This window comes from Notolepis coatsorum (genome assembly GCF_963971535.1).
Source record: "Notolepis coatsorum genome assembly, chromosome: 15".
Lineage (NCBI taxonomy): Eukaryota > Metazoa > Chordata > Actinopteri > Aulopiformes > Paralepididae > Notolepis > Notolepis coatsorum.
This window is the reverse complement of record NC_140179.1, coordinates 93,085,970-93,158,058: the sequence shown is the minus strand read 5'-3', so window position 1 is coordinate 93,158,058 and position 72,089 is coordinate 93,085,970. Positions and strand designations below refer to the sequence as shown.

The 72,089-nt window shown below is 42.5% G+C and overlaps 1 protein-coding gene across 1 annotated transcript; it reads left to right on the top strand.

The window, feature by feature from the left end:
- Positions 1-26,908: 26,908 nt before the first annotated feature.
- LOC311242142 (uncharacterized protein) lies at positions 26,909-66,926 on the top strand (the record flags this gene model as incomplete). Its single annotated transcript, XM_084331095.1, has 6 exons — positions 26,909-26,963; positions 30,271-30,368; positions 33,690-33,755; positions 51,621-51,753; positions 65,646-65,981; positions 66,904-66,926. The coding sequence occupies exons 2-6, from the start codon at positions 30,288-30,290 to the stop codon at positions 66,924-66,926; spliced, it is 639 nt and encodes a 212-aa protein (XP_084187221.1). The 5' UTR covers positions 26,909-26,963; positions 30,271-30,287.
- Between the last annotated feature and the right edge of the window lie 5,163 nt (positions 66,927-72,089).

The window sequence follows — 72,089 nt, the reverse complement described above, 5'->3', positions numbered from 1 at the left end:
CCTAGTTCCAACGTGTGGCCACGTCTTGTTGGAGTCGTGATTTTGTTATTTTCAGGGCCACCATTAACTCTTCCAGGCGGGTGGTCGCTACTTGGGAGTGCTTAAAGTGTCCAACAATCTTCCGACCGATGGCAACACAGTCAATCACAGCTCTTTGGCTCAGCACAGCCTCATTCACAGCCAGCTGTAAGGTGTGGGCCATGCAGCCCAGGCTATCAACATTGTAATCCTCCATAGCCTTTGCCATGTTACGTGCATCGTCTCTTAGGACAACATGGACCATCTCTTTCGTTATGTTCCATTTCTGAAGCATAGCTACAAAAGCCAAACGGATCATATCGGCAGTGTGTGAACCTGGTAGTTCCTGAGAATCCAACACCGCTCTGTACAGTTTGAAATCTTTGTCCAGCCACTGCACCGTCAGACCTAGCATGCTGACAGGGTTAACATCACAGGTCCATATGTCCGCGGTGAAACTTACATGCATCGTTGTCTATCAGAGTATGAAGGAGTAAGGTGATCTCATCATACTTGGCTTGTAAACACTCCTCTGCAAAGTGACGGCGGCTTGGAATTATAAACCTGGCCTCTAAATTACGAAGTAGCCGACAGAATCCTTTGTCTTCAACAAGGGAAAAGCGCTGGTCGTCAAGTGCCATAATTTCTGTGATCAAGTTAGAGATCGCTTGAGCCCTTGGGTCATTTCTGTCAAACTTCTTTAATTTTGCAAACGCCTCGTCAATAGGTACGAGCCCCGCCGGTTCCTTTGCAGCTGGCTTTGGATTCGCAGCAGCTTTAGCTGCTCGCGCGTCGTCGTAGGCTTTTAACACACCATCGTAGCTGTGGTGATGTTTCAGGTGACTTATTTTGGATGTGTTATAACCTGTTGCCCCTTTCCCTCCTCGTGGAACTTCTGCATTTGTTACAAATAGCAAGCAAACTGTTTTCCTCTAAAACTTTGAAAAAGTCCCACACTACTGATGCCATGTTTGTTTCCTATCCGTGCTGCTTCTGAAAGTTACGTGACTACGTCACAGCCAGGCATGAGAAAGCGAGCGCTGGATTTGTGAAAAACTCCCTCTTCCTAAACCACACGCTATCAGTCGTACCACAGTACTGGCAAAACGGGAGGAGCCTATAGTAAAAACAAACACCCTTTATCCCAATCCACCTACACCGCATTTAAAAAATGTATATATATTATATATTATCGGCGCTATCAAAAACATTTTCTGGTTTATCGGGATGACGTCATAATTGCTGATATCGACCCGATAATTATCGTGCATCCCTAGTTATTATTAGCCGCGGCAGCCTCAGATATTATAGCCCTTCATTAGCAAAATCCAGAACTAACGTTAGCTTAGCAGTGTGTCTCATCTGTTTATCTGATATACATTATCCTAGTTTAGCTTGGTTTAGGAGTCCATGGTAAAGTTGTATTATTTACAGTTTACTAAACAATTATTTTTCAATCTTCTGTAGATGGCCACGGTATTGCATTTAGTTGTATTTTCATTTAATTTAGTGTACTTTCTGACGAGGACGTGGTCTTAGTTTTTCCAATGCGACCCTGGAAACCACTTGGAAGACAAAAACAACAGCTGCCTGCATCAATAACCAATCAGATGTTTTGGCCATCAAATTAAATGCAATATCATAGGCTTATATTCATAGATCAGAACTATAGCAGTGCATCTGTCTATATATACACCCATGTGTTTTTCAGTTCTTATGAAAATCTTCCTGTCAGGATTTTCATTCCTTTCCAATTTGTTAGCCTAGCAAAATAGAGCTACTTGTATAGCTGGTTAAGGTCTGATGGTTCTTGCTTGGCTTTCTGTGTTCCTGATGAATTTCAACTGAAAAGTTAGACCTTTTGTTTGTTAGGATGAATGTACAATGTACTGATATTTCTTTCCTTACTTTCCCCCCAAGACCAAGACTGGTCTGAATATGACCACCCCTAGCCTCTCACACCTTGGTTTGAGAGAACTGTCTGTCTGTTTGGTGGACTGCATGAAACCGCCACAGCTGGACCAGGAGCAGAGCGGTTTGGATTGCATGGAAACAAGTATGGAAATGTTGACTTTAATCTGTAAACATTATGACTTTATAAGTGTTGACTTTAACCTCTTAAGCCAGACTCTCTAAATTTGCCTAAAAGTACATACCCAAGTAAAAGGAAGATTGCTCCACTTCTACAAGCCTGGTGGTACTAAATCCAGGTTGAACTCTGGGGGGGGGGGGGGGGGGATCACAGTTTCGTAGTCCTGGATTTCAGATGGCAGGAGGTTGAAGAGTCTGTGCTGGGGGTGTGTACTGTCCTTAATTATGTTATGTGCTCTCCTGGTGGCCCTGGTAGAGTAAATGTCCTGTAGTGAGGGGAAGGCTGCTCCTGAGATGTATTGAGCAGTTTTAATCACTCGATGGAGTGCCTTCCCGTGATTGAGCTGGTAAGGACACTCTCAACCGTACTTCTATAGAAGTTGCTGAGAATTTTGGGTGGCATTTTCTCAGCCTTCGATGCTGGGATTCTTTGTGTGTGTGTGTGTGTGTGCGTGTCTCTCTCTCGCTCTCTTTCTCTCTCTCTCCCCCCCCCCCCCCCCCCCCATATCTGGTCCGGTATCAATTCCCAGGTAGAAAGAAACATTTTGGGCTGCTTTAAATTATTTCTTTTTTAATTGCAATCACAATATCTGTCCGAAAAATCGCAATTAGATTGTTTCCCAAAATCGTGCAGCCCTAATCCTCAGTGGACCGGTTCTGATGATACACAAACTGCAGAGGGTCCAGTGTGTCTGGGATGGTCTCCTTGATGTGCGACATGACTATCCTCTCGAAACACTTGATCACTATTGGGGTGAGTGCGACGGGACGATAGTCATTGAGACAGGTTACAGTGTTTTTCTTTGGCAGGGGCACGAGGGTGGTGGTCTTGAAGCAGGTGGGCACAATAGCTTGTGCTAGTGACGAGTTGTAAATGTCAGCAAGTACGTCAGCCAGCTCTGAGGAACAGACCCTGAGGGCACGGCCGGGGATGTTGTCTGGGCCGGCTGCCTTCCGTGGGTTTGTTCTCAGAACCGTACGTACCTCTGCCGTTGTCACAGTGAGTGGTGAGTCCTGCGTGCGCTCCGTGGTCAGAACCCCTCTCTGTTGGTTGGTGTTGGGGACTTCAAAGTGGGCGTTGAGTCTAGAACTGTAGACGACTCTGGACTAGGCATGTGCCGGTATGACATTTTGAAGATATGATAACCTTGAGCAAAAATACCCCCGTTCACGGTATATCACGGTATTCGGTAAAAAAAATAAAAAATCCTATTGAACAAAACTTATTTTATTACAGTGCACAAATCAGCTTTTCTGTAAGTGTTATTTATGAATGTGTGAAGACTGTCTGTATTACACACAGAGGGAACTGTCTGACCACTTTCAAACTAAGTACAGAATAAAAAATACTTCCAAATAAATTTGAATGATTATGAATAGGCTTGTACTTCAAACTTCAACTTCAAACTTCAAATTACTTTATTTTCCTTTCGGAACTTCATTTGTTCAGTGGTTAAAAGACAAACATACAGTCACAATACATAGATACTCACCACTATAAAAAAAAAACACCAACTACATTAAAACTACAGTAAAAAGACCACTATATAAAAAAAACACCAACTACATTAAAACTACAGTACTTAAAGCATGATATATTAAAATCCATGTGGAGTAGTTCTATATGTATATAAATAATAAATAATAGTAGTACAGGTGATATATGTCCATCAGGTGGAAGGGGGAGTCTATTTTAAGTAGTCCAAAGTCCTTGGGGGGGGGGGGGGGAGGGCAGGCAGTCCGGCTTCCACCAGACCTAGGTGTTCAGCAGTATGATGGAGGTTTTTGTTAATGTAATGTAATCTACTTGCACAGATGTATGTTATATAGCCTAGTACTATTCTTACTGGATTAAACATACATTTAAACAATTAATCTTTTGTGGAAGATCAACAACCACCCACGGAACTATGTGTTGGGGATAATGGTTCCGCACGGACCATATTGTTTGTTACTTTCCTGTCAGCACACTAACTGTTAGCTTAACGTCAACAGAGTTTAACATTAAATAAATGTTTAGCGTCGTCTTTCAACATCCCCGCCTCAGACTCTTATCCTTCTCATGATTATGAATATGTAACGGAACGTAGGCCAATCTCACTAACGTTAGTTGACCTAAATCAATTAGCAACATGATTCACCGGTACTACTAGCTAGCTGGCTAACTAGCTAACGTTAACTAGCTCCCGTCAAAACGTTAGCTGTAATGGATCATACATGATGTGGTGTGCTGTTAGTTATCTGAAAATAATGCTCTATACGCGGGGGATAATTAACGTGAGCTTACGTTAGCCCTTCGACGAGTGGTTTGCATGGACACTGGGCAGTAACGTTAGCTACAGCTTTGTTAGCCTAGCTAACGTTAGCTACATATCTAGCAAGCTATAGACAAAGAACGTTTAATGTGACTGATCTAGTGAGCTAGAATCAGAATATTCCACCCATCAATAGCTAATGTCAAATATAAATAACGCAATGGCCATACCAACCCGTTCGTTTTGACGGGAGCTAGTTAACGTTGGCTAGTTAGCCAGCTACTGACAGTTTGTAAACAGACAGGCAGATTCGCAACATACCGTCGGCGCCTACCGTCTGAACGTAATTTGAAAGGTTTTGACACAGCAACATTTTCAAACCGCGGTAAACCGGTTACCGGCACATGCCTACTCTGGACTACACTGTGTTCTTAAACTATAAAACCCAGCTACATACCATTATAAACCTCTTACATGGAAATTAAGCTGAATAAAATCACCAAATCTCCTTCCTCTGACACTCTTCTCCATCCAGATAGCTGTCCTGTCAGGCCTGGGACGAAACCAAGAGGCTTGGATGGAAGAAAAGGTCTCTGCTGTTACCAGTGTGGAAAAAACTTCAGTTCAAAGATGAATCTCAATAAACACCAACGCATTCACACAGGAAAGAAACTCTCTTCCTGTGACCAGTGTGGGAAGAGCTTTCGTCAGCCATGTGATCTAAAAACGCACCAGAGAATTCACACAGGAGAGAAGCCGTACGCCTGTGACCAGTGTGGGACAAGCTTTAGTCAACTGTCTAGTCTGAAAACACACCAGAGAATTCACACAGGAGAGAAGCCGTACTCCTGTGACCAGTGTGAGACGAGCTTTAGTCAACTGTCTAGTCTGAAAACACACCAGAGAATTCACACAGGAGAGAAGCCGTACTCCTGTGACCAGTGTGAGAAGAGCTTTAGTCGATTGGATAGTCTGAAAAGACACCAGCTTATTCACACAGGATGGAAGCCCTACTTCTGTGACCAGTGTGAGAAGAGCTTTATTAAACTGTCTAATCTGAAAACACACCAGATGATTCACACAGGAGAAAAGCCCTACTTCTGTGACCAGTGTGGGAAGAGCTTTAGTCGTCAAGATCGGCTGAAATCACACCAGATGATTCACACAGGACAAAAGCCCTACTTCTGTCACCTGTGTGAGACTAGCTTTAGTCAACTGGGTAATCTGAAATCACACCAGATGATTCACACAGGACAAAAGCCCTACTTCTGTCACCTGTGTGAGACTAGCTTTAGACAACTGCATCATCTGAAATCACACCAGATGATTCACACAGAACAGAAGCCACATCATTGTAGTTTGTGTGATAAGAGATTCAGAACATCAGCATATTTGCGTAAACATGAGAAAATTCACTTGAGAGAGAAGATTCAGGGAAATGTCAAACCTGTCAATTCACTTGCACATTCCTAGGAGATAAACTACTGCTGTGACCAATATTAGAAGAGTTACACTCATAATGATGCTCCTGAAATGATATCAACGTCATTCACACAGGAGAGAAACTATACCACTGTGGGGAAAACTTCACATGAAAAATAGGCACCATTTTAACTAATGTAGCAGGAATTTAAAACCAAACACCAGTGTCTACTATTGTGACCACTGGAAAACGCTTCAGTACGCCATTACAGCTGTCAGTCCATCAACAATCATAACAATAATAGTGGTAGTAATATTTGGCCATTCTTTTGAAATAAAAAACGACTACAAAGAGCTTTTGAGAGAGAAGCAGTACTAGCATACACACGGTTTTCATTGACGACAACAGTTGTGTTTCTGTCGCTCTGAGGAGTGAGACAGACGGTGTGGATGTTCCTGGGACAATATGTCATGGTATAAGAGTGAACACATTTATTTAACCTTTATTTTACCAGGTAGTCACTTGAGATCAATGATCTCTTTTTCGAGCAAGACCTGGGCCCTATTCCCCGTACCTGGTTCAACTAAGTCGATCAAGAGTCCCATTATCCAGATTCAATTAACCCGATGTTTGAAGCCGGGATTTTCCTGTTCCTCGAAGGTGGATTCAGTCTCGTTAACTCGAACCAGTTTTGAGACCCAGGATAAGTGCGCGCGGCCGCTTCAGTTGAAAAGCCAGCACGTATCGATAGCAGAGATCCTGATTTTCTAACGGCATTGATTGATTAATTGATTTAAAACTTTATTAACAGATTGCAGTACGGCTCAATAGCCTTGCCGACGAGTTAAATGCATAATCTATAGGCTAATTTTAAGTCCCTCATTACCCCAATCAATCAGATTATATTTCTTTAAACTTGCCTGCTGGCAGTAGGTTTATGGATTGAATAATCAAATGAGATCTTGCTAGCGAAAATAATTAGTTCAACTGTTATACAGAATAAGGATACGGCTCTCTTACCCATTGATTGATGTATGGTGGATCTTTTACTTATCTGCACTGTGGTGTGACGGTTTGTGGTTTTGACTTTCACGCAGACGGCCCGGGTTCGAATCCCACTTCTCCTAGTCTTTTCCTTCTTTTTGCAATGTAGGAATAATTCAATTTGGTGCATGTTGAGAGCTATATAAAGAATGACATCCTCAATGCATGTAGATTTATAATATTTTAATTTAAAACTAGGCTACTTTTGCGTATAATCATTAATATTATATTCCAAAAAAATTATATTGGAAACGCGGGGTTTTGAACTCCGGTTGCCAGGATTGTGTACTAGCCGCTGCGCCACTGTGCCAGACGGGATATATTCATTGTTTATCCATTAATGGACGAGAGACCCGTGTTTAGAATATTTTTCTTTTGAATGAAGTTTTATCTCTTTATTCTCAAATGCATTAATGTGACGTCAACGGCTCATTCAATTTCTCAATTCCGTCAAACAGCGCATCTCATCAGACATTTTAATCCCAGTTACAATATCACACAAAAACCACAATCCACGCATAGACACTTCAATTTTATGCTTGAATGAAACACAATCCGGGCGCTCCGTTAAGCAAATCTACAGCGGAGAATATATGAAACTAATCGGAGCCAAACGGCCGATAGGTTTCATTCATTAAAAATATCCCAGCGGGATTCACATTTGCAATGCGCCGTTATTAAAATAACCACATGCAGCGTGTATCGCGACTCTGAGCGCCGTATATGACGTGCATTATTTTATTTAGGACAAAGTAAATCTATAGGCTCAATATGATTTATTATCAGCATTTAGTTCTATTATTATACATTTCAAAAGCCCCCTCTAGGAAAACGAAGCACAGAAACATAATTCAGAATGGTATAAATGGGATCTCTAGACTGTGAGAATCATTTCAGGAAGCGAGCTGTCATTTATTTGCGGGGGCGTGGCCATGGTTCATCCGGCTAACTGAAGTTAACCCTGCTCTCGACCAGGCTCAAACTTTTTGATCTGTTGTCATGGTGATTTGGACAATCGAGCGTCGGGGAACAGAAAGGTCCGGCTTAAGTCAGGCTAGACTGGAAATTATCCGGCTAACTCAGTTATCCAGGTACGGGGAACGGGGCCCTGGCCAAAATGGCAGCAAAACAAAAACAAATACACAAACACAGACAGAGACATAAAAGGCAAAGTGGGTCAAGGGGATACATTTGAGCAAACAAGATTGTCAATATATTGCTTGCTCCGCGGTTGCAGCTGGAGGCTATTGGGAGAGTGACATTTGCGAGGTCTGAGAGGTCTGTCCGCCACATGGCGGGTAACAGAATAGTCATGTAAAATGATTAAAACTGCAGTGTGTTTTGGTTTTACGAGTCGACGGTCGCTATTTTTGCAGCCTTGCGCGTCAACTCTCCTTGTTTACCGACGTCACATCCACCACCTGCTTGCACTGTAACGCTGCTATACCGATTAGCTAACGTTAGCTTAATAGCGTCGGTTAAATGGAAGGAGTAAGCCGGCCACTAAAATGAAAAAACACAGCGGTTTTCTCAGACGAAAAGGATAAGCGGGGCCACCCAACAAAAGAAAGTTTCGAGAGGAATGGAAGTTTGAAGATTAGCGGTGTTTCAAGAGACTGGCTAGGCTACTGGGGGCTGTAGTGGTGAGTTGTTAACTTGTTCCGTGTTCCGCAACTACTGTATGTCAAAAAGAAAAACAGAAACAACACATTTGTCATTGTCGTGTTATTTCACAGTACAAATACGTGAGTCCTCTGTTGTGGTTGTGAGTATCCTTTATTAGCTTAACTCCGTAGATCACACAGGTCTCCTCCCCACCGTATATTCTCTCCCCACCGTATGTATCTTTTTTTCTCCCGCCCACCCACCCCCTCCTAATGTACAGTCTCCTCCCCACCGTATGTATATATTCTCTCCCCACCGTATGTATATTTCTCTCCCACCCCCTCCTAATGTACAGTCTCCTCCCCACCGTATGTATATTTCTCTCCCACCCACCCACCCCCTCCTAATGTACAGTCTCCTCCCCATCATATGTATATACTCTGTCAGAATCTATGGGTAACATTACTGTATATTTGCATATCATATATGTCACAAATGTAACAGTACTATATACCTGTATGTCCGTCCCTATGCCATAAATGTCATGATGTCATGTATGTCATAAATGTCACTATGAATTGAAAATGGGGGACCCTGATGTAAACAAGACAAACGTCTTTTTCTGGTCTGCATCCCCTTAACAATTGTGTGTATTGAGCCGTACTGTATTGTACCCATTCTGCAATCTGTTAAATATTGATTGATTGAACATTTTATTAACAGATTGCAGAATGGGTACAATACAGTACAGCTCAATACACACAATTGTTAAGGGGATGCAGACCAGAGAAAGACTTTCGTCTTGTTTACATCAGGGTTCCCCATTTTCAATTCATCATAACATATATGACACACATGACATACAGATAGACAATACTGATACATCTATACATTTATGACATACCAGATTTACAAATACAGTACTGTTTGTGATACAAACATTTTCTAAAAAAGAGAGTATATACATTTGACGAAGAAACTACATTGGAGGAGGTTGGGTAGCTGGGGTGGGGGGACTGTACATTGGAGGTGGGGGGGGGGGTAACTGTACATTGGATTATCGACAAAACCTTACTTGGTCCCAAGAAGAGGGTCTTGTGTATTAAATAAAGTTTTCATTCATTCATCCACTCTGGATCTGGTAAATCCAGTAGCAATACACACAATTGTTAAGGGGATGCAGACCAGAGAAAGACGTTTGTCTTGTTTACATCATCAGGGTCCCCCATTTTCAATTCATAGTGACATTTATGACATACATGACATCATGACATTTATGACATAGGGACATACATGACTTACAGGTATATAGTACTGTTACATTTGTCACATACTATATGCAAATGTAACAATATACAGTACTGTTACCCACAGATCCTAACAGTAAATATATACATATGATGAGGAGGAGACTGTACATTAGAAGGGGGTGGGTGGGTGGTAAAAAATATATACAAACGGTGTGGAGGAGACTGTCCATTGTTGTTGTGGTATAATTGCGAAACGTGTTTAGTCCCTTGTTTGTATGATAACAAGCCGTTTAGTTCATGGTTCAAAGTAATGGGGAAAGGGTGCTAGCTCGCCATCAATCAGAAGCTAGCCAGAAGACTTGCATTCACGCTCTCCAGCACACAGCCTCCCTGCCTGGCACAACAACCACAACAGTAGGGTCTATAGTCACAGTCAGGACAGTAGGCTCTACAAGTAGGCTCCTTAAAACGCTAACACTATAAAAATTAAAAAATAAACAGTGGAGGTTAAAATAAGAATATGACTTGGCCTGAAAAAAAGTTCAGTCAGGAGAATTTCTTTTGCTTTAATCCCGGAGTACTACACAAGAAGAAGTGTTTATTTTAGAGTAATGTTCCATGTATTGTCTTCATTGGTATTCTTTTAAAGGAATGGATGTTCCTTTATATGAATTTATCATCTTTAGTGGTTTTTCTATCAAAACGGTATAGGGTTGGAATCAATTAACTTTAAATTCAATCAATTAAAAATCAAAACAAGTTGTTTACTTTATGATGATAGAACATCCATTCACATTTACTTGTCATTAGGTTGGATAGCAAAACCTTTTCATGATGGAACTTGTACAATATTTGAAATAAAATCTACATCTTTAATAAAAAAAATTATTAGAATGTATGATATGCTAATAATATGGGGCGACATTGGCTCGGTAGAGCGGTCGTCTGGTAATCCGGAGGTTCCAGGTTCGATTCCCACTCCTCCCGGGCAGCGTGTCGAAATGTCCTTGAGCAAGACACTTAACCCCTAATTGCTCCCGATGAGCAGGTCGGCACCTTGCATGGTTGCCTCCGCCGTCGGTGTGTGAGTGAATGGGTAAAAATGTGAGGAACAAATTGTAAAGCGATTTGGATAAAAGCACTATATAAATGCAACCATTTACCATTGGCCATTTAATAATATGGATGAATTGTAAGCGTCAAGATAAGTGGGATGGTGTGAATTGATCTCTTAGAAGTAACTAACTCAGAAGTATGAAAATTAAATATTACATTTTAACCTACTTTGTATGAAAGGCTTCATCTAAGTGCAACAATGATAATTTTTAGAAAATCTGTTGCAGCGTATCTTGGAACTGTTCAACTGTACAAGCGCACCCTTCCCATTATGTCTTTTTTCCTTTTTCTTTTTAAACGCACATGTGAATGCATTTTCTAAAAATGTTTAATGTTCTGGCACCATATTTTGGCTAAATAGGCCTTGTTTTATAAATGTGTATACAGAAACAATTCTGTTGCTTTTGTTGATTCATTTCATTGATAACATAGTGCTGTAATTTCATTTTCTAATAAATATGCATGATCAAGTTCAACAACGTTATTTTGATATTCCACGTTGAAATTACGTGATACATTAAGTGTGGGGTCGCCAAAAAAAATCCTAATTAAAATGGGATCGTGGTATAATTTTTTTTGAGAACCCCTGGATTACATGCATTCCTGGGGGGAGGGGATCTCTAACTTGTGATTGGTGGAGACAGGTCTCTGTTGGCTCCCACCAACTCGGTTCCCTTTGTCCGTACCAAAGAGCCGCTCAAAAGAACCGGATGGTTCTTGAACGTCACATCAGTCTCAGCCGGTTCCTCCGAGTGAGTCTTGGCTGCTGCTGCTGCAGTCCTCTGTCCTGCTCATGTCCTCTAGTGGGACTGACATCTGATCCCCGTCCTCCTGGTGATGGAGGCTCGTCAGGTAGTGACTGAAATGTGTTTTCTAGCTTCAGTGGACATGAAAAAGAGAGAAATGCGAAAAGATACATTTCATGCGTGTAACACGTTATATTATGTATACAATTGAAGTAAACAAAGGCAAGAAGATATATATATTTTATTTATTATTATCTATTATTATTTAATGTGTAAGAAGTATATTATTTTCAAATGATTTATTGCCATTCATGCTGTTTTCTATTACTTGGGTCTGAGAAGTGATCAATGATCGGGTCTTGATTATACTTGCCTTGCTAGTAAGTAGTAACTACCTATAGGGGGAGCGTGCTGCCTGCTTATTCATTACACAGACGTGAACGAGAGCAACAGCGGGTCACATTCAGATTTGTTTATTGTCATATTTTCAGTACCTTACAGCAAAGAAAGTGAAATTCTATTTGTTGTGGTCCCTTGACCATAGCAGCTTCCAATAAAATTTGCATAGAATAATAATAAAATAAAGATGAGAGCGTCAATGGGCTCTGTTGACGAGTCTGATGGCTTCGGGGAAGAAACTGTTCTTCAGCCGGTTGGTTCTGGCTGTGTGGCTGCGGTAGCGCTTTCCAGACGGCATCAGCTGGAACAGTCCATGGTTGGGGTGATTAAGGTCCTTGATAATTTTCCCGGCTTTTTTAATGCACCCGCTCTCATATATTTCCTGGACGGGGGGAAGCTCACATCCACAGATATTTTGTGCTGTCCTCACGACTCTGCTGTCCTCACGACTCTGCTCAGCGCTCTGAGGTTGAGGTCGGTGCAGTTCCCCCTCCAGGCGGTGATGCACCCCGTCAGGACGCTCTCTGTTGTCCCCCTGTAGAACGCCTTCAAGATCTTGGGTGTCATGCCGAACTTCTTTAGCCTCCTGCGGTGGTAGAGGCGTTGTTAGGCCTTCTTTACCACGTGATTATGTGGACGTCCCAGGTGAGTTTGTCGGTGATGTGGACACAGAGAAACTTAAAGCTGCTGACTCTCTCCATTGCAGCCCCGTCGATGGTGATGGGGTCCAGCTTCTCTCCCCCTCTCCTGTAGTCTATGACCAGCTTCTCTCCCCTCTCCTGTAGTCTGAAATTACATACCTAGGTTCCATCCTAGAGGCAAATCTTTCCTGTGACAAAATGGCATCCAAGGTAATAAAAAAAGTCAACCAACAAACTAGATTCTTGTACCGGATCTCCTCTCTGGTAAACAAGAATACCCTGAAGACTCTGGCAGGAGCACTCATTCAAGGGTACTACGACTATGCTTGCACCTCATGGTACCAAAGCACCTCAAAGGCGCTAAAAACAAGATTACAAACATCACAAAACAAACTGGTCAGACTTTTTCAAGTCAAGTCAAGAGTTTTATTTGTCACGGCATACAAGTATTCAGTGAAATGCGGGGGGTCTTGCCTGCAACGATTGTGCATAATACAATAATAATAATATAATAAGAATCCAATAGGATGAGAATGACATTTGTGCAATAATACAAGTAATCAAAGTAGGGCATATCGGTATATGTACATGAGTTTTTACAAGAGCATGGTAAGACATGCTAGGTCCTGTGATAGTGCAATACACTGTTAGCTACGGATGAGACACTGGGTCTTTATGTACACTGCTATACAATGCTATATTATACAATCTCAAGTTATACTATCCTATTTTTAAAGTGACCTTTCCTTTTGTAAAGTGACCATAAGTGTGAGCGTGTGCAGCATGAGTGTGTGTTCATGTTAAAGTGGCTGCTAGTGTGTGAGCGTGTACAGTGTGTGTGTTGTGTGTGTGCTCATGTGTGCTTGTGTGTGGAGAGTTCAGTGTTCAAGGCTCTGATGGCCTGGGGGAAGAAGCTGAGCCGAAGTCTCTCTGTCCTAGTTACTGGTGTTTGCAGGCGTTTGCCTGACCGCAGCAGCTTGAACAGGCTGTTGCTGGGGTGGTGAGGGCAGGGGCGGAGCTTCCTACAGGCGATATAGGCGGTTGCCTAGGGCGCCCCCAGAGGGGGGCGCCAAAATAATAATACAAAAATATATATATATATTATTATTATTTTTTATATATTTTTTTTTTTACTTTGCACAGTTTTGGCGCCCCCCTCTATATCGGCAACCATTATTTTTACATACATTTTTTTTTAACATAAGGGAAAATGAGCCAAAAATCTAAAACGGTCAGTCGGTCTGAGCCTCCGTTTTAGGTGTTCACAGTCAGAACATGCTAGAGTGCTGTGCATTGATGGGTATCGGTCAAGTGTTTATAGAATTGAGCGTCGAGGAAAGAAAGACTAATGTTAGAGAACTATGAAGAGACAAAAGCCATCCAGGTCGCAGTATAAAAAGAGAAGAAAAGAAGAAGAAGAGAAACATGCCAAGGTGAAAGGTATGCAATTTTGTACAACTTCCGAAGCAAGCAGAGGCACTTGTACACACCTTAAACCATGGAGGGCAATCTGATTTGGATGGGAAGGAGCTGGCTCAGGAGTTGGAAAATGTACCTGACTTGCCATCAAAGAGCATGACAACTCTTGAGTTGTTGAAATTCATACACACAAAGCAGCTCACAGAAATATATCCCAACTTGTGTATTGCTCTGCGGATGAGTGCAACGCTACCAGTAACAGTAGCTTCAGCCGAGAGTTTTTCCAAAAAAAAAAAAAAAAATGTATCCACTTTCTCCTCCTATTTTTCTTGTATTTTCCTCCCATCCCAATTTAGTCGTTATGCCAATTCCCCCTCCCCTTCCTGGTCGTTGCGCGCATTTCCTCCCTACTTGCCGGTCTAGGGAGCCCTAAAGTATATCACATGCTTCCTCCGATACATAGGAGACAGCCAGCAGCCTTTTTTCACCTGACAGCGAGGACTCTCATTGGGTGAGTGTAACGCGTGGGAGGGCACACTACCTCACCCAGATCCCTTCCTCGCTGTGCAGGCGCCCTGACCGACCTGTAGGAGTCGCTGTTTACAACGACCAGATTACCACCCACCGGCTTCCCTCCCGCTGACACTGCCAATTGTGTCAGTATGACGACCGGCCAAGCCGGAGGCATCGCTGACAGCTGGATTCGATATCAGTGTCTCTGCGGTGGTAGACAGACGCTTAGTCTGCTGCGCTACCCGGCCACAAATTAAAACTCTTGAAAACATACCTGAGGTCAACCATGGCTCAAGAACGCCTCAGTGGTCTGGCTGTAATCAGTATTAACCATGAGGTTGGTGGTCAGATTTCATATGATGATGTGATTGATGACTTTGCAGCTAGGAAGGCCAGAAGGATTGCACTGTAAATGGAAACCAGTAGGAGCTACAGGCTAACCTTGAAGTGTGATGATAGGGAGTGGAATGTAAATAGTTCTTTAGTCAAAGTGAATTTGTAATTTGTATTTATTTGTTTGTTTATTTAGCATATTATATTTTGATTATATGTGTAATATATTTTACAATACATAATTTTCTTTTAAAGCAAATGTGCATGTTTTATTGTTTGTTATTGTTATTATTATTATTATTGATTGTTAGCTAAGTTGTTTGTTTTAATTCTTTAGTGTGCACTTTACATTTCTTCTTAATTTTCTTTGAAAGCAAATTTGCACATTCTTTTATTGTTTGTTATTGTTATTATTGTGTGTTAGCTAAGTTGTTTATTTGTTTTAATTATTTAGTGTGCATTTTACATTTATTCTTAGCTCTTGTTCTTGCTTGTAAAAAATAAAGGTGCATTACATTACTGTATAACTCTTAACCCTTTCACTGCCACATGACAGAGGGTTAACCCTTTACTATCACACAACCGACGGTCATGAAAGGGTTAACCTTCTGTGTATTGTCGCAGTGAAAAAGGTTAACCATTTGGTAGCGCGGCAGTGAAAGGGTGAAGATGTTTTGATTTGGGGGGGGGGGGGGGGGCGCAGTGGTGAAGCTCGCCTAGGGCGCCAAATGTGCTAGGTCCGCCCCTGGGTCAGGGTCTTTCATTATTCTGCAGACTCTGGATTTGCACCTCTTGTTATATAGGACCTGCAGGGGTGGTAGTGCAATACCGTAGTACGCTCGGCTGAGCGTACCACTCTCTGTAGGGCCTTCTTGTCCTGTGCCGTGCTGTTTCCATACCAGGCAGTGATGTTTCCAGTCAAGATGCTCTCTACAGCTCCGGAGTAGAAGGACTGGAGTATCTTCCCCGATACTCTGAACTTCCTTAACTGTCTCAGGTGGTAGAGGCGCTGCTTCGCCTTTTTTATGACTGAGTCTATGTGTGTTGTCCATGTCAGATCCTCTGAGATGTGGACCCCCAGGTACTTGAAGCTGCTCACCCTGTCCACGGTAGCCCAATTTATCCTCAGTGGTGTGTGTGTCCCCTGCTGTTTTCTCCTAAAATCCACGATCAGCTCCTTGGTTTTACCAATGTTCAGGAGCAGGCTGTTGTCCTGGCACCAGCGTTCCAGTACCTCAACCTCCTCCCGGTAGGCCTTCTCGTCATTGTCAGAGATCAGCCCCACCACCACTGTGTCGTCCACAAACTTCACTATGGAGTTGGAGCTGAACTTGGCCACACAGTCATGTGTGTATAGTGAATACAGCAGGGGGCTCAGGACACAGCCCTTGGGCGACCCGATACTCAGGGTGATGGTGTTGGAGGTCTGACCCCCCACCCTGACCGCCTGGGGCCTTTCATCAGAAAGTCCAGTATCCAGGCGCTCAGAGCGGAGCTCAGACCCAGCTCGATCAGCTTGTCCACCAGTCTGGACGCTGAGCTGTAGTCAATGAACAACAGTCTCACATAGCCCCCCTTCTGGCGGTCTAGGTGAGAGAGGGTGCTGTGCAATACTTGGGAGACCGCATCATCAGTGGACCTGTTTGGCCTGTATGCAAATTGCATAGGGTCCATATCACTGGGGAGGGAGGCACAAATGTGATCCTTAACCAGCCTCTCAAAACATTTCATGGCCACAGAAGTGAGTGCCACCGGTCTGTAGTCATTGAGACCTGTTGGGGAGGATTTCTTTGGTACCGGGATAATAGTAGACACCTTGAAGCAGGCAGGTACCACAGATTCCGCCAGGGATAGATTACATATGGTGGTGAACACAGGGGCTAGCTGGTTAGCACAGGACTTAAGTATACGTCCCGTTATTCCATCTGGGCCAGCTGCCTTTCTGGTGTTTCTGGACTTCTACTTGACCTTACCCCTAGAACCCACCTCACCCCTGCCCACTTTGACAACCTAGGATGGCTTAGAGTAGACGACAGAGTACAGCAACTTGCAATGGGCCTGGTCTACAAGATACACTATACGACTAAGGTACCCATGTACATGTCAAAATACTTCCCAAAGATCAGTGAATACCACGACCACAACACCAGAGGAAGCTCAACAAATCATGTTAAACCCAGATTCGGCTCAAACAAGGGACTAAACACGTTTCGCAATTATGCCACATCAATGTGGAACGCCCTACCCAAAGCTGTAAAGGAATGTGAATCCCTACCCACATTCAAAACCGTTCTTAAAAAGCACCTACGGGAGGCTGCAATTCGAAACTGGCCACCGTAAATGTCCTAACTCAACCCCCTCCAATGTAAATGTCCTAACTCAACCCCCTCCAATGTAAATGTCCTAACCCAATAATACACGAGACCCTCTTCTTGGGACCAAGTAAGGTTTAGTCGATAATCCAATGTACAGTTAAGATGTAGCAGTACTGTCTATCTGTATGTCATGTATGTCATATATGTTATGATGAATTGAAAATGGGGAACCCTGATGTAAACAAGACGAAAGTCTTTCTCTGGTCTGCATCCCCTTAACAATTGTATGTATTGAGCTGTACTGTACTGTACCCATTCTGCAATCTGTTAATAAACTTTTCAATCAATCAATCAATCCTCGTCCTACGTCAGGCCATGCAAACAAGAGCCTCGCAGACTAGAGTCACTATATCTGGGCCCGCCATCAATTATTCATTGAGGAAAATGTCGTGTTGTGATTCCGTAGAGCAATGAACGCCAGCGGGCACAGCACACGTGTAGCTTTAAACGTGACAGCCTGACGACAGCAAAAGACGGTATGATGTGGTTTAAAGTGGGGAAAAAATAACATTTGAACATGTCAAGCTTGTGCCTCGGTGCAGAGATGCTATGGGGAAATTAATTAAAAGGTTGTGTTAACCGGAAAAATAAACAAAATGTTAGGCTTATAGGTTCAATATATTACCTCTTAAATTTACTTTACAATAAGGCACATGTTTATACAATGTATTCAATCAGTGGTTATTGCAAAGTTTATTTTATTTAAATGTTTTTTTACCAAACATCAAAATAAGGTTTAGGGAACAATATATACCCTCTTATTCTTGACAGATACTGTAGCAAAGATATCAAACAGCAGGCTATTTGAGGCACAGGCAGCAAAGCAACAGTAGCGTCTTGTTGCACTGGTGCCATCTATAGCTGAACTGAAGCCTGCACGCACGCACGCACGCACGCACGCACGCACGCACGCACGCACGCACACACACACACACACACACACACACACACCAGTGGCGTTATTAGCCCTGGGCTTCCGATTATTATCATCCAGGCGGGAAAAGACACTTTGGATAGTAGGGACTGCATCTCTGCCTGTCCTGGCCAGGAAACACTTTGCAACTCTGATCTCCTCTGGCAGTAGTTGGATATTGTAATGTGTGGCGAAGGGTTACAGCAATTCCATAGAGAGAAACTGGTCTGAGGCTGGATAACATGCCTGTATGCCTCTCATAAGTTGTTCTCCAACTCATGAGAACCTGCTCTCAAGCTCTTGCAGCATTCTGTCGAGGACTGGATAGAACAGTCTCTGTCTCAGCTGATCTCCTGAGCTGAGGTCTGAGCTTGTGCCACAAGATGACTAAACTACATACTCGTCCATCCTTTTCTGCTTCCTCCTTTGGCTGGTAGTATGTTCCTCAATCCCAAGGCCATTACATATGGCCTTTGTCCTGTCATACATGTCCACTGCCATCTCTGAGGTGCGATAACCTTTGAGTGTGTCCTGCACTGTGCTTTTAAATAGTACAGATAGGTATTGAAGATGTGCACTTTAACGCAGCAGCACCTGGAGCCATCCATACCCATGTCCAGTGTCCACTGACAAAGTCATGCTTATGATACTGTGATAAACTATAATAAGCTTTAATCGAACCCTGGTTCATTTCCTCGGATAGACCAGTTGGTTTGGGGTGGTAAAGCTCATTCACTCTTGCAAGTGAACCCTGCTGCGGTTCATTTGAGATGCGAATGCAAAGCGGACCAAAGGCAGGAAAAGACCAAAAAATATAATCTTTTTTTTATGAGAAGACTGAGACATATGTATATAATGAAACACACAATACAGTTTTTTCCCCGATTGCTTAAGCACGATTTTCAAAACACTACACACAATTAGCACAACCACACACACAATTATCAGAACACCTCAGATCCTTTGCTAAATTAAACACTCTTGTCAAAACTATACACTAATTTATAAAAACTACATTTTGTTACCATATGAAACACACGTTTCATATGACTTAATTCTGTTTGAACCAGTTACACACTGCTGTGCTTAACCTAAAACACATTTAGCTATTCTACTTCTCAGTGATTAGAGTACTGTAAGTGAAGTACACAGAGAATGTGCAAATATACAATAAATTCACCAAACACTACACAAGACCAATGAAAATATAATTTATTTATCTCCATATACCCAAATCAATGATGCAGACTGATGTAAATATAAATTTTCTCAAATCAGTCAACATTTCAACATGGAGAATCACAACAAAACATGTCCCAGTTTTCATGCTACTATGTGCATAACACTGTAAGCTCAGCAAATATCAGACAAACATAAAATACTGTATCCAGTACAGGTTAAAATTACAGTAAAACAAAAACCATTTTGAAAAAATTTAAATAGAGTACAGAAAATACTAGACAGTATCTCTTTGCCTATAGCTGGATCTGGCAAGATCATTTTTTGTTGTGATTACTACTTCCACTCGCTCCGATGCACATGCCGTTCCGCGTGTTCTCCAGGTAGATTGCTCTCCGCCGACACGTCCTCTCTCATCTGGGAATTTTGGCGAAGAGAAAGCTCCACCCGTGAGACTCCTCCTTGATCCCATCTTCTTCGTCACCTCTACCTGTTGCCAGACCAACTCCCACCAGCTCCCCCTGGCGATAGTCCTCTGCCAGGTCTCACTGCATCCAGAGCAAAACGAGTCACAAAGCAAAATTACACAACAATAATTACACAACAGTTGGAATGACAGTCAGACACATTCACGTGTCTACATATGTATATACCGTAATTCCTCTAATAGTAACCGGTATTCAATTAAAAACCGGGTCTCTATTAATGACCGGGTGCGCTGTTGAGCTAAGCAATTATAAGCCGGCCTCCTAATACAAGCCGGGTATATTTTGTTATTGTTGTTATATGCTGGCCTGGCTGTGCAGTAAATACCATATAATGGTATGGTGTTAATGTTTACCAAGAGAGTAAGCCTACCTCAGAATTGTATAAAACGAAGTTATTATTATTATTATTATTATTATTATTATACCAGTATTGTGATTGCACTATTATACTTTATTTTACTTTTTTTGACCACCTGTAATTGCACTGTTTACTACCGTATTTCAAACAGTACTTGGTTTCAATAAATGAACCCAGTACATTTGACTGGGTTCAAACTGACACAAAATGTTGATTTATTCATTATGATCTGTTTGAAAATTTGAAATATAGGCCTCTCTCTTATACATGCCTCCTCCTAATACAAGCCTGGTATCCGCTACAGTTGAAACAAATACAAGCCGGGGTTACTATTAGAGGAATTACGGTATGTATATATGTATGTATGTATATGTATATTTGTACTCCTGTTGGGGCCTCTTGGACCAGATCAATGTTTTATCTGGCTAAATAAAGGTTAAATAAATAAATAAGAAACTGATGATTTGGTCCTGTTAAATTTGCATAAATTAGGAACAGTAGCGGTCCTAGTATGCTTCCTTGTGGAACACCACAGCTCACTGTGAGGAGGTGGGGGGGGGGGGGGGGGGTAGAGTACCATTTACCTCCACCATCTGTTCTCTCCCCTCCAGGTAGGATTGCATCCAGCTCACTGATAGACTATCAAAACCAATTGCTTTTAGCTTGTCAATCAGAATGGAGTGATTGACAGTGTCGAAGGCCTTTTGTAGGTCCAGCATGACCTACAATGGTCTTTGCTAATGTCAATAGCTGACAGGCAGGGCTGAACAATACAAATATCACGTTGATTCATTTGACAGATTGTTGTCGGTTTTGTCTATTTGCGGTGGTTCTAACTGATATTGTGTTGGTCCACAAATAAATCTTTTTATGGGAAACCTTGAATGGCCAACAATGGGACTTGTCTTGGATTCCGACCGTGCTCCGATCCTCTTTGAAAGAGGGGGATCCGTCGCAACAAATTATTTAGTTCTATTCAAATGTGGATTTATTTTATAGTTTAATTATTCTAAATTAATAAGAATAACAGAGCAGTTGATGCAGAAAAATAAAAGACAACAGAATATATTCTGGAGTCAGTGAGTCCCTTAGCTGTCCAGCAGTTCGCCTCAAGAAGCTCCCGTCTGTCCAGTGAGTCTGTCATATAGCTAAACGTAGGAGTTCCTGGCCCTCCCTCGACAGAGAGAAAGAGAACTCTCAAGGTCATGCCGGTTACCATGGAACCTCAACAGTAGATATGGCATATTGTAGACACTGTTTCATAGTCCTTTTACAATAGATATAATTATAGATAGATAGATATAAATAGATAGCTTTATAGATATATTTTACAAATGCCCCTTGGTCATAGTTTTATTATGACAGATATGATATTCATATCTATAAAACCACCACCACAATATGAAAACAGCTTATAATTAATCATACCAAAATAAAAACGTCATATACTCTCCAAACATGAATCAACATTTCTCATCCACTCAACTCTTCCTTCATTTGAGCAGCAGGGCTGCAGGCTTGAGAACTGGAGAGATGCTCCGCTGTCTATTGACCTCCCATCTGGATTCACATAATACACCACTCAATGCTGATTCATAACTGTTTTATGGAGCAATACACACGGCCTATTATGATTGGTGGCTTGAGGGGGGGACCCTGATGGAAACAAGACAAACGTCTTTCTCAGGTCTGCATCCCCTTAACAATTGTATGTATTGAGCCGTACTGTATTGTACCCATTCTGCAATCTGTTAAATAAAGTTTTCATTCACTCATTCATTCATGAGACCTATGGCCTTGGTAGGACCACTTTTACTGTTTAGTGGGTGTAATTATGCTCTTTTGGGGCCAAATTGCTTGCCTTGTCCCTTTTTGGGAAGGCATGTTAAAAGAAAATATATATATTCATTGTCCTTCACCTTTGTGGCAAGGTCGGCGCATATTTCCCTTATGCCCTATCCCCTGGTGCTTTTGCCAATGAATAGTGTGAAATATGATGCCCAGGACTCGGAGCCACTCGTGAAGGGCTTTTAAAGCCAAGCCTTGCTTGTCTTCTGAAGAATCTCTAGGTGTGCAGCTGGTCCGTACACAATCAGTTGGCCTTGAGTATAATCCTCTGAAGAGCATAGCTGATAGGTCTTTTCACATGGCCTTAGTGCATTCTCTGTCTTTTGCTTTTATATATACATAAAAGAAAAAATATATATATAAACCTTCTAAACTGATTCAGAGTCAGCCACAGCAGGTAGATTCCTATACATTGACTTAAATACCACTGACCTGGGGGAGGCAAACACTTTTATTGAGCACTAGCTGGCCTGCGTGCTACTTTTGGAAGGTGGTTTGATTTGCATGGTGGCCTAACTTTTTTTTGGCATTGTAATTTAGACTTTGACTTCTCTTGACTTTCAATGCACTTTCTTCTTCCTTTATTTTGTTGTACATTGCATTCATGTGCTTTGGCATGAACTGATGAACTGAAACCATGATGTTCTGTAGCATGATGCTTTTCCACTTAAGTCTTTGAGCTTTTCTACTAGCTTTATCAGTGGGTTGTCGCAGAGAGGATAACCTGAATTGTTGATCTTCATGTTTAGTGTCTTAATTGGCATTAAATGTTAGTAGCTATCCACACTAAGGGCGTGTTCACACCTCTACAAACTAAACGGACTAGTCATTTAAGTGGACCATGGTCAAACAGGGTAGGTGTGAACTTTTACTTGTAACTGGTTGTGCACAGCTCATGTTAACGTGACTAAAGATACACCTTTAAATAGTAGGCTAAGGTTACAGAGGGAAGTGTTTCTATTTAAATAGCTATTTTCTAAGAACACCACTTTTTTATCCACTTTTTCTCCCCATTTTCTATTTTTCTCCCATCCCAATTTCGTGTATCCAATTCTTCCCTCCCCTGTCTTGAACGTTGCTAGACTATGCCTCCCACAGGCCGGTTGTAGTGAGGACAGAAGCTTTGCATCACGTGTCCCCTCCGGTACACGAGGAGGCAGCCTGTCGCATCTTTTCACCGCAGCAGCTCGATCTCTCAGTGGCGAGGAGTAACGCGTGGGAGGCTCACGCTGCCCCCGCTACATCCTGCTTCACCCGCACCGGCGTCACCAAACCGACCTGTAGGAGTCGCTGTCCACAACCCCAAATCCCCACCCACCGGCTTTCCCACCCTCTAACACTTGCCAATTGTGTTAGTATGAACGACCGGCCAGCCGGTAGCAACGCCGAGAGCTGGGCTCGAACCCAGCGTCTCCTGCGTTAGAGGCGAGCGCCTTGCCCACTGTGCCAATCAGCCGCCAGAACACCACTTGCTTCTATAGTGTTATAAATGTTCCTAGAGCTGTCGTTTATGATGGTCTATTGGCTACAGTTCATAGATTGAGCATTGTGTGGGAGGTTGCAAGGTGTTGGGCATAGGACATATGACAGGATTTTAGGATGTTCTAAATAGCTGGAGATAGATGTACATTGTACAACAAGTTGTTGGCCTTAAACATTTGTCCTACACTGACCCCTACAGGCCAATGTGATTTTTAGTCACATACCCACAGAATGATTTCATCAGAGGCAGGTTATGATTTGGCTTATTTTTCCTTTACATATGTTATTTTGCTTCCACAGGACCTTGATGTGCAGTGTAATTGCCTCTTTAGAGCGTTTCCTTTTTCAGCAGCCCTGACTTGTCCCAAAGTTCAGAGTGTGTTTTATAAACATAGGGCTACTGAACGAAGGGACACCCTGCTGTTGGTCTTCAGTGTCTCCTGTGCCTTTGATGTCGTGTTGTTGGCTCTTCCAGGGTTTACAGAACTGAAACTGCTGCCTTCTGGTTTCAGGTTAAAATGGCTTATGTAAGCAAACACACATGCACACACACACACACACACACACACACACACACACACACACACTAGGCAGCTTTCTTCCTTGTATATTAGTGCCTGTGGTCTAGTGTGGATTGACCCATTGTACAATACTTAATAAAAATAATAAATGTATTTTATCTTTTGTGTTCAGCGCTCTTTCAGATGCCTGCAATTTCTACCAGGTTACACCATTTGTAAATGACTCATATCTCTTCTTAATCACATTCAGAAAGTTTTCCTGAGCGGTTACGAGTTGAAAAAGAAAAACTCTCTGCCTCTCGTCTTTGGGCCAAATTAAATACATATTCCCTTTTTGCTTGTACAACCACATAGCTAGAATTTACCGTGTCGCAATCATGCCGAACGTCAATGTAATAACTGGAGGAAGTACACCTGGGGACCACTATTCTGACTAATACAGATTTGAGCTCCGACTATAACATAATACGTGTTTTTCCTGAAGACACATGAAATCCAAGATGATTTCACTGACCCATGCCTTCTCTATTTGAACGACCACATCAAACAAGAGGTGGACGCGGGCAAATACTGTTGAACATGTGCTGCTTCATTGTGCTCGGTATGAGAGGGAGAGGGGGGTCTTGTGGGGTCGGTGAGGGAGAGGGGGGGGGGGGGGCAGAATGAATGAATGAATGAAAACTTTATTTAACAGATTGCAGAATGGGTACAATACAGTACGGCTCAATACACACAATTGTTAAGGGGATGCAGACCTGAGAAAGACGTTTGTCTTGTTTCCATCAGGGTCCCCCATTTTCAATTCATATAGACATTTATGACATACACAACATACATGACATTTATGGCATAGGGACATATAGGTATTTAGTACTGATACATTTGTGACATAAACGGTATTCAAATATACAGTACTGTTACCCCTAGATCCTGACAGAGTATATACATATGATGGGGAGGGAACTGTACATTAGGAGGGGGTGGGTGGGTGGGAGAGAAATATACATACGGCGGGGAGGGAATATATACATGCGGTGGGGAGGAGACTGTCTATTAGGAGGTGGTGGGGGTTTTGGGCATTTACGGTGGCCAGTTTCGAATTGCAGCCTCCCGTAGGTGCTCTTTAAGAGCGGTTTTGAATGTGGGTAGGGATTCACATTCCTTTACAGCTTTGGGTAGGGCGTTCCACATTGATGTGGCATAATTGCGAAACGTATTTAGTCCCTTGTTTGAGCCGAATCTGGGTTTAACATGATTTGTTGAGCTTCCTCTGGTGTAGTGGTTGTGGTATTCACTGACCTTTGGGAAGTATTTTGACATGTACATGGGTACCTTAGTCGTATAGTGTATCTTGTAGACCAGGCCCATTGCAAGTTGCTGTACTCTGTTGTCTACTCTAAGCCATCCTAGGTTGTCAAAGTGGGCAGGGGTGAGGTGGGTTCTGGGGGTAAGGTCAAGTAGTAGTCTGACCAGTTTGTTTTGTGATGTTTGTAATTTTGTTTTAAGCGCCTTTGAGGTGCTTTGGTACCATGAGGTGCACGCATAGTCGTAGTACCCTTGAATGAGTGCTCCTGCCAGAGTCTTCAGGGTATTCTTGTTTACCAGAGAGGAGATCCGGTACAAGAATCTAGTTCGTTGGTTGACTTTTTTTATTACATTGGATGCCATTTTGTCACAGGAAAGATTTGCCTCTAGGATGGAACCCAGGTAGGTAATTTCGTCTTTCCTTGTGACAATATTGTCACCCACTGCAACTGAGAAGCCGTCGGTCTTGCTGAGTTTGTTATTTGAACCGAAGAGAATGGACTCTGTTTTGCCCATGTGTAATGATAGTTTGTTATCAGCGAGCCATATGCAGATTTGGCCTAGTTCCGAGCTGAGGGTTTTTTCAACCTGCAACTTGTTCTTGTCAGAGACCAGCAGGGCTGAGTCGTCCGCAAACAGGAACAAGTTGCAGTCACAGGCTGACGACATGTCATTTGCATAAATTAGGAAGAGTAGCGGTCCTAGTAATGTACCGTAATTCCTCTAATAGTAACCCCGGCTTGTATTTGTTTCAACTGTAGCGGGTACCAGGCTTGTATTAGGAGGAGGCCTGTATAAGAGGGAGGCCTATATTTCAAATTTTCAAACGGATCATAATGAATAAATCAACATTTTGTGTCAGTTTGAACCCAGTAAAATGTACTGGGTTCATTTATTGAAACCAAGTACTGTATGAAATAGTAAACAGTGCAATTACAGGTGGTCACTGGTCATTTCAACGTTTTCAAAGTGAAATCAAGTAACAAGCTCAGTATGCAGCTCAGTATATTAGTAACCCGGCTTGTATTAGGAGGCCGGCTTATAATTGCTTAGCTCAAGAGCGCACCCGGCCATTAATAGAGACCCGGCTTGTATTTGAGACCCAGTTACTATTAGAGGAATTACGGTATGCTTCCTTGTGGAACACCACAGCTCACTGTGAGGGGGGGGGGGGGATAGAGTACCGTTAGAGTACAGATTCTACGTTGGGCGTATTGTTGAGGGATGAGGTGGGCAGTATAGGGGTGCAGGATTTGGGTTTGGGTTTAGTGTTTTCAATGGACCTATCTCAAACCCTGCCCTCTTTTCTTGATCCTCCAATCGCAACTGTCGCTTACCTCGGATTTAATTTCTTTAGTTTGTGTTTAGGTTTTAGTTTTAATTATTAGGTTTGTATAGGGTGGTGATGTTAGGGATGGGTATTTTGCTTTGTTTGTGCTGGGTTTATTGGTTTTTCTTTATGTTTTATTTTCTTTGCCGGGTTCTTGCTTTATCTGCTCCAGTTGCTGGGTGTACAGTAGGTGGCGGTATGCGCCTTTCTGTGGTTGCGACCCGCCATTAATTCCAAAGAAGAAGAAGAAGAAGAAGTAGACGACAACACCGCGCGTCCTTTCTGCAGTCTCGTCGTTCAGGTAAACAAAGGTACATTAGGTTGGATGAATGAATGAAAACTTTATTTAACAGATTGCAGAATGGGTACAATACAGTACGGCTCAATACACACAATTGTTAGTAAATAAATCACGGAACGATAGCTAGTTAGCCAGCACCATCCAGGTACTACTATAACGTTAGCTCCCAGTCCCAGAACGGTAGCTAGTTAGCCCGCACCATCCAGGTACTACTATAACGTTAGCTCCCAGTCCCAGAACGGTAGCTAGTTAGCCCGCACCATCCAGGTACTACTATAACGTTAGCTCCCAGTCCCAGAACGGTAGCTAGTTAGCCCGCACCATCCAGGTACTACTATAACGTTAGCTCCCAGTCCCAGAACGGTAGCTAGTTAGCCCACACCCCACACCATCCAGGTACTACTATAACGTTAGCTCCCAGTCCCAGAACGGTAGCTAGTTAGCCCGCACCATCCAGGTACTACTATAACGTTATCTCCCAGTCCCAGAACGGTAGCTAGTTAGCCCGCACCATCCAGGTACTACTAACGTTAGCTCCCAGTCCCAGAACAGTAGCTAGTTAGCCCGCACCATCCAGGTACTACTATAACGTTAGCTCCCAGTCCCAGAACGGTAGCTAGTTAGCCCGCACCATCCAGGTACTACTTAGGGGGCCCCAGGCTACACGCAGTCACGAAAGGGGCTAGGTAAATAGTGGCGTTAAATCGTGCGTCGGGAGCTGCGAGACAAAGCAAAGCTATATCCGAGCCATTTGTCATAATACCGTTTGTATACTTTATGATCGTTATCCTGAATTATACGTACAGATGCATATGAATTGAAAATGGGGGACCCTGATGGAAACAAGACAAACGTCTTTCTCAGGTCTGCATCCCCTTAACAATTGTATGTATTGAGCCGTACTGTATTGTACCCATTCTGCAATCTGTTAAATAAAGTTTTCATTCATTCATTCATTCATTCATTCATTCATGCAGTCTGAAACGGTTCATCTTCACCTAGGCCCGATTATTGACCGCAAAATGGTTGGTGCGTAAAGAACGCCGGGATAGTGTGCAGCGCTGTGCGGCCTTCTGCAACCTAGTACCCTGCAACCTATCCTGCTGCAACCTACCCTGCAACCTATCCTGCAACCTACCCTGCTGCAACCTACCCTGCACACTACCCTCTTTACAACCTACCCTGCACCCTACCCTCTTTACAACCTACCCTGCACCCTACCCTCTTTACAACCTACCCTGCACCCTACCCTCTTTACAACCTACCCTGCACCCTACCCTCTTGACAACCTACCCTGCACCCTACCCTCTTTACAACCTACCCTGCACCCTACCCTCTTTACAACCTACCCTGCACCCTACCCTCTTTACAACCTACCCTGCACCCTACCCTCTTGACAACCTACCCTGCACACTACCCTCTTTACAACCTACCCTGCACCCTACCCTCTTTACAACCTACCCTGCATCCTACCCTCTTTACAACCTACCCTGCACCCTACCCTCTTTACAACCTACCCTGCACCCTACCCTCTTTACAACCTACCCTGCACACTACCCTCTTTACAACCTACCCTGCACACTACCCTCTTTGCAACCTACCCTGCACCCTACCCTCTTTACAACCTACCCTGCACCCTACCCTCTTTACAACCTACCCTGCACCCTACCCTGCACCCTACCCTCTTTACAACCTACCCTGCACCCTACCCTCTTTACAACCTACCCTGCACCCTACCCTCTTTACAACCTACCCTGCACCCTCTCTGTGTGTGATGTCAATCCCCTCGGCTAGTCCTGCCCCACTGGCCATGTAACCAGGAGCAGCCGGCGGGACATAAATAGTACTGGATATACGCACGGATTAATTAACACTATGATCGCCGGGAACGAGTTTTCACGTCATTCAGAGCCATGCTCATTCTGCCGAAGACGCCGTAACTCGTCTTTGATGTCAATATTTCAAAAATCTGGTGGTTGGTGCGTAAAGAACGCCGGGATAGTGTGCAGCGCTGTGCGGCCTTCTGCAACCTAGTACCCTGCAACCTATCTTTACAACCTACCCTGCACCCTACCCTCTTTACAACCTACCCTGCACCCTCTCTGTGTGTGATGTCAATCCCCTCGGCTAGTCCTGCCCCACTGGCCATGTAACCAGGAGCAGCCGGCGGGACATAAATAGTACTGGATATACGCACGGATTAATTAACACTATGATCGCCGGGAACGAGTTTTCACGTCATTCAGAGCCATGCTCATTCTGCCGAAGACGCCGTAACTCGTCTTTGATGTCAATATCTGTCATCGAAATCATATTTCCTTTCCGGAGCTCTGAGACACAGTGCTGATCTCCTCTCAACTCTCTAGCGGTTCAAGAGCGCCATCTGGTGGCCGATCGCCAGATCGCCAACCGGATATTAACCTTTGAACCGGTAGTACTCAAACAAATGTGGTCCGGCCACTCTATAGCTCCCGCGACTCCATCTTGAAACACTGGATAATAGATCGCTTGCCCTAACTCAATAAACAACGTTATTTGGACGTATATACTATTATACAACCTGGAAATGGATCGGGAATTTCTACATCCCATAATCGAAAACGGTCTACTCCACGCTGATCGTCCAACGGCGCGAGGAACATACGGTAAGATTCAGCGTTATTTTCTAACGTATTCCATATAAACTGCTATGATGAACATATGACCCACTCTGGATGAATCATCTAACGCTGCCCACGGAATTATAAACGATCCCCCGCCCATCCGGTCATCATCAGATCATACGTAGATCATTCTAGAAGTACGTCCAGTTGAAATTTTTCATCTCGCGCCGATCGCTACCAAACTGTATTTCATCATCAATATAATGCATTTAGGGCTATAAATCACGTTCTGAAGAAAGCTGCAGAAAATGATAAAAACATACTTATACCTTAGACCATATTTTAGTATGAATATGTGAATGAAAAAGTTTAACGTTGCTACACCCTGAACAATACATATAGGACATTGAATGGGCCATAATAATGGCAATGTAGCAATAGAATTAAAAAAGTTATAGCCCTGCAAAGAAGGGGAACTTCTCCATAGACAAATAGAGCTGGCGAGGGATGGTAAATTATGAATTTAACCCATGGCGATCAAAGTGTTAAGTAAACAAATGTGGTATCTATCTATCAACCATATCAGTGTCGTTGCTATTTAGGCTCTGGTTGGTAGGGTGATTTTATATTGCTCATTTTATTTTCGAATTGAATGTGTTTTGCATGTGTTTTGTCACAATGTAGTTATTTAGCATGTGTGTTTTTGTTTCTTAGGTTCAGTCTAAGTAAATATGAGTGACGAAGGGACCGTGTCGCCCAAAGAGGAGGTAGCGGAGAAGAGGGGGCGTGGAAGACCCCGCAAGACGCCGCAGGTGGAAAGAAATTCTTATATATAATATATATATGCTCTGTATTATATATGGTTCATAGCTTAGCCCACGTGTTTCCCTACTTTGCACATGCTCAGGTTAGTTCATTACAGGCTATTGAGTGGCAGGGGGGGGGGGGAAGACAAAAAGGTCTCATCAGATTGGTAGCCTGTCAAAATGGAAAATATCTGACCCTATACAAATACCTGTTATTCCACTCATTGACACTAAGATTAAAAAGAAATCGGAGATGGTCACCTTTTTCGCAGCTTGTTATAACGCCGCAGAGTTATAAGTGTCCCCCGTACACCGTCCGTCCTTAAATCATATTAGAGAGGATTGATTTCGTGGGATGAGGCGGGAGCTGCTCGTGGTTTTCCACACCACACCTTCCAAGTTTGACTTCCTAGACTCTCTCTCTCTCTCTCGTGCGCCCATGTTCCTTTTGACAGTTAATGTAGCTAACCCCATCCTGTTAAAAGGATGTCCTATTGTTACATTATGATATATTGGGTTAACTGCAATTTAGCCTCTTCCCCCTCAGTGTCAGAAATAGACCGACCAGGGCTTCCCTTCGCAGGGCCTTGTTTTTTTTTTTTTTTTTTAAGAGATGCTCGCTGTTGCACTTCCTGTCCTCCAGCTTCCTGTAGCTTGTCATGCACAGTGTGGTGCAGGTGCAGAGGCCGCGAAATCGTTTCCAAGCTGACGCTAAGCACCCCCTTCGCCCCCGCCCGGCACACACACAGCCCCAGTTCTTTCCTCCCCTCCCCGGCGTCTCCATAGCAACAGCCGATTTCTCCCTCACCCCGGCCCTCCGCGCTCCCTCCCGCCATGCTCCGCGTCTTATAGATGCTTCTGTCCCGTGTCGAGCGGGCGAGCGTGAGAGTAAATACATACATAACGCATGGCGTGGGTTTATAATATGTTAGCGCGGAGCAGCAAGCAGGGTTTCCCCCCCCTCTCTCTTGCCCGGCACTCCACCAGCCGTCTCTGAGCCTCAGTCCAGGTGGCCGGCGAACTGGAGTGCCCCTGTGGCTTGTATCCTTTCGGCAACAAACCCTCCCTTCCGAGTTGCTCTGATTGGCCAGCGATCTACGCTCGTTTCGCCCCTACGCCCGCGCATGCGCATGAGCCGCTCAGGCAGGCAGGAATACTAAACTCGAGTTAACCTAATTTATACAAATGGAAGTATTGATTTCGCCGTAACGAATCATTAAAAAAATATACCGTTAACTGGAATATGTTGTTTCTTCACACATATGTTGGATTATGTAAAATCGCGAATTAACCGGTGGTTAATATCCCTGTGGCTGTGGTGTGGTTGTAGGCACGAAAATGCAGCTCGAACTACCTGTTATATTAAATTAATTGATTGCTGTTTAACTTGTTGCATGTAATTATATTAACGTTACTGTGTGTTGTTGTACATAATCCAACATATGTGTAAAGAAACAACATATTCCAGTTAACGGTATATTTTTTTAATGATTCGTTACGGCAAAATCAATACTTCCATTTATATAAATTAGGTTAACTCGAGTTTAGTATTCCTGCCTGCCTGAGGGGCTTATCGCAGGCATGCGCGGGCGTAGGGGCGAAAAGAGCGTAGATCGCTGGCCAATCAGAGCAACGCGGAAGGGAGGGTTTGTTGCCGAAAGGATACAAGCGCGCCTGTGTGCAGTTCCTGTCGGCCTTCCAGATAACAGCCAGTGAACCCGATGCCCCTGGTTCCCATCTGTCTTATTGCAGAGGTGCTGCTGCCATCTGCAGGCGGCGAGTGGCAAGATTTTTTGTGTGCAAAGAAAAATATAACCTGAGATCGGGGGAGGGGGGGGGGGGGCGATTTGGAGACTCACTTTTATTTCCTGTAGCTGGAAAAAAATATGTTTTCCTGTAGCTTGGACCCCTGCCGGAAACTTGGCTCTTTTTCTAAACGAGCCGACCGACTGCGACTCACTGGACACACCCAGCAACATCCCCTACACCCCACTGTGCAGCACCCAGCTCGGTAGCACTTTATAATAACACCCTGGTATAATACATTTATAAGGTATTTGTAGATAATGAACTAATCATGAACAAACCATTTATATACATTCATAAATGATTATTAAATCATTTATAACTATATTTGTATACCATTTACAAAGTATTTATAACGCATTAGTGGATAATGAACTAATCATGAACAAACAATTTATATACATTCATAAATTATTATTAAATCATTTATAACTATTTGTATAACATTTACAGATTAGTTCTACATTATTTATAACTCATTATCAACATTGTTTGTACTTGATTTGTTCATCATTAAATAATGTAAACTTTAGATTGGCCCCCACGATAGCATCTGCAAATAATTTATAGATGTTTTATGAATGTCTTAACAAATCATTTGTTGAACATGAAAAATAAATGGAGTATAGTCGTTTTTTCATATCCATTTTTCAAAGCATCTACAAATGTGTTACTACACATTAAACAACATTATTTAATGATGAACAAATCAAGTAAAAACAATGTTGATAATGAGTTATAAATAATGTAGAACTAATCTGTAAATGTTATACAAATAGTTATAAATGATTTAATAATCATTTATGAATGTATATAAATGGTTTGTTCATGATTAGTTCATTATCCACTAATGCGTTATAAATACTTTGTAAATGGTATACAAATATAGTTATAAATGATTTAATAATCATTTATGAATGTATATAAATGGTTTGTTCATGATTAGTTCATTATCTACAAATACCTTATACATGTATTATAACAGGGTGTTATTATAAAGTGCTACCCCCAGCTCTTTATGTGTACATGATGTTTACAAGAATCAAGATGTTTATTTGTCACATACATACCAGGGCATACAGTGGAATGCGGGTGGTCATGCCCGCATCGAACGGGTAAGACATAAGGTGTGCATGATAAAATAGACATGCTAAATTCCTGAGAAGGCACTGGTTCCTATGTACAATATACAATTTTAACTGTCATTATGTTATGCTTACTATATAAATACACTATACAAGAACCACATCTGTTCTTTCCTTAAAGTGACTTTTATATTCCACATTCCTTTCAAGTGACTTTTTCGTTGAGTTTTAAAGTGATTGTTTAAAGCGGTTGCAGCGTTTGTGTGTGTGTGTGTGCTCATGTGTACTTGTGAGTGGAGATTCAAGGTCTACATTTAGTCATTTAGCTGACTTACACACGTTCTGTACAACAAGTGGGCAGGATTCCACCGTCATGCCCTGCTCATGTTGAGTCTCTGCAAAGCCCTGATCTTTTGGTTTTGTTTGTTTTCCACAGAAGGCGGCGGCACCCGCAGCAGCAACCACTGCAGGAACAAAACGCAGAGGCAGACCTAAGACGGAGGTAAGAGTTCTTGCATATCGGTGCTTTAACCCTTTCACTACCACACTACAGAAGGGTTAACAGTCTGTAGTGCGGTAGTGAAAGGGTTAACCTTATGCACTGTGGTAGTGAAAGGGTTAACCTTCTGTATTGTCACAGTGAAAGTTAACCAGTTGGTAGTTAAAGGGACCAATTGTTTTTTGAAAGAAGCCCAACTGATTCCCTTCAGTTCATTCATAAAGCACTTGCATCGCTGGTTTTATATATTAAATTTTTTTTTATATCGGAAATGTTCAGATTTTTATATTCTGCTTCCGATGTCTCAAAAACCATAAGCCTGGTCCAAGTGCTTTCTGGGTGGACTCGGGGACGTCTTTTAATTTGCTGAACCATCGCTTGCGCTTTCTCTTGTCACTTTCAGAAAAGGGTTTTCTGATAACTATAGTCCCATGGTCGGTCGCGTCCTTCATCTTGCCTGGCCATGAATAGGGTTGGGTACAGTTCACATTTGAACCGATACTGGTACCAGTTCCTGGAATTCGGTATCAGTACCCAACGATACCTTTTTCCAGTACTTAACTCTCTCTAATAACTACTTTTCTAAAAAATAAGTCTAAACTTTAATTATTTTTTTTATCTACCGGTACTTTTTCTCCCATTTTCAATTTTTCTCCCATCCCAATTTCGTATCGTCCAATTCTACCCTCCCCTGTCTCGAACGCTGTTAGGCCATGCCTCCCACAAGCCGGCTGCAATGTGGACTAAGCCTTGCATCACGTGTCCCCTCCGGTACTCGAGGAAGCAGCAGTAGCATCTTTTCACCTGCACAGCGCGATCTCTCGGCGTCGGGGGTCTGCGTTTGGAGGGCACGCCGCCCCCGTCGCTTCCTGATTCTGCTGCGCAGGCGCACCAACCGACCTGTAGGAGTCGCTGTCCACAACGTCCGATCCCCACCCATCAGCTTCCCACCCCCTAATACTGCCAATTGTATTAGTATGAACGACCAGCCAAGCTGATAGCAATGCGGAGAGCTGGGCCCGAACCCAGCGTCTCCTGCATTGGTGGTGAGCGCCTTGCCCACTGCACCACCTAGCCGCCCCAAACTTCTCAATTTCAACATTTTGTTTTATCGTTGCAACACACCTCATAAAATAAATCGCATCATGTATTGTGTTTTTAAATGCTTAAATAGCAATAATATCTGGCCATCCTCAGTAAATATTATCAAACTCCTCTGACCTCGTTTGTGCTTTCCAAAAGACCCAACAGGACGGGACAGTAATATATATATATTTGTGGAAAAGGCTCCCTTTTTCTAGTATATTACACTCTTATACTAAACATGTAAAGGTACCGAAATTTGGTACCGGTTGATGTAGTATGAATCGGTACTCTGTAGTACCGATGTAATTCGGTCGATACCCGTAAAAGTACCGAGCTCTGTACCCAACCCTAGCCATGAAATGATTGATTGTTAGGACCGTCTGCAGGGGGAAAATAGCATTTTCTAAATGGAACATCCCTCCCAGCTTCCTTCTTTTCATAAAGAAGTCTTACTCATCTCTGCTATTGGGCACTGCGCCATGTGCTCCGCTTAGACCGTGGCCACAAAATCCCATCCTCGTCGCCATCTGTAATGGGAAATATTAAAGGACAAAACGATGAGCCGTTTACATTAATTATTCTGAGTCATTATTAATAATAGGTTTATTTCACCGTGGCCACAATGAAAGGACAGTTTACAGACAGATAAATCATGTTCACACATAATCGTCTGGCCGTAAAGTGACCAAGAGCTCTGTTCAGATGTATGTTAAATACAGTTGTCAGACGTAACATAATATATCAGATATGATGACGAAGGTAAACAAAAATGGTTCTCAGTCACTGGAAGCAACAACAATTTTGTTATGGCTGGGGAGATGTTAGTACATTGGAGTCTTCTTAAAGAGACGCACACACATTAACCAGTCAAGCTGGTCACACTGAAACAGTCGAGCTGTATAAAATGATATCTCAACACAGATCTATAATGACATCATAATATTTTCCACGACAAAAGTCATTACGACGTTTTAGTGCACTTCAAGCGCTAAAGGGATTCATAACTTATAGCAGGGTCAATCTCAGTGTTAGTACTCGTCTGTTTCTTTTCTTTTCATACCTTTTTAAGTGAACGTGGTCTTGTCCTTGTTGTATCCATGTGTAATGTTGATAGTAGTGGGTGTACACGGATGAAAGAGAGCAAGTCTGTGTCTGGGATATAGGTCCCGACTCCCAGGCTATTAGCCTAGCCATCCTCTCAGCCTCTGTCGTCTTAAATGCTATGTTCTTTTGGTAGAACTGTTCGGCTGCCGCAAGAGTGTTGAGAGAGTAGCAGATTCAGTTCATGGTTATTGGTATAAGCTGTAGTCACGAGAGACCTGGGACATGGTTTTTAGCCTCACCTATGTTATGTAGCTTGGCTTTTAGCCATAAACGCTGCTGAGCTTAACCCGGAAACGGAAATAGGAAATGCTGAAATAATAACGTGACTTATTCTAAAAGTTATATTTATTTTGTCTCATCTTGTTTTAGTCAACATAAATTTAAGAGAATTCGTCATGGTTTTTGTAAACGACATTTTTGTGTCCTCAGTTGTGGTCAACGATATTTAATTAATAATTTAGTGATGTTAGCGTCACATGGTCTTCAATAACGTGACGTCGCATCTCGTTGTCGTCGCGGGAAAAAGCTTTGTTGACTAAGATCTTTCGTCATCAATTTCGTTGACAAAATTAACACTGCAGGTCTGTTGGGGACGCCTGCACAGCAGAGACAGGAAATGGCGGGGGTAGTGTGAGCCTCCCACACGTTACACCTCGCTAATGAGAGTCCGCGCTGGCAGGTGAAAATATGTGACAGGCTGCCTCCTCGTGTACCGGAGGGGACACGTGATGCAAGGCTTCTATCCTCCCTACAACCGGCCAGACTAATTTACATTTAGTCATTTAGCTGACGCTTTTATCCAAAGCGACTTACAAGTTCTGTACGACAAGCCATCAGGAAGGGTGCAACTCTTATCAGCTGAGTAACAATGTTCATCAAAGTGTTGCATGTTACAGTGTAGGTTAGTTTATTAGGACAAGTGCATGACAGTAAGGTTAGTTAGGGTTAGGTCTTTTTTTTCTTCAGATAATGGTTGAAGAAGTGCATCTTTAGTCGACAGCGAAAGATTGGACGGGTTTTGGCTGTCCTAACTGGGGTGGGTAGTTCATTCCACCATTGTGGGGCAAGGACTGAGAATAGGCGGCTTCTCTTTGATGACCCTCCCGGAGCTCGGATAGGAGTAGGTCTGAGGCGGCCAGAAGATGCAGAGCGTAGGGGTCTTGAGGGTGTGTAGTTAGAGACCATTGACCGGAGGTAGGCAGGAGCGGTTCCCTTTGCCGCACGGTATGCTAGGTCGAGGGCCTTGAAGCGGATTCGTGCAGCAATGGGGAGCCAGTGCAGGTCCCTAAGAAGTGGGGTGACATGGGCCGACTACGGTAGGTTTGAGATCAGGCGGGCCGCTGCGTTCTGAATGAGTTGAAGAGGCTTGGTGGCAGTGGCTGGGAGGCCAGCGAGCAGTGCGTTGCAGTAGTCGAGGCGGGAGATGACTGTTGATTGGACGAGGAGTTGGGTGGCTTCTTTTGTCAGGAAGGGGTGGATCCTTCTGACGTTGCTCAGGAAGAATCTGCAGGTTCTGGTTGTCGCTGCAATGTGAGCAGAGAAGTTCAACTGGTCGTCGAGGACTACACCAAGGTTCTTGGCGGTCGGGGACGCGGTCACAGCTGCATTCTTGACTCTGAAGGAAAGGTCGGTCAGGGGGGAGGATTTGGCCGGCAGGTGGAGCAGTTCTGTTTTGCTTAGGTTCAGCTTGAGGTGGTTGGTCGTCATCCAGGCGGAGATGTCGGACATACAGGCCGAGATCCGCTCAGAGACGTGGATATCTGAGGGAGGGAAGGAGAGGAAGAGTTGAGTATCATTGGCATAACAATGATACGAGAAGCCATGAGACGTGATAATGTTACCCAGTGATTTAGTGTAGAGGGAGAAGAGGAGGGGTCCTAGGACCGAGCCCTGGGGGACACCCGTCCGCAGGGGGCGGGTGGCCGACAGGGCCCCTCTCCATGACACTTGGTAGGAGCGGTCATTGAGGTATGATGTCAGCCATGTCAGCGCAGAGCCAACCCATTCCTGCGAGGGCCGCGAGGAGGATCTGATGGTTGACTGTGTCGAAGGCTGCAGATAGATCTAGGAGAATCAGGACAGAGGAGAGGCCTTTCGCTTTTGAAGTGAAGTGAAGTGCCTCTGTGACCGCAATGAGGGCCGTTTCTGTGGAGTGGCCAGTCCGGAAGCCAGACTGATTAGGGTCTAGGAGGTCATTCTGTAAGAGATAGGCAGTAAGTTGGTTGGATACAGCACGTTCAAGTGTTTTAGAAAGGAAGGAGAGAAGAGAGACAGGACAATAGTTGCCTATGACGGTGGGGTTCAGGTTTTTTTTTTATGAGAGGCGTGACTCTGGCTTGTTTTAGGGAGGTGGGGACCACCCCCGAGTTGAGTGAGGAGTTGATGGTTGCAGTTAGGAATGGGAGGATGTCCGGTGCTATGGTCTGGAGGAGTGGGGAGGGTAGCTGGTCCAGCTGGCATGTAGTCGGACGGTTCGACGTTACCAGTGTCAGGGTCTCGGCTTCTGTAATGGGATGAAAAAGATGACGGAGTGAAGGATGAGGTTCTCGATTCAGTATTTGGAATGGGTGGGTTTGGGAGAAGGTGCTGCGCAGGAGTATAAATGGTTTTGGCCGCTGTGGTGGCATGAGAATCTTTGAGGTTACCAAACACAGGGTGGGAAAGAAGCCTTGACTGTATCTATGAACAGCACCTGTAATTCTACCAATAATGCGTAGAAAGTGTTCTATTTCCGTTCCTACGCACGGAATTTAGAATGTGTGTATGCACATAAAAATCGGGATTTATCACACGTGCGTACACAGGTCCTATGCACACCTGCAAGTACTCTGTGTTGATAAAGGCCACCAGGGGAGGAAATTAGGCCACTTTACTCGCCAATTGCGAGTATTTTTTACGTTTGGCGAGTAATTCATGAAGAGCACTCGCCAGCCTGGCGAGTATTAGTAATTACAAAACAAAACAAAAAAATCATTCTGCAATCTGCTGATTCGCTCACTGGCACAAACCGAACTCTGACTCCCCCCTTGATTCCTCCCATTTGCGCCACATAATAATCAGACCATAACCAATGAACATCATCGTTGTACAGATGCGCTCTAAGCTCCTCCAATGAACACTCATTTTCTAGAAGATGCCGCCCATCTAGGGGAAGTGGACAGACCACTGCGCGCAGACCTACAAACTCCTGCCACCGGCAGCCGGCTTGACAACGTAGACAAACTTACAAAAACACATCAGTGGATGAAAATAATTGCATGTAGAGTCGTCGCTTTCGGATATCAGTGCGGTCTGACATGGGGGCGAACAACAGCACGCGACGCGTCTCCTTCGAGTCGGATGAGAATGACAAGTCAACCAGCATTAGCCGGCTAGCTACCTAGCATGTAACAAGCTACCATAATAACGCGCATTCAACATAGTGGACGACTATACTGAGCGGCTTTGCTTAAATGCAGCAGAGTGACATTTTATTATTACCGGGGTTCCCCCCATATCACCACTCGCCCATATGCCCTTCACAACGGTGATGTTGTCATACTTGGCATTCAGAATACACCTGCTGAACCCCTAGCGTTGTCGATTCGGTTCCAATTAGGCTTGGGCGGTATGACAGTATTAAGGTATACCGGGGTATTTCGAAATACCGACGGTATTGAAAATCAATACCGTCTAAACAGAGTTTTGATGTAGTGCCAGCAGAGGGCGAGACTAGTCCTCACCAGCAGAGGGCGAGACTAATCCTCACTAGTGGGGCGAGCCATGCAGAGCTGCTTGTCTTCTACACACAGGAGGAGGGGGAACCCCGCTTCAGTGAGTGAAATTAAATGAGACACGCTTACCGTTGCTGGTGCTGCGGGCTAACTGGCTATTCTGAGAGCTAACTGTAGTGTTGTGTATGATCACAACGGTGTTCACGCTTTACGGTAATGTTGCGACAGTGCTGTGAAAATACCGTAAAGCGTTGTGGTAACGAGTGTGTGTTGTTGTTGTGTGTAGGATGCTGCGGGCGAGCTGCTACCATTCTGAGAGCTTAACGTTAGCACTAGCATGCTGCGGGCGAGCTGCTACCATTCTGAGAGCTTAACGTTAGCACTAGCATGCTGCGGGCGAGCTGCTACCATTCTGAGAGCTTAGCGTTAGCACTAGCATGCTGCGGGCGAGCTGCTACCATTCTGAGAGCTTAACGTTACTAGCACTAGATGCTGCGGGCTAACTGCTACCATTCTGAGAGCTTAACGTTACTAGCACTAGAGCTGCGGGCTAACTGCTACCATTCTGAGAGCTTAACGTTACTAGAGCTGCGGGCTAACTGCTACCATTCTGAGAGCTTAACGTTACTAGCACTAGACCTGCGGGCTAACTGCTACCATTCTGAGAGCTTAACGTTAATAGCACTAGAGCTGCGGGCTAACTGCTACCATTCTGAGAGCTTAACGTTAGCACTAGATGCTGCGGGAGGACTGCTACCATTCTGAGAGCTTAACGTTACTAGCACTAGATGCTGCGGGAGGACTGCTACCATTCTGAGAGCTTAACGTTAGCACTAGATGCTGCGGGCGAACTGGCCATCTCCGTGATTTGTTTACTTGGTAACACGGGTTGCCAGTAACGCCACCCGCCCCCCCCCCCCCCCCCCCCGCTGATGGTAATGAGAGTCATACCGTCATACACCGTATACCGGGGTATTAGGTAATCAAGGTATAACGGTATGAAAAAAGTCATACCGCCCAAGCCTAGTTCCAATGTATTGTCATCTTACAGCACAAGTACAGTACAACCAGAATACATTTGGCATACAACCAGAGTGCAAATGTAACAAGTCAAGTTCAAGTTGTTTTATTTAGCTATTACATTACAGTGAAATGCTTGGTTCTTTCACTGCCCAACTCAGTCCAACCTAAACCAGACCAACCCAGTATTGATTGATTGATTGATTGAAAACGTTATTAACAGATTGCAGAATGGGTACAATACAGTACAGCTCAATACACACAATTGTTAAGGGGATGCAGACCAGAGAAGGACTTTCGTCTTGTTTACATCAGGGTCCCCCATTTCAGTCCTGTTTGCTTAATGCCTTGTCCACTTCCTCCACACTCCAATATGCCCTTCAACCCTGCTCCTGTCAAACCTGCTCTTTCCATTCCCTCCATCATGTCCCCCCTTTCTGATGAATATTTCCTGCACTTAAGAGTCAGACACACATTCCTAGTAGTTGAGCTGTGATGAATGAATGAATGAAAACTTTATTTAACAGATTGCAGAATGGGTACAGTACAGTACGGCTCAATACATGCAATTGTTAAGGGGATGCAGACCAGAGAAAGACTTTCGTCTTGTTTACATCAGGGTCCCCCATTTTCAATTAATTTTCAATTCATCATTCAGTATAACCTAGACCAGCCCAACCCAGCATCTTTCACTGCCCAGTTCAGCCCAACCCAGTCCAGAATAGTTCCCTCTTTCATGTTAATATGTGATTTAATGATGTAATATTTTGAAGAGTAGAGACAGTGTGATTAATTTACTATGATTGAAAATCAATTTAGACGAAGACGTACAAAGAAGTAATTATCACAATTAGCGATTTTTTTTGTCTGGTAAAAAATCTGTTTGGCTGGTAAAAAAAATCAGATACTTGCCAGTTGGCTGGTAAGCCAAAAAGTTAGTTTCCTCCCCTGAAGGCCACTTGTTCTACGCTCCTCGCTCGTGCATGATTTTAAGTATTTGCATATAGAACCGCCTCTAATTAACCATATACGGTAAAATGATAATTAAACACCCCCATGAAATGATGAAAAATGGACTAAGCGGACTTGAAACTTCACTGAGAGCGAGTCCTCCGTGATGAATCTCGCTGTCAGTGAAGTTTCAACGGAGGTCATCTATTCTAACCAACACATTGAAGCTAGAAAGAATTTCGTTGTGACCAATCTTATTTGGAAACATGACACATAAAATAATAGTATTTCACTTTTTATTTTAAACGATATTTAAACGCATTTGGACGTGGGTGTTCTGCCGCTGCGTCTGCCCCCCCCCCCCCCCCCCTCACCGAGGTCTAACCAACTAATTCAACATATACAGCATTTCCCGTTGTGAACAATCTTATTTGGAAACATGACGCACAGAATAATAGTATTTAGCGTTTTATTTTAAACAATATTGAATCGTATGATTATAGATATTCTTAGAGAATAAATAAATCCAATGAAGTTGTCAAGTTCACAGACAACTCCGCTGAGGAGGAGGGGGCGTGTAGAGTAGACTATCTTCGGTGCGCAGGGAGCCAAGGATGTTGACTGACCCAGTCCTGCTACAGAACCAGCACATTGACAGAAATAAATGACAAGCTGACCCGACATTAAGCACTGTAATGACTGAAATGAAATAAATTTCAGCAGGCCAACTCTGCGCTCTACAATGCCTATTGTGCGCTCCGTGGTTTTGGTCAGAGTTATTATGGCTTCAGTGGATAACCCTGATCTGCATTTAAGTGATGTTTTTACAGATACACCCCAGTAATAACATTACAATTGAATTAAATACAATTAGGCCTGAATGAGTCGTGTTCCTCCCAGCCACCGGCAACGACATTATCAGCCAAAATGCGCATCGCAGATTATCTGTACATTGATCTGTACATCCCGTTCACATTACTGGATTTGTTTATTGATGGAGCTTTGAAAGCTACATGGGTACAGTCTATTGCTCCGATGATGTTGGGTAACCTGGCGTAAAATCCTCTCTTGGCCTCCTGTTATTGATATATGGATATTTGTAGGGCTGTCTTAAATACTTCGAAGCTTCGAAGCTTCGTTCGATGGCACAAGCTTCTAACATAAAAAAGAATCGAAGTTTAAAAAATAAAATAAAATAAATAAAAGATTTTAAATTATTAAATTCTTTTTTTGCCTCCAAAATATTGCGCCTCCATTCCAATGAAACGAAAGTAAGCAGCGCCTTCCCGCCTCCATTCCAATGAAACGAAAGTAAGCGGCGCCTCGACTCCACCTCTCTACAACAAGCACGTGGAGATTATCTGTGTTGAAAACAACAAGGACATGTGCAGCAGACATGTCGACGAAGAAGCGAAGCAATGCCGTTTGTTATTTAAGACTATGTCGGACAGATTTGTGTTCATTGTGCTGCTTTTTTAAAGTGTCCCGACCCATATAAAAATATGTCTTAATAAAACGTGCTTAATTAAGTCGAATTCTGCCTTTGTCTCTATCAACTACATATAAATATTTATATAATTGTTTGCTTGATAGACGAAGGTTGCAACATAATTATGTAATGTCATGTCGTTGGCTGTGAGAGCAGCCCCACTGCACCCAGGCAGCGCAGCCGAGTGAAACCTTGTTGGCTGCGTCACAGTCACGAAAGGGGCTACTTAATTAATCCAATCCACTTTATTTATAGAGCACATTTAAAAACAACAAAGTACAAGTCCCACAACATAAGATTAAAAAAGATAATAATAATAATACATTTTTTTTATTTCTTTTTTCTCTCTCGAAGCTTCGAATTAAAATCGAAGCTCGGCCCCGAAGCTTCGATTGCCAAAAAGAGCTTAGAAGGTCAGCCCTAGATATTTGTATGTAGTTGTGGAAATTACGACATCCAACACTGCGTTTTGCTCCACGCTCTAATTTGGGTCTCAAATTGTGGTACAAATCAAGGAGAATGTGTCTCGGGTAGCGGACTCTTCTCTCAGCTCTATTATTATGTTCTCTCTCTGCAAATAGTCATGCCCTATATCTCTGAAAACATCTGAGCGCACACCACGAGAAGTATTCCTATAATAACGCTATGAACCAGTAGGGATGGGTACCGAATTCGGTACTTTTGAGGTACCGAACCGAAACACGTCGGTACTACCGAGTATCGAATCAAGTGAGAAACATAAAAAAAAAAAAAAAAAAAAAAAAATTATTCTTTTTTTACTTTTTTTTTTTTTTTTTTTTACTTTTCATGTCAACGTTCACCCGCACAATATATGCTTACCTAGGATTTTACTTGATTCAACAACAAAGCAGTTGGAGCAATGACAAGCCGAAAACTGTCGAAATTGTAGTTATTTGAAGTTTGGATTTTTTTTTTACGCTTAGGTAGGTAAATAAAATTTCTTGAGACTAAAGTACCGAAAAAAGGTACCGTTGGGTACCGGTATCGATTCACAGGTACCGGTACCGGTATCAGTTCAAATGTGAAAGGTACCCATCCCTATGAACCAGGCTGAATTCATTCGGAAATACCTATTCCAAATGCTATTTAGGGTTTGACAATAATTACACTAATGTCGCTATTTTACAATGAAATATAGGAAACTAATGCATGAAACTGATGAAAGCATTATGCCGTCCGTCTGCAGTCTTCATATTCTACCGCTGAGCACCAGGTATGCACGGTCTGAGCTGTGCGTAAATATAGGATTATATAGGGTTGACTGTGTATGAACGAATAATGGACTCTGTGAAGCGCTCTGAGTCAGAGCAACAGTCAGTCAGAGAAGAGCGCTATATAAATCCAATCCATTATTATTATTATTCTGTATTTGTGCTTAAATAGATCCTGACCATGCACATCCACAAGCCCATTTTCTGCATCAAGTAGTCCATGTTCCAGATAGTCATTCATCCCATCTTCTAAATGGGGCATGGCGGTATGTGGGAGCATGGCAGTGGCAGGTTGTACAACAGAATGCTCATATTTCCTTATGACACACAGTTTTGCAGCATTTGCTGCTATTTCCGTTTCCATTTCAAACTGCTCCCTTTTTGCCTTCAGCTTGGCTTCAGCTTGGCTTCAAGCTTGGCTTCCTCCATTTCCATAGCTTGTTGCCGTGCCAACCTGTCAGCTCTTGCCAAAAGTTCCGCCTCCTTACATTCCAGAGTAACCTTAAGTGAGCCAAGAGATGATCTGGTGGTGCTTGACCTTGACCTCTGTGAAACTCTGTCACCTGGTTTTACAACATTTGATTCACTCTGAACCAGGGTTAGAAATTAACATTTTTTTCAAGGACTTTTTTTGCCCCCCTTAATTGCTTTTCGGGGGCTTTTTTTGTATTTCGGGGGCACAACATTTTTATAATGAAAATTAACATAAAGATTATAAAACATTGTTGACACTTTTTTTTACAGTCTTCGTCCCTATGTTTGATAACGTAATGTTAATGTCTCCATATATAGGGCTCTACGCTAACCTTTTTCCCAAGGAGCACATGTGCTCCTAAATAAAATGTTAATAAATAAAATCTAAATACAAATTTAGGAGCACACAGAAATTTAGGAGCACAGTGACAATTGTTCAAGTAACACACACACACGCACACGATGTGTGACATCATGGCTTGGTTTCATGTTTTGAGGTACCTTCAATTATCTGTAAATAATACATACATACTCTATCTAAATAGATTAAATATTATTGTCCCTGAGTGAGGGCAAGTTGTGTTGTTGTCTTGATATAATAACCGGTTGCCTCTGGATCAATGAATGTCTAATATTGAATAATATTATTAGATATTTTATTTTTAACATCCCTAATTCCAACAGTCAAGAAGCTTGTTTCAAATTGATGAAAAACCCCACACACACCCCACATCCCCTCCTAATGTACAGTCCCCTCCCCATCATATGTATATACTCTGTCAGGATCTAGGGGTAACAGTACTGTATATTTGAATACCGCCTATGTCACAAATGTATCAGTACTAAATACCTATATGTCCCTATGCCATAAATGTCATGTATGTTGTGTATGTCATAAATGTCTATATGAATTGAAAATGGGGGACCGTGATGGAAACAAGACAAACGTCTTTCTCAGGTCTGCATCCCCTTAACAATTGTATGTATTGTGCCGTATTGTATTGTACCCATTCTGCAATCTGTTAAATAAAGTTTTCATTCACACGCAACGTTTGTGAGTATAGGCTCTGGCCAGATCGATCAATGAAATACGTTGCGCGCTCAGCGCTGTGGAATGATGAAGGAAATGCGCATCGGGATCGGATTTGGATGTTATTCTTTTGGAGTTGTGTTACAAATGGAATGGTCTTTCCCCGCCGAACACAAGTTACTTAACGTTACACAGAACACAGGTCGCGCTATGCAGATGCTTAGCTTGCTAACGTTAAGATAGCAGTGTAATGCTTGATGAGAGCAGAGCACTCTGTCTGTGTTCGCAGCACCTCTCAAGTGCCTGTAACACGCAGCGGGCCCCGCCTCCCTCCTCCTTGGAACAAACATTCCACCCAAAAACTGAATTTCAGTCCAGTTTCAATCTGAACTATTAACAGCGGAGCTGTTTTGTAATCTTCACAATCACTCGTCTGTCTCGCACACTGCAAGTAAATGATTTTTCCGGTTTGCACACACACATATTATTAGGGGCAATACGAGGAAAATGCTCGCACTGTAGAGCATATATATAATTATATATATAATTAGTAAACTGTCGGGGGCTTTTTTTGCCCCCCTTAACTGATGTTTGAGGGCATTTGGTCAATTTTCGAGGGCATTTTGCCCCAAGCCCCCGTTAATTTCGAACCCTGCTCTGAACGGAAGCAGCAGTATCCAATGTTTAACTGTAGCCTTGTACTCCAGAAGAGACTCCACTTTGGGGTCATACCAGTCATCTTGATCACTTTGCATCTCCTCTGTGGTCAGTAATTCACACAAAGTCATTGCATGCACCCAGGTCACTGCACAGTTGTGGAAGTTCATTTTCCAGTTTGGATCTCACCAATTCAACATTGCACACATTTTGCATTAATTGTGTTATTTCATTTTTCTTTTTGGTTATTAAACCCAATCTTGCACTTCTGGAAGCCTTTAAACATTTCAGCTTTTCTGTTTTACTTTCCAACTCTCTCTCTTCTTGCTCAGCTCTTCATTGGATTGTTCAGAACCACCTTTTTTCAATTGATCAGGCATTTTTTCCATTCACAAAAACACCAACACAACGTTTCAGTTTTATTTTACTTCAGCCGCGTTGCAGGATTTAAATTCACTTCATTCATGCAGTCCTTCTGGGTGCATTGAAACCTCCCGCCTATGCTTTTACACACACCGCGGTGACGCGTTGGATACAGCCGTTCAGCCGAGAGCGGAGCGCATTCATTCATAAACACAGCAACGCGGAAGTCTTGGATCCGTAGTCAATTTCAGAGGTACTGTAGCCTACCGCTCGCTTTCCATTCGCAGCGCGAACATGTACAACATCCATTTCATCAACAAGCAGCAGGTTTTTTTAACTATAAAGGTGCGATCTTTGTTCAACGTAAATGCGCCTTCTGGTTCTACTGGTATCCACTTGGTTGACACGCTTAACACTTTTCGTGCCGGCCGTGCCAGTCTTGTATACCCCGTTGAGTGCCAACGCTCTATTCAATGACGGAGCGCTCACATTTGTGAACGCATAAACTATATCTTAAATTATGGCAACTATATCTTAAATTATGGCTATGTGTCTAATACGACCGTCGCTTATCAATGACTTGTTTGCAGTCAACATTGTCGAAAAGGATTGTTTTTTAATCGGTTTATTTCCGTTTTATACCATTTTGAAAAACGCTTGTTTTTTTAAACTTTCAGAAAAAAATTTAATATTCTGCAGGAATCGCGCTTTACTGTAATACACAAACTGCGTTGTTATTTTTCGGCCTATTTATTAATCGTTTTCAAATAAATGCTAGATTATCGATAGTATATGTGTACTTATGCACGCTATAGAAGCGGGTTGCTTTAGAAGCGGGCTGAAAAATCGATTATCTTATTTCCTGATCAGCTACACACACTCACAGCCACGCACACACATATGGGACACGTTGATATATAGGTGAAAACGGCTCTGATTATCCCAATACTGGTAAAATAGATTCCTTGCCTCAGATCGGATGTTCTCCAAAAAGATTATTCCAATTCCTGATCGCCATTACAAATATCGATCGCGTTTATTGATCCAACCCTGGGTGGTCGAAAGACATATTCCACGCTGTTCTGATGGTGGGCGATGACTGCAATAGGCTCGGATTACATGCCTGACAAGTAAAATGTGGAATCCGGACTCTTTTTTTCTCATGCGTTTCATTCAGTCCAATCCAATGGGGTGCAGTACCGTCCGGAGAGACGATAGGGGGCGGTATTTTCCCTGTTCGAGCTCAGACAGATCCCCACTCGTAACGTGAGGCTAGATTGATGACAAATGAATGGAAATCGATAATAAAAAAATAACTATTAAAAACGAGATTTCTCGTCGGCTGGCACTCGATGGTTGGCATGAACTAATGAGAAATCTCGTCACTGGCACTCAAAGTGTTAAATAGCAGCACTCGGGAGATTGAATTTTACATTTGACTTTTATTTTCCTTTCAGATCTTCGGATTCCAATAATCCCCACAATGAAATTTAGGAAATGCTTGTCTTACCATTTGATGGAGAAATCATAGTGTAGAATCAAACAAAAAACATAGGCTGCTCTGCAGTGGTCAAAAAACCATGTCGCCACATACCAAACATTTTTCGAACACTGGCTGTGTGACAGCCAGCCCATTTTACCACCTGATGCCTGTTTCCCCAAATTGGCCACATGCATCCCAATTGGCATCTCCATAATTAGCTTATTAACTATCCCATAAAGGCAAAGCAAATTAGTAGTCTACCTTCATATAGTACCAATAGCATATAGGCCTACATTGCATCATACATGATCACAAAACCCATTATTTACATAAGTCATGACTTCATTCCAGTGGAGGTTATTCCATGACGACACGTGAGGCAGTACTTCACTCATAATATACAGTCAGAAAGAAGAAGAGAAAAAATTATTAATTTACATATGTATATATATATTTTTTATTAGAAATGTTTTCCCCTGTAAAAAAAAAATTCCAGTGAATTTTAATTTTTTTTCAAAACTGGCCAATTGACAGCTCTGAGCTCTGATCTGGCCTCATCATAACTGCAGTAATGGCCAGCTGTCAATCACTCGGTGCAAAATAACTGCACTGGGTTGGGCTTAAGAATGTAATTATCCGGGCGGCTACGTGGTGTAGTGGGCAAGGCGCTCGCCACGAATGCGGAGACGCTGGGCTCGCCTGTTCGAGCCCAGCGCTCCACATTGCTTTCAGTTTAGCTGGTCGTTCATACTAATACACATTGGCCGTATTAGGGGGTGGGAAACTGATGGGTGGGGATCGGGCGTTGTGGACAGCGACTCCTACAGGTCGGTTGGTGCGCCTGCGCAGTAGAATCAGGAAGTGTCGGGGGCAGCGTGAGCCTCCCACGCGTTACTCCTCGCCACTGAGAGATCGAGCTGCGCAGGTGAAAAGATGTGACTGCTGTTACCTCAAGTACCGGAGGGGACTTGTGCTATGTATGACTTAGTCCACATTGCAGCCGGCTTGTGGGAGGCAAGAAACAGCGTTCGTGACAGGGGAGGGTTGAATTGGATGATACGAAATTGGGATGGGAGAAAATATAGAAAATGGGAGAAAAAGTGGATAAAAAAAAAATGCATATTATTAAATTAGATGATCAAATGCAGTTTGATACCGATCAACGTTATATTAAAAATTTCAACTGTACATGGTCCTAAATGTCATGACTGGTCATCTGCGGGTGAACGGAGGGGGGGGGGGGGGGGGTCGTTTATAATTCAATAACCGACGTTAAATGATTCATGTAGTATGGGTGATATATTGATCAGAGCAGTTTGTATCGAAAATGGTAAAGAAAAACGCTGAAACTCACCCCAGTCTCCTCGTAGCATTGGGTGATGAGAGTGGAGCAAAAAGATCGCTATTATGGGATGTTGATTGTTGCGATCCATTTCCGGGTTGTATATTACTAATACACGTCCCAAATCATGTTGATTATTGAGTTATGGCAAAGATCAATATCCACGGTGTCTGTATTGAGCCCCGGGACGCTAAGCGAGTGGCCGGACGAAAATAGGGGCCGGACCAAGCACTTCCGGCCACTTCCGGTTTGGCAACTCGTCGATCGGCCACGAGGTGGCGGTATTGAAGCGTTGCAGAGTTGTGATGGCCCAGACAGCATCACCCAAGACATATGAATACCATGATGAAAATATGAAATATTGATCTCAAAGACGCCCTACGGCGTCATTGGCAGATTACGCATGGCGGAGAATGACGTGTTAACACGTCATCGGCGGAGAATGGGTTAATATATATATATATATACGTTTTTTTTGGATGAAAAGTTTGTTTTTCTGTTGAGTACCATAATCCAGCCCCTACAGGTTGCCTTATAAGCTTCAGTTCCCATACAGTCTGCACTGACTGGACTGATGTAAGATTAATACTAATGTACTCCTGTGTTTTTCCCTCAATCATAGACACAACTTGATCTTTCAATAAGGAGTTATTAAATCTCCATTGTTTAGTTTTATTGTTAATTACAGCAGGAGTAAAAAAAGGACTGACAGGGACGCATGGTCTGATAAAATGATGTTATGAATTTTGCAATATTACATAACCAACCAAGGATTGTGAGAAGAGAAAATAATAAATCCTGGAATATGAATTATGAGAGTGGGAGTAAAAAGTATATTCTTGTGTCAGGATTGACAACACGTCAAATATCGGATAATGCAAGTGAGTTTTGCATTTCTTTAAGTGCACTTGACAATGATCCGTCTAGTGTAGGGTTGTCACAATACCAACATTTTTGTTTCGATACTATACCAATATGAATTTCGATACTTTTCCTCAAAATCAGGGAAACACTCTCAGATGTCATTATTGTTCTTTATTTTAAAACAACAATGAACAATGACAAGAATAAATTAATTGAATTAAAAGCAATGGCATTCAAAATGCTGGAGAACTTTTTTTGCACTCAACAGTTGCTGTATACAAGGTTTCTAAACCCAGTAGCATCTTTGGACTCATTTGTGTACCGGTACTTATTATATGCTGCTCAAAAAAAGCTGGGAGGTTAGGTTGCTTCTGAGTGGGGGGAGTCTCTCTGTGAGCCAAATGCAGCAGACTTATGTAGTTAAAAAAAATTCAAGGGGTAGAAAAAGTATGGTTGTATTATTATACATTTGTCATAGCAGAGGGCCTAATTAGTTTGAGATACCATAACCTAGAAAACATGTTGATGAGTGAGACTGATTAGATATAGCCTATCATAATCTAGAACTAGGTTATGTCATATTGTAGGCTGTTTAACAAAAATAAAATAGATTTCCGTTGTCTTTATACAGTATGTATGAACCATCAAATGGGCAATTGTCAAATGTCTCTGTATAAATCACGTTTGTGACTAAGCTATGGAGATGCACATGTGCATCAATTCATTTCTGTTGTGGGTAGGTAACAGGGGATGCTGTGTTTACTAGCTTTCAGCATGGCAGTTTTGGCTATGTATAGCTTATTATTAGGATTTTCAATTTTCTATTCTTGCGAATAGCATTGTGGACATTTTCGAATGATCGTATAAGGAACTGTAGTCACGAGAGCTAGCATAGCTCGTCCAACGAATGTTGGCATGACTACAGTACTGATAGGAGCTACTGTAGCATTAACGTAACGCTAGTTATCATAACCATCGGCAATCACAGTGAGGATCTTTATTAACGTTAGCTAGCTACTAGAAAATGTACTGATATTTCTTTCCTTACTTTCCCCCCAAGATTGGTCTGAATATGACCACCCCTCATAGCCTCTCACACCTTGGTTTGAGAGAACTGTCTGTCTGTTTGGTGGACTGCATGAAACCGTCACAGCTGGACCAGGAGAAGAGCTGTTTGGACTGCACTGAAACAAGTATGGACATTTTTACTTTAATCTGTAAACATTATGACTTTATAAGTGTTGACTTTACCCTCTTAAGCCAGACTCTCTAAATTCGCCTAAAAGTACATACCCAAGTAAAAGGAAGATTGCTCCACTTCTACAAGGTCCATTTGCATGTTTTTGGTATCTAAGGACATCTATGGACCTCAGGGAATGTATTCCCACAGTCAGAAATATTGTGTCTGTCACTATGTTTGAGTAAATTGTAATGAACCAAAGGAGAATATACATTATTTTATACAAATGTTTAATTCACTTTGAAGGTGAATAACACCATGCTAACATTGACCAGACGTGAACAATTGCCACTGAGCTCATTCAGCACCTCTTGAGATCAAGTGTACAACAAATCCAAGCAAATGAATAAAGGGCAGAGGATTTACAGTTTTTTTTTTGTAGATGCAGTACTGTATTTTGCAATCCGGACAGATGCATTTTGAAATATGAATATAGAATACCAGGTTTGTGAACGTCTTGAAATGGAGGAGCATTTTTCATTACAAAAAAGTAACTGTACTTATAGTAGATTTCATTCACGGTCTTTGCTGCCCTGTAAAGTGGTACTAAATCCAGATTGAACTCTGCCATTGGAAAGAGGAGATTTGGCCTGATCCATAGATGTTTGACTTTGCCATAATAAGGTCGTTTATAGGCCTGATATTCTATATTCATATTTCAAATTGCATGCATAATTCAGTACTGTATCTACAAAAAAACCTGTAAATCATCTTCCCTTTATTCATTTACTTTTTCATAAATTTTTTCTACACTTTATCTCAAGAAGGTGCTGAATGAGCACCTGGATTTTTCACATCTGGTCAATGTTAGCATGGTGTTATTCACCTTCAAAGTGAATTAAACATTTTAATAAAAGAATGTATGTTCTCCTTTGGTTCATTACAATTTACTCGAGCATAGTAACAGACACAATATTCCTGACACTGGGAATACATTCCTTGAGGTCCATAGATGTCCCTAGATACCAGGGCCCTCATTCATCAACGTGACGTAGAAAATGTTCTATTTCCATACTTAAGCACTGATCTTAGAATCTGTGCACGCACAAAAGAAACGGGATTCATCACACGTGCGTACACAGGTCCTACGCACACCTGTCATGATAAATATCACCTTGGTCCTACGACGAGGCTCGTGCACACTTTCACGTATTTGCATACCAGAACCGCCCCGATTAACCATATACGGTAATGGACCACCCCCATGAAATGTGGAAAAGTGGACTAAGCCGAGGGTGTTGTACACTGTCGGATATTATATCTATTAACTTCCTAAAAGACCATTGCTGCCTGGACACCGCAAACACTAATAAAGACCATTAACCACTGTTTTGCCATTGCCCGTTAGTGTCATTAATGCATGCTGGAATAAGAATGCCTTTCTTAATTTATTTTTAATATTAATAATTATTATAATACAATAAAAGACGGCTCCGTCTTTTAATACACATATATTGTACAGTAACGTCAAATAAATACTACAGTCCCCGCTGAAATAAAGGTTCTGCACCCACATACCAGCAGTGATCTACAGCATAAAAGATAGCCACTTTATAATACTATTCTGAGTAGATAATTCATCTGTATCGCAACATAGTCACGGATCTGGTCGGGGCAGGTAGCATTATGTCGGGAAAATCTTTATGAAATAACAAAAGTGGATTAAAGAATTTAAAAACAAAGTTTAGCATATTAAATCGTTTTATAAGCTTTCTGAGTAGATAATTCATCTGTATCGCAACAGAGTCACAGATCTGGTCGGGGCAGGTAGCATTATGTCGGGAAAATCTTTATGAAATAAACAAAAGTGAATTAAAGAATTTAAAACGAAGTTTAGCATATTAAATCGTTTTATAAGCTTATAGCTTTTTTCGTGCTGATTTGAGAAGGGTCCAGCTGCAGAGCCGGAGAGCAACTCTCAGGGCCAAGATGGCACTTATACTATTTTGAGAGAGACAGCAGAGAGACAGCAGAGAGACAGACAGACACTGTTCCACAGTGTGTGTGTGTGTGCGTGCGTGTGACTACTAGTCTAATAGTAGAGACTCAGCCCCCCCCCCCCCCCCCTTCTGGACCACCTCCTAGTAGAGACTTCTCTAGGAAGAAGACGAAGATGAGGATTAAGGCGAGACACTGCAGGTGAATAGGCAAATATACTTTTTTTTTAGATTTTGTTATATTTTGCTTCCTAAACATGTCTTCTATGAAACTAGTGACAATAAAACGTCAATAACACACATTTAGTTGTTTATTTTACTTCATTTGGCCTTATTGCATCCATAAATGTCCACATATTTAATGGGGAAGTGCCTCATTTGCATATATAAACATACATTTCAGAACTTGTCTCTACTAGGAGGTGGTCCAGAGGGGGGGGGGGGGTCTCTACTGGGAGGTGGTCCAGAGGGGGGGGGGTTCTCTACTAGGAGACTAGTGGTCACACACACACAGTGTCTATCTGTTTGTCTGTCTGTCTGTCTCTCTGCTGTCTGTCTCTCCGGCTCTGCAGCTGGACCTTCTCAAATAAGCACGGAAAAGCTTTTAAGCTTATAGCTCCAATTTGGGTCCCAAATTGCGGTACAAATGAAGGAGGTGTCTCGGGTAGTGGACTCTAGTTAATATTATGTTCTCTCTGCAATTAGACTGCCCCTCATTCATTCATTCATTCATCCCTATCTGATGCTATCTCTGAAAACAGTTCCTGCGAGCGCAGTCAGTGCACCCGATAACGCTATATATATAAACCTGCATTAATTCGGAGAGAAAGACCTATTCCACATGCTGTTTAGGGTTTGACAATAATTACACTAATATCGCTATTTCACAATGAACTATAATGAATTACGGGGGTCATACAGAACACGTCAGTCAAGCTTATTTCCGCGTTGAAACTAATGCATGCAACTGATCTATGCCGTCCGTCTGCAGTCCCCATATTCTACCACAGGGCGTCAGCTACGCATGCTCCGAGCTGTGCGTAAACATAAGCACGAAGTCAAGTTCAAGTTGAAATTGATGAATCCCACACTTTGCTTAGAAATGGTCGTACGCACAGGTTAAGCACATATCTGTGCGTAAGTCACGTTGATGAATGAGGGCCCAGGAACATGCAAAATGGACCTTGTAGAAGTGGAGCAATCTTCCAATAATGTATATTGAATATCAGATTAATAATCAGAATAATCTGAAATAAATTTTGTACCGGACCGCTCTGGCTTAAAGATTCAAGAACAGACTATCTTACTTTGCTAGTCCGCCCTTCACACGATACTTAATTATTTTTTTATTTAAATACAAGCGAATGCTAAAAATAAGGTAAACATATATATTTTGTATACCAAAAAAAAGTATATGATATATACAAGGCACAAGTGAGTAACATTGACATTATTGCACGTTCCGATTCACAGTGTAGGATCCAGTAGTGTTTACAAATATAAATATGGAGGTGACAATGGGTCACAGCAGCAGTTAAAAGTGTCTTTAGTAGGGATGTACCGATATGAAAATTAGCCACCAATACAGATTGTTCAACTAACACAATCGACCGATTCCGATACCGATATTTGTGGCAAAAAAATATTAGTAATGTTTTTTCATGAAACTACTGTATATTTGTATGTCTCTAAATGTTTTGATGAATTGAAAATGGAGGACCCTTATGTAAAAAAGCCGAAAGTCTTTTTCTAGTCTTCATCCTCCAGTCCACTGAGCTGTACTGTATTGTACCCACTCTGCAATCTGTCAATAAAGCTTTCAATCAATCATACAAATGCATAGAAAAGCCCTTATTATAACTAGGGATGTCCCGATCCGATCACGGGATCGGGGCCGATCGCGTGATTTTCCGAAGATCGGGATACATTTTCTTTGCCAAAACAAACCAATAGTATCCAGCTGCAGAACGGCAGAACAGCCAAACTCTCAGACCCAAATTAAATATATATCTATATTTTTTTATCCCAATTTCTCACATTACATTCACCCTGAATGTTGACGTTATCCAGGTGAAAAGTTAACTTCATTCAAGCGAGGCATTGCAATCTTTGACAAATCATTTGATGTATAATTAAATCAAAGGGTCTGAGAGTGTGGCTGGTCTGCCGTTCTGCAGCTGGTTTCTATTGGTTTGTTTTGGCAAAATTCTTCTGCTCTGTGTGACAAAAAATAAATGAATGATGATATGCAATTTAAAACCAAAACTAAGGCCTCAGTATGAGTTTAAGACGTGAACATGGTCATGTTTGTTGAAAAAAAAAAAAAAAAAAAAAATGATCAGATCGGGAAAGATCGGTATCGGTAGATACTCAAAATCACATGATCGGGATCGGATCGGGAGCAAAAAAACGTGATCGGGACATCCCTAATTATAACTAAATAACAACAAATTATATTTATGAAAATGTTTTAGCCCTATGCTTGACTATTATTTTAGCCATGGCAACAAATAAAATAATAATAATAAAATGAATACATAAAATATTAAATAAATAGGCTACACGTCTCTTTTACCGATATGAACATAGGCCTCTTTACTTACTTAAAAAAAGGAAACATCAAGAAATATGTTTATGGTATTAAATCCACCATGCCATGTAGCACTATCTCTCTCCCAGTATGGTCTGCCGGGCTGCAGCTGGATACTATTGTCTCAACCAGAGCTCTCAACCAAAGCAATGCAACAGAACAATTTTGATTGACAGTCGATTCAGCCAATTACGTCACACCGCTTGCACCCGCCTCTGCTGTTACCACCAATCGGCAAGCGCGTATTCGTTTTTTACTTCCTGGATGTCCGCCATTCATTTTCACGATATCAACAACAAAGCTAATAACGTTAGCTCCCCGCCGGCCACGAGTGGACTACCAGAGCTCCACAGGAGTACTAAACGAGGCATAATGATTTTACTGCAACAAATGTTATAATAAAAGCCCTTCGTTCTATACTCTTGTCTGATTGAAAACTTTATTAACAGACCGCAGAATGGGCACAACTCTGCACGCTCTGAGCAAAGGAAGGAACTGAGATATGAATTGAGTAATGCTTGCCTTGCTATGGTCGGGTAAATGCGCTGATGTTATTGAACGTGTAACTATATAATGTTAATGCCACAAAACGAATGCCTTTGTTAATCATAAGTAGTAACTTTGATGCAGTAGCGTGTGTGTGTGTGTGTGGGGGCGGCGTTGTGCAGGTCGCTTGACTGAAACTTTTTTTAAAGTTTGAACGTGGACCAGATTGACGCGATACAAATTGATGGATATTTATCGGCTACTGCCATCGGCACATTTGAGCTTATCGGCCGATAGGCCGATGGCAGTCAACAAGGCACTTATCGACCGATACCCGACCGATATATCGGTGCACCCCTAGTCTTTAGTGATTGACAGTTTGGGGGAGCTAGCTGGGGGAGCTAGCATTCACAAGCCTGATGGCCTGTGTGTAAAAACTGTTTGTCAGGAGATTGAAGAGTCTGTACTGGGGGTGTGTACTGTCCTTAATTATGTTTTGTGCTCTCCTGGTAGCCCTGGTAGAATAAATGGGCCTCATTCAACAATACTCTTATTATTTTTCTTATATTCTTGCTTACCTGTCTGTTAAGAGAACAATAAGAAAAGCAATCTGTGCGTACCCAGGAGATTTGCATGCTGAATCCCACTCATTCTTAAACTCAAAAGCGTGTTCGCGCTAAATTCATTTGCATATAGACATGCCCACCATCTCCTTATAAGGCGAATGAGGCGGGTGTAAAACAGCAGAGTTTCGCCATCTGATCCCTGTCTGATATATTCAACAGGAAGCGCTTTGCGATCTCAAAATGACACAAACACACACGTCTCACGACTTGCGACTCAGTGCATGTGTGTGTGTTCCTGTGGGTCACTCGCAAATAAAGACTTATACTTGTACTTATACGTATACGTACTGTATAGTGCGAAATAAATCGTTCCAGCAAAGTAGGCTTTGTTGCGCGCTTGTCAAGAACCAATCGCGGCGCGCAGTATACTGATATATATAATGCCGCTGATCCATAATGCTCTCTCCTTTCAGAGAGAGATGACCGGTGACAGATCCGGTATTTCCGAAGCTATAGGTTCGGAAATACCGGATCTGTCACCGGTCATCTCTCTCTAAAATGTCCGTGGCTAAAACTCTCGAGTGCGCTCAGAACTTTAGGTGTGGAGCAGAGTTTTGATTGATTGATTGAAAATTGTATTAACAGATTGCAGAATGGGTACAATACAGTACAGCTCAATACACACAATTGTTAAGGGGATGCAGACCAGAGAAATACTTTCATCTTGTTTACATCACGGTCCCCCATTTTCAATTCATCATAACATATATGACATACATGACATACAGATAGACAGTACTGCTACATCTATGAAGAGAGGAGAGGTTGTAAATATGCGTACGGCCTGGGCAGCCAGCATCTAACTGTTCTAACAGCAATATATAATCCATTTCAGAAGCAGAACGCACGCAATAAGTTATAATAATAATTATTATTATTATTGAAAAGTTCTGCATGGGTTTATAAAGTCGTATTTGAGGGTACTGTATTTGGGGGAAATTGACCAATGGTTTGCTTTCAACCCATGAACTCCTTCCTCTCTCGCCATTTTATATATATCTTTTTATTTTATCTACTAAAACTGTATTGTATTATATTGTTTGTTTTGTAAAGTGTCTTTGAGAATTAGGAAAAGCGCTATATAAATCGTATGTATTATTATTATGAATGGTAGGCTTTTTAAAATGTTTCTCATCTGGGTAAGAATTTCTTATTTCGGTAAGAGTGCTCTCGACCACTCTTATAATTTGTTCTTGCCTGAGAAAAAAAGCAACAATAAGAAAACTTTGCTGAATCCCAGGTAAGAACAAAGTAAGAGGAAATGCTAGTTAAGAACAAAATCTGTTCTTATATCACTTCATGCATGAGGCCCAATGTCCTGTAGTGAGGGGAAGGCTGCTCCTGAGATGTACTGAGCAGTTTTAATCACTCGCTGGAGGGCCTTCCTGTCCTTAGCAGTGCAGTTTCCATACCAGACTGTGATTGAGCTGGTAAGGACACTCTCAACCGTACTTCTATAGAAGTTGCTGAGAATTTTGGGTGGCATGCCAAATTTGCTCAGCCTTCTTAGGAAGTACAGCCGTTGCTGGGATTCTTTGATGATCTGTTGGGTGTTGTGAGCCCAGGTGAGGTCCTCGCTGATGTGGGTTCCGAGGAATTTAAAGGTTTTCACTAGGGGTGGACGGTATGGTCTAAAATTTATATCACGGTATAATTTGAAGCATAGACGGTAACGGTATATATCACGGTATCAGTGTTTCCGTTAGAATAAATTTTTTTGCCTGATAGGCAGGCTATATAAAGAATGACATCCTCAAGGCATGTAGATTTATAATATTTTTACTTAAAACTAGGCTACTTTTGCGTATAAAGTCATTATATTCCAAATAAAATAAGTCCCGAGTCGAGACTCCGTGCTGCTCCCATTGCAAACAGCGGGGCTGGATTTTGCTAGAAGCATATGTAGCTGCAGAGCCGCAGAGCCAGTGGCTCTTTCAGGTCGTTCAGCCGTTGGGTGGGGGGGCGCTGTTGAGCGGCCTGTGACCAGACCTGAAAGAGCCACTGGCTCTGCGGCTCTGCAGCTGCATGCTATTTCGCAAATCCACTGCTGCAGCAGCCGTCCTCCCGTCGTTATCATAACACTACACACATATCATAATGTTTACAGCAAACTGTAGTTAATCACCAGGTATGTTTTATTAACATAGAATAATTCATATAAGAAAAACGATAGGTAAGATCTCTTACCTTTCTCCACTGGTTAAAAATGCCAGGAACTGAAATTGAAACTTGCTGTGCGCCGCGGTGATAATTATGTGTTTATTATGAAATGACAACAGTGCGCGAAGCCTCCTAAATAACTTTTTCCAGTTTGCACATATCTATTATCTATGACTAATTCGATATATTTTTAGGGGCAAATGCGATTGAAATAGTCGCACTGTGGTTACATGACGTCATTGCTATTTTAGAGCTGCCCTACCGGTTACACGGTATAGTCAAAATCCATACCGTAGAGCAAATTCATACCGTTTATACCGTCCACCCCTAGTTTTCACCCTGTCCACCTCTGTTTCACCTATGTACAGAGGTGTGTACTGTACATTCCTCCTCCGTGGGTCAATCATCTCCTTGGTCTTGTCTGTGTTCAAAGAGAGATTATTGTCCTGACACCAGGGCCCTGTTTCTTGTACCTGGTTCAACTAAGTCGATCAAGATGTCATTATCCAGCTTCAGTTAACCCGATGTTTGAAGCCGGGATTTTCCTGTTCCTCGAAGGTGGATTCAGTCTCGTTAACTCAAGCCAGACTTGCGACCCAGGCTAAATGCGCGCGGCCGCTTTAGGTGAAAAGCCAGCACGTATCGATAGCAGAGATCCTGATTCTCTAACGGCATTGATTGATTAATTGATTTAAGACTTTATTGACAGATTGCAATATGGCTCAATCGCCTCGCCGACAAGTTAAATGCGTTATCTATAGGCTAATTCTAAGTCCCTCATTACCTCAATCAATCAGATTATATTTCTTTAAACTTGCCTGCTGGATTGAATAATCAAATGAGATCTTGCTAGCGAAAATAATTAGTTAAACTGTTATACAGAATTACGATACGGCTCTCTTACCCATTGATTGATGTATAGTTGATCTTTAACTTATCTCCAATGTGGTCTAACGGGTTGTTCTTTTGACTTTCACGCAGACGACCGGGGTTCGAGACCCTAGTCTTTTCCTTCTTTTTGCAATATAGGAATAATTCAATTTGGTGCACGTTGAGAGCTATATAAAGAATGACATCCTCAATGCATGTAGATTTATAATATTTTAACTTAAAACTATGCTACCTTTGCGTATAATCATTAATATTATATTCCAAAAATTTATATTGGAAAGACGGGGTTTCAAACCCCGGTCGCCGGGTTGCCAGGATTGAGCACTACCGCTGAGCCACTGTGCCAGATGGGATAAATTCATTGTTTATACATTAATGAACGAGAGACCCGTGTTTAGAATATTCTTTGTTTTGAATGAAGTTTTATCTCTTTATCCTCATTCATTAATGTGACGTCAACGGCTCATTACATTTCTCAGATCCGTCAAACAGCGCATCTCATCAGACATCTTAATCCCAGTTACAATTAAAATAACCACATAATGTGTACATCGCACGAGCGAGCGCCACGGTATATATAACGTGCATTATTTAGGACAAAGTGAATTTAGTATCAGCATTTTGGGTCTATTTTACATTTCAAAAGCCCCCTCTGGAAGAATGGAGCACAAAAACGTAATTCAGAATGGTATAATGCAGATCGTAGACTGTGGGAATGATTTCAGGAAACGGGCTGTCACTTCTTTGCGGGGGCGTGGCGATGGTTCAGGCTAACTTGAACTTAAACTCTGCTTTCGACCAGGCTCAAACTTTTGGATCTGTTGTCATGGTGATTTGGAAAATCCAGGTACGGGGAACCGGAAAGTCCGGCTAACTCAGTTATCCAGTTAAAGTTATCCGGCTAACTCAGTTATCCAGGTACGAGGAACGGGGCCCAGGCCACCAGTTCCGCCACCTCCCTTCTGTACGCCTCCTCAGCTCCCCCAGTGATCAGTCCGACGACCGTAGTATCATCTACAAACTTGATGATACTGGTGTTGTTCTGGGAGGCCACACAGGCGTGTCTGAAGAGGGTGTACAGCAGGGGGCTCAGCACGCAGCCCTGGGGGGTCCCTGTGCTTAGAACCTTCGTGCCTGATGTCCGATTGACTGACTGGGGCCTGTTTTGACTGGGGCCTGTGTTTTTTTTCTTTTTTTCTTTATTGATCTTTTTCCCCCTCCATTTTCCTCCGATTTTCTCCCATCCCAATGTTAGTCGTTATGCCAATTCCCAATCCCCTTCCTGGTCGCTGCGCACTTACCCCCCACAGTCAGATCATCTGGGAGAGTGGAGGCTATCATGTGCTTCCTCCGACACACGTCCAGCTAGGGCTGGGCGATATGACGATATTATATAAATATCGGGTACAGTTCATTAACGATACACTTTTTCAACGTATCGTGGATATCGTGATGTTTTGCCCAAGAGGATTGTGTCGCGTCAATCTGTCCACACGTTACTCGTTCATATCTCAGCCCGTGCTGAGATATGCCCATTCCGCGGTCTGTTAATAACGTTTTCAATCAGACAGATGTATGGAAAGGCTTTTATTATAACATTCGTTGTAGTAAAATCATTATGCCTCATTTAGTCATCCTGTGGAGCACTGGTCTCCTACTCGACGGCCGCGGGGAGCTAATGTTAGTAGCTTTGTTGTTGTTCAGCACACAGGACATTCAGGAAGTCAAAACTAATAGCGCTTGCCGATTGGTGCTAAGAACAGCAGGGCGGGGGCAAGCGGTGTGACGTAATTGGCAGACTCGACTGTCAATCAAAATGATTATGTTTCCGTCAGAATTAATGAATGAAAACTTTATTAAAAGGTTGCAGAATGGGTACAGTACAGGAGGATGAAGACCAGAAAAAGACTTTCGGCTTTTTTACATAAGGGTCCTCCATTTTCAATTCATCAAAACATTTAGAGACATACATATATACAGTAGTTTCATAAAAATGCTAAAATGCTATTTATTGATTTGATTGATTTAAAACTTTATTAACATATTGCAGAATGGGTACAGTACAGCTCAATACATACAATTGTTAAGGGGATGCAGACCAGAGAAAGACTTTAGTCTTGTTTACATCAGGGTCTCCCATTTTCAATTCATCATATTTCATATCTAAATCATATAATATCTCATTGCTAAATATATGCAATATATAATCTAATAATCTAAATCTAATATATAATATAAAAATGCTAAATGCATGGGTATTTTATTTTGTCTTTAATGTTAGCTTGCAAACTCATACTGTCTTGGTAAGCCTCATAATGAATTGTTTGGGATAAAAAAGAAAAACATCGTGATGTGTATCGCCGAAAGGTCAGAAAATATCGTGATATCATATTTAGGCCATATCGCCCAGCCCTACCAGCCAATCAACCGCTTCTTTTCACCTGGCAGCGCGGATATTCTCCGAGAGGGCGTAGCGTGTGGAAGGATCACACTATCCCACTCAGGTCCCATCCGCGCTTAGCAGCCCCCCCGACCGAACTGTAGGAGTCGCTGTTTACAACGACCCGGACCCACCCCGCCAGCTTCTCCCACCCTCTAATACTGCCAATTGTATTAGTGTGAACGGCCAGCCAAGCTGGTGACAATGGGAGAATTCAGTACTGTATCTACAGAACCTTCTGTTTAATCATCTTCCCTTTATTAATTTCCTTAGATTCTTTGTACACATGATCTCAAGAAGGTACTGAACAAGATCAGTGGCAGTGTTTTAAGTTTGGTCATTATTATCATGGTGTTATTCACTGTCAAAGATTCAAAGAAAAATCATAATTCATATTCTCCTTTGTTTCATCACAATTTAAGCAAGCCTAGTAATAGACACAATATTTCTGACACTGTGAATACATTCCCTGAGGTCCATAGATGTACCTAGATATCAAGAATATGCAAATGGACCTTGTAGAAGTGGAGCAATATTCCATTTACCTACGTATATATTTTAGGCGAAAATATTCCACGGGTGGAACAGGTTAATGACGTGATGATTAAAGTATTTCCACGATACCAGCGCCTCACCAGCTAACTACATGTAATTTAAAGATGGCAGGTTTCTGTTTTGTGAAGGACGTTCCCTCATGTAGCGTAGTGACTCGTTCAACCCTTCTGATTGGTTGAAATGGCCTTCATGTTTGAACTACATCGCCACCTATTGCTGCATACAACCCCCCCCCCCCCCCCCCCTTCTGGCTAATATCTTGGTCCTCTGCGGTATCAGACAGGCGCTCTCTCTCTCTCTCGTGACAATATTGACATTGTATTGCTGTTATCGCCCAAATGGCATTTAATAAAATGAAGCATCACAGTATATGTCTATGTATTTAGCCAAAAGATGTTGCTATAACTCTGCCATTTAATTTTTATAAATTAATTATATAAAATACAAAAACGGGAATCAAACCCCGGTCGCCCGGTTCAGAAACATTACTACAGACCACTACACCACGCCTGACACAAAATCCAATGAGATTCTGTCATCTTATATTTTTACTAATTGTTTTACTAACTAACTGTTACAATAGTTGGTAAACAAACGTGATGCTTAACACTTTGATTGCCTAAGGCTAAATTCATGAATTACCATAGGCTGCCGGCTCTATTTGTCTATGGAGAAATTCCCCTTCTTTGCAGGGCTATAACTTTTTAAATTCGATTGCTAAATTGCCATTATTAGGGCCCATTCAATGTCCTATATGTATTGTTCAGGGTGAAGCAACGTTAAACTTTTTCATTCACATATTCATACTAAAGTATGGTCTAATGTATAAGTATGTTTTCATCTCTTTCTGCAGCTTTCTCCAGAACGTGATCTATAGCCCCAAATGCATTATATTGATGATGAAATTCAGTTTGATGGCAATCAGCGCGATATAAAAAATTCCAACTAGACATGGTTCTAGAAGTTACTACACGTCATCTGATGTTGACCGGATGGGTGATGGGGCGTTTATAATTCCGTGGGCAACATTATACCATTCATCTAGTGTGGGTCATATGTTCATCGGATCAGTTAGTATATGAGACATTGAAAAATAACGCTGAATCTTACCGTATCTTCCTCGCGCCGTTGGCCGATGAGCGTGGAACAGACATTTTCCTATTATGGGATATAGAAATATCGGGTCCATTTCCAGCTTGTATAATAGTATATACGTCCAAATCATGTTGTTTATCGAGTTATTCGCAACGGATCGCTATGTATTGTGATGAGCTAGAGTGCCGGAACCTATAGCGAGTGCCCGGAAGTAATATGGGAGAATAGCACATTGTCCAAGTAACATCCTCTTTGGCGATTGCGCCGATCGGCCACCAGATGGCGCTCTTGAGCCGTTAGAGGGTTCTGTGGGGCTTTTTGGTGGGTCTCAGGCCAGCGGATGGGAAATATGAATCCGATCACAGATGTTTGAAATATTGATATCAAAGACGAGTTACGGCGTCTTCGGCAACTTGAGCATGGCGGGGAAGGACGCCTAAAAACGTCTTCCGGCACGCAAAGTGTTAAAATATACACGTTGACTGCTGATTTTGACAGGTTTTAACTGTTTAATTCTTTAATTAAGCAACATTGCGTGTTTAAACAAACATATTCTTACCAAAAAGCATTACACTAACAGTGTTGTGATCGCTTTCTTCTGATGAAACGGAATGAGAGCCGCGTGTCGGGCCGTTGACACCAGCTGTATTCGAGCGCCCCTGCTGGTCATTGTTACCGTTAATACGGTGCCCAAGCGTTGGTCCGACAACAATTCATGGCTGCATCTGTATGTCAGCAAGTAAGTCAGCCAGCTCTGATGAACAGACCCTGAGGGCACGGCCGGGGATGTTGTCTGGGCCGGCTGCCTTCCGTGGGTTTGTTCTCCTCAGAACCGTACGTTCCTTTGCCGTTGTCACAGTGAGTGGTGAGTCAGAACCCCTCACTATTGGTTGGTGTTGGGGACTTCAAAGCGGGCGTTTTGAGTCTAGAACTGTAGACGACTCTGGACTGCACTGTGTTCTTAAACTATAAAACCCAGCTACATACCATTATAAACCTCTTGCATGAAAATTAAGCTGAATAAAATCACCAAATCTCCTTCCTCTGACACTCTTCTCCATCCAGATAGCTGTCCTGTCAGGCCTGGGAAGAAACCAAGAGGCTTGGATGGAAGAAAAGGTCTCTGCTGTGACCAGTGTGGAAAAAGCTTCAGTTCAAAGATGAATCTCGATAAACACCAACACATTCACACAGGAAAGAAACTCTATTCCTGTGACCAGTGTGTGAAGAGCTTTAGCCAGCTGTCTCATCTAAAAAGACACCAGATGAGTCACACGGGAGAGAAGCCCTACTGCTGTGACCAGTGTGGGACGAGCTTTAGCCAGCTGTATCAGCTAAAAATACACCAGATGATTCACACAGGAGAGAAACCCTACTCCTGTGACCAGTGTGGCAAGCGCTGTAATCAGCGAGGTCATCTGAAAAGACACCAGATGATTCACACAGGAGAGAAGCCCTACTCCTGTGACCAGTGTGAGATGAGCTTTATTGTACCGTCTCGTTTGAAAGAACACCAGATAATTCACACAGGAGAGAAGCCCTACTTCTGTGACCAGTGTGGGAAGAGCTTTAGTCGACAGTCTCGTCTGAAACAACACCAGATAATTCACACAGGACAAAAGCCCTACTTCTGTCACCAGTGTGGAAAGAGCTTTTTTCATTTTACTAGTCTTACATTACACCAGATAATTCACACAGGACAAAAGCCCTACTTCTGTGACCAGTGTGAGAAGAGCTTTAGTCAACTGTCTAGTCTGAAAACACACCAGAGGATTCACACAGGAGAGAAGCCCTACTTCTGTCACCAGTGTGAGAAGAGCTTTAGTCTACTGTCTAATCTGAAAACACACCAGAGGATTCACACAGGAGAGAAGCCCTACTTCTGTGACCAGTGTGAGAAGAGCTTTAGTCTACTGTCTAGTCTGAAAACACACCAGAGGATTCACACAGGAGAGAAGCCCTACTGCTGTGACCAGTGTGGGAAGAGCTTTAGTCTACTGTCTAGTCTGAAAACACACCAGAGGATTCACACAGGAGAGAAGCCCTACTCCTGTGACCAGTGTGAGAAGAGGTTTACTCAGTTGACTAGTCTTAAATCACACCAGATGATTCACACAGGAGAAAAGCCCTACTTCTGTGACCAGTGTGGGAAGCGCTTTAGTCGTCAACTTCAGCTGAAATCACACCAGATGATTCACACAGGACAAAAGCCCTACTTCTGTGACCAGTGTGGGAAGAGCTTTAGTCGTCAACATCAGCTGAAATCACACCAGATGATTCACACAGGACAAAAGCCCTACTTCTGTCACCTGTGTGAGACTAGCTTTAGACGACTGCATCATCTGAAAGCACACCAGATGATTCACACAGGACATAAGCCACATCATTGTGGTTTGTGTGATAAGAGATTCAAAACATTAGCATATTTGCGTAAACATGAGAAAATTCACTTGAGAGAGAAGATTCAGGGAAATGTCAAACCTGTCAATTCACTTGCACATTCCTAGGAGATAAACTACTGCTGTGACCAATATTAGAAGAGTTACACTCATAATGATGCTCCTGAAATTATATCAACGTCATTCACACAGGAGAAAAACTATACCACTGTGGGGAAAACTTCACATGAAAAATAGGTACCATTTTAACTAATGTAGCAGGAATTTAAAACCATCCAAACTGATAATACACAACACACAGGGAAGAAGGTCTACTATTGTGACCACTGGAAAACGCTTCAGTACGCCATTACAGCTGTCAGTAAATCCAGTAGCAATACACACAATTGTTAACACTTTCTATGCCACGAGGTGGCGCCAGAGTTAGCGCTTGAATGCCACCATTGGCGCCAATGTTATCGTTAATATCGCCTAATCTATGTTTTAAATTATGGCTATGTGTCTAATCTGCCCGTCGCTTATCAAAGAATCCTTTTCCAGTCAGTGCTGTCAAGGCAGATTGGTTTTTTATCGCTTCATTTCCGTTTCAGAGCATTTTGAAAAGCACACGTTTTGAGGTAAAAAACAGTCCATTCTGGGGCATTCTATGATAATCGTCTTTTACTGGAATATTCCAGAACGTTGATATTTGTCGGCCTATTTATGAATCGTTTTCAAATAAATGCTAGATGATCAATATTATACATACACTCACGCCCATTCGAGCTGCGCACGGATAATCGCTGTGTTAATTTCTTCTTGGATTTTTTCAGTAAAACCGATAGAGGTCATTTCACAAAACAGCTTATATCTTCATCAAAATAAGTCTGATTATCCTAACACTGATAACATAGATTCCTTACCTGACATCAGATGGTATCCAACTGGTATATTCCAATTCCTGATCACCATTTGAAAAAATCGATAAGTGTATAGATCCAACGTGATACAGTAGTACACATGATTCCGCGGGGCTCAGAGTCCCCTGAATGAACTCTGGTACTCCGGCTGCATGGGTGGACTGGAAAATGTGGAGTACAGGATTTTTTCCCCCATCCATTTTCATTGAGTCCATTCCAAAATCCCTTATGTCATCTGGGAGACGATAGGGGGCGCTTTTTTCCACATCTGATCGCCGGCGGCGCTCGGTAGACTAGGGTAGACTCGTGTGATGCAATATGATTTCAGATCGCTAAAGAAAAAAAGAAATTTCCGAGAAATCTCGTGAGTGGCTTTCAACGAGATATTAATAATTCCGAGAAAACTCGTGAGTGACATATAAAGTGTTAAGGGGATGCAGACCAGAGAAAGACGTTTGTCTTGTTTACATCATCAGGGTCCCCCATTTTCAATTCATAGTGACATTTATGACATACACAACATACATGACATCATGACATTTATGACATAGGGACATACATGACTTACAGGTATATAGTACTGTTACCCAGAGATCCTAACAGTAAATATTAGAGTTGGGGCGTTAACGTTCTGCGTTAACGCGAGACTAGTATCGCGCGATAATATAATTGACGGCGTTAATCTTTTTCTCAACGTTGGGTCTGTATTCAATCAAATTCAATCAAATCAATCAAATCTATTTATATAGCGCATTTAAACATGACACTTGTCAACCAAAGTGCTTCACAAAGGATGCTTGGTTCATACACATACAGCTCATTATAGTAATATTCCACAATTATTACATTGATAGTAATAATGGCACACAGTCATAAATTCACCAACATGTGCATTTGTTATACATGCAGGACTCTTTGAGACAGACGTATGCGTATTACCGCTGCCATGATTGGCGCGGAGCACCCGGGGGGGGGGGGGTTGACGAGACAGCCTTGGCTCCCCCCTCCAGCACACATACGAGTTAGCTGCCATACAGGCGCTGGCATACACGTAGGAGGGGGGGTGGGGGGGCCGCATGCCACTCTTATCTCCAAGAGGGCCTTCGACTCCAGCAGCTCAAAGTTCGACCTTGGAGTCGTCCAGGAATTTGTTTTGGCTGACTGACTGGCAACATTTCCCCAGTCACGTCGATTTAAATTTGATTTTGAGTAGAGTGAATTATAACTATTGGTTTGAGTGGAGTGAGTTTTAACAACTCCGTCCAAATGACTGAATGCATTAATTAGTCCAAGTGTCCAAGTGTCTTAATCAGTTCATTTTGGTACGTCCTGTGCGCGGTAAGCGGATCCAAAATCTTCTTATTGTAATCCCAAAAGCTTCGATAATCCAAATGTCCACGACTTCAGTTGGTAGCCCGATTGAAATGTCGCAGAGGCAGAGAGGGTTAGCCATATTCTGCTTCCTTGATGAAAATATGCAATCCACTGATTAGATCCATTTCGAGTTGATTTGAGTATAGTCCGACAACCGGCACAGAGCACAGCAGCGTCGGGCTCCATGGAGCAGTAGAGGCGGCGGTAGGAATGGCCTTGAGAAGCCTGGGGAGAGGAGAGGAATGCGACTGTCTCTGGGAAGGCTGGGAACATGTATGTATGTATTGTCCTTAAATACTTGCCGTAGTTCACAGCTGTGGTGCCCGGAAGTGATTGCACGTATGTACCGGAGCTGTAGTCAGAATAATGTGTTAAACTAAAGTAACTTTAGTGGTCCGGTAATCATTGTTATACAGGTGAGGTTAAGAAGTCCTCAGGATATAACACAATTCGGCGATGAGGACGTCTGAATCTGCGCAATGCAAGAAAGAAGAAGTCCGTTGAGAGCTTTGTTTACATTATTTTTTTTTAAACTTTGACCAGTCAGCTGGTTCTTTTTAGCGTTTATCGCTTTTTCTGGTCAAGCATGACCGACAGAAACAGGTTGAATGGGATATAGATCGGGGAAAGACACTCTGAGAAAATACGGCGAGTCCGGGAGTCGAACTCGTGTACCCCAGATCCGTGACGCGCACGGTTGTCCCCGACGCCGAAATACCGCCGAGATACGCGGTGAGCTACTGGAGCTCCCCCCTTTGTTTACATTATTAACGTTAGCTTAGCGAGTTAGCATGTTAGCTCACGTTGCTCTTGGAAACATCTACAAGAGGAGGAAATCCACTTTACACACTAAAGGAAGGATCGACTGGACTATCGTGAGTGTTTACAACATAAATGGCTTGGGTTATTTGAAATATTGGACCGTTTGATGACAATGTGGAGCAATATGAAATGAAAATGGGAGACCCTGAAACAAGACAAACGTCTTTCTCTGGTCTGCATCCCCTTAACAATTGTGTGTATTGAGCCGTACTCAGACTGTAGTAGCTGTTCAGTGTTCTCTTGGAGGTGGACCTGAGACTGCAGTAGCTGTTCAGTGTTCTCTTGGTTGTGGACCTGAGACTGTAGTAGCTGCTCAGTGTTCTCTTGGATGTGGACCTGAGACTGTAGTAGCTGTTCAGTGTTCTCTTGGAGGTGGACCTGAGACTGCAGTAGCTGTTCAGTGTTCTCTTGGTTGTGGACCTGAGACTGTAGTAGCTGCTCAGTGTTCTCTTGGATGTGGACCTGAGACTGTAGTAGCTGTTCAGTGTTCTCTTGGAGGTGGATCTGAGACTGCAGTAGCTGTTCAGTGTTCTCTTGGTTGTGGACCTGAGACTGTAGTAGCTGCTCAGTGTTTTCTTGGATGTGGACCTGAGACTGCAGTAGCTGTTCAGTGTTCTCTTGGATGTGGACCTGAGACTGTAGTAGCTGCTCAGTGTTCTCTTGGATGTGGACCTGAGACTGTAGTAGCTGTTCAGTGTTCTCTTGGAGGTGGACCTGAGACTGTAGTAGCTGTTCAGTGTTCTCTTGGATGTGGACCTGAGACTGTAGTAGCTGTTCAGTGTTCTCTTGGAGGTGGACCTGAGACTGTAGTAGCTGTTCAGTGGTCTCTTCATTCGTGGAACTGTTACACTGAGCTTGCACTGAATTTGTTGAGAAACCTGCTTCTGCAGCAGTCTGTGTGTGAGCAACCAGTCAGCAGCATTGTGAATTCAGAGATTCACTAAAAGACACATTGAGAGACAGGTTTGTGTGTGGATTAAGAAATGAAAGTGCACAGAAGAAACTACTGACAGAGAGTGATTTGACACTGGAGAGAGCTGTCAATATCAGTGTAACAATGTTAATGGCATCAAAGGAAGGGCACAGAAAATTACGATAAATCTGGTTTTAAAAGAAACACTGGAAATTACAAAAAGAAGAGACATGTTCATGCTGTTGAACAAGGAGATAGAACAGCTAGTGACTCCTCAGATGAAGAGGAGAGGATAAATCTCCTCCTCTGGTCATTATTTGGGTAGAACACACATATTTTGAATGCCTTTGGCAGACCCTTTTTTTTTTGAGCCATTTTAATCTAGATGAATCTAGATCAATTCCAGGATTGCAGGTAGATTAATCTAGAGTAAAAAATGTAATCTATTATCTAGATCAATTCCAGGATTGCAGGTAGATAAATCTAGAGTAAAAAATGTAATCTATGCCCAGCTCTAGTAAATATATACATATGATGAGGAGGAGACTGTACATTAGGAGGGGGTGGGTGGGTGGTAAAAAAATATATACAAATGGTGGGGAGGAGACTGTCCATTGTTGTTGTGGCATAATTGTGAAACGTGTTTAGTCCCTTGTTTGTATGATAACAAGCCATTTAGTTCATGGTTCAAAGTAATGGGGAAAGGGTGCTAGCTCGCCATCAATCAGAAACTAGCCACAAGACTTGCATTCACACTCTCCAGCACACAGCTTCCCTGCCTGGCACAACAACCACAACAGTAGGGTCTATAGTCACAGTCAGGACAGTAGGCTCTACAAGTAGGCTCCCTTAAAACGCTAACGCTATTAAAAAAAAATACAGTGGAGGTTAAAATAAGAATATGACTTGGCCTGAAAAAAAGTTCAGTCAGGAGAATTATTTTTGCTTTAATCCCTGAGTACTACACAAGAAGAAGTGTTTATTTTAGAGTAATGTTCCATGTATTGTCTTCATTGGCTAAGACAGAGTATAGCTATACATTATCCCGCTTATTACATGGCTAACTTACTAACAATATACCTAATTCATTTTACACCATCGA